General features: G+C 42.2%; 1 protein-coding gene across 2 annotated transcripts; it reads left to right on the forward strand.

Annotated features, from left to right (window-relative positions):
• Positions 1–7,007: 7,007 nt before the first annotated feature.
• CD38 (CD38 molecule) lies at positions 7,008–44,919 on the forward strand. Of its 2 annotated transcripts, XM_030864269.2 has the most exons (8): positions 7,009–7,372; positions 23,812–23,941; positions 25,578–25,713; positions 31,745–31,830; positions 34,748–34,821; positions 37,037–37,129; positions 37,484–37,570; positions 41,340–44,919. In XM_030864269.2, exons 1-8 carry the CDS (start codon positions 7,158–7,160, stop codon positions 41,392–41,394), a joined length of 876 nt encoding a protein of 291 aa, XP_030720129.1. In that variant the 5' UTR covers positions 7,009–7,157; the 3' UTR covers positions 41,395–44,919. The 2 variants fall into 2 exon arrangements, with proteins under 2 accessions (XP_060155165.1, XP_030720129.1); XM_060299182.2 differs by lacking the exon at positions 37,037–37,129 and having other exon boundaries at positions 7,008–7,372.
• Positions 44,920–72,089: the final 27,170 nt, after the last annotated feature.

Here is a 72,089-nt window from a genome sequence, read left to right on the forward strand (position 1 = left end):
ATTCTTTCATTGTCTTCTGCAGCTCAGTGAATGACATCTCCAGCCTTCCTGCTGCTCAAGCCAAGAATCCTTGGAGTTGTCTTTGATCTCTCTCTTTTTCTCTCTCTGTCTTTTTTTTTCCCCAGTGTGCTGCACAGCACGTGGAATCTTAGTTCCCTGACCAGGGATCAAACCTGTGACCCCTGCAGTGGAAGTGCAGAGTCTTAACCACTGGACTGCCAAGGAAGTCCCTCTCTTCGTCTCTTTACTCCATAAACAACTCTCAGTTCTGCCTTCAAAATATACCCACAATTCAGCCAACATCCCCTGAAGTCAACGTGGTTCAAGCCACCATCATCTCCTGTCTGGATTACGGCACCATAGCCTCCTAAACGTTCTCCCTGCTTCTGCTCTCACCCACTTTAGTTTATTCTCAACAAGCATGTGAGAATGGGTGCATGTGGAAACTCATGACAGGAATGAGAGAGCTTGTAAAAGATTCTAGACATGGGGTGTGTAAGCTGTCATCAGAAAGTTCAGGAAAGAGCAAGGAACTAGATGAAGGAGGTGGAATGTGGGGAGAGCTGAGAAGTTGCCAAAGCTGTTAGGCTAAGGTTAGCCCTAACTGAGGAAGTGGCTCTGTTGATAGATCATAACAAGCAAGCCAGGGCACTGCAAGAAGGGCAGACAGCTCAAGTGAATTGAAAGCAATCCAAGGCATTCTGCCAAGTCCTATTAAATCTGTTTCATCGAAAATACAGAATAAAGAGTGAATGACGTGGCTTTGTTATGTTTCAAGATATGGGAGGAGAAAGCGTGCAGCTTTCCTTTTCACAAGACTACGAGGAGAAAACAAAAACCCAGATGACAGGCTGTGCTGTGTTTGACATCAATGAGTGGGCGTTTCTGTTGTTTTCGATATTCAGCATCTATTCACCCTTCTTTTGATTTGAAAACACATTAGGGAGACAAACGCCTTCCTAGGGAAAGAAGTCCACCCTGAGCTTCCAGGTGATGCTCAGAGCCTCATGGCTGCCATGGATGCATGCCCAAGAATGTGTTTCCAGAAGTTCTCACGCTGGACCACAAATCCTCTGTGAGAACAAGTTGAGTCTGTCAACTCTGGGCCAGCACAGAGTGGGAACCCATTAACTATCTGCTGCCTAAGGACGTAGAGGTAGGGTTGGTAGGACAGGCTTGAAATGAGATTGTCTGGGTTCAAAACCCTTGTTGATTAACTAACTTTGGCCAAATTACTTACCTTTCTTTTTTTTTTTTTTTTTGCGGTACGCGGGTCTCTCACTGCCGCGGCCTCTCCCGCAGCAGAGCACAGGCTCCGGACGCGCAGGCCCAGTGGTCACGGCTCACAGGCCCAGCCGCTCCGCGGCATGTGGGATCTTCCCGGACCGGGGCGCGAACCCGCATCCCCTGCATCGGCAGGCGGACTCTCAACCACTGTGCTACCAGGGAAGCCCCAAATTGCTTACCTTTCTAAGCCTCCGATTCCTCATCTGCAATATGGGAATAATAAAATATTTACATGATGACAATATTGTAGGCTATTGTACACAAAGTATTCGACACTAATTGATGTTAGTAATTATTACTGGAGGAAAAAGAATTATGTAATTAATCATAGCCTCTCCGCTCCCCTCCCTTCAACACTGCACTTTACTTCTCAGATGAACAACAAATGCCCACTGATGGGTGGGTTTTAGCTGGTGAATCTGATGGAGAGGGAGTTGTTCATTCTGCAGGCATTGCTTGAGTGCCAACTGCCTACTAGGCATTGTCCTGGTGCTAGGACAAAACATAAGCTCTTGTGGAGCTGGGCTTCTGGTGAGAGGCATGGGGAGAGGAGGAAGCCTCTTTTCTAGAGGCTGTACCACGCGGAAGTTGGTTGCTCTTTGCTTTATGCGTACACTCCCAGGTTCTTACAGCCAGCCTGAACACTGGGAGAGTACCGGATAAAATGCTCAGCTCAAAGAGCTACCTAGGGATGGAGAGCTGGGATTTGAGCCTGGGCTTAGTGTTTTGGGGAAGGATATATGGCCTGGCAGAGACCACATTTGCACAGTGAGGAGGAAAGAGCAGAAATTTAAATATATATATATATATAAAATATTATATATTATAACTACTTTTAAAGCTGTCAGAGATTAGAAAAAAAGGCTGGAAGGAGAAATACCAAAATGCTAATGGTAGTTGGGTTAGGGTTTTGGAATGGGAGTAGAGGCAATGTTCTTCTTTTCTCTATTTCCAATTTTTTAAATGTGATTGTATTAGTTGAATGATTTAAAAATGACTAATGAAGCTGACCAAGGAAAAAAAGAGCTTGAAACCCACATTCTAGGACCAGCACTTCCACTAGCCAGGTGTGTGGCCTGGGGGTGGTCACTCCTCTGGTGCCCCAGATATCCCATCGTCTGCCCCCAGTTCGCCCTACAGGTCTGTTTCCATGTCTCTCTCTCTTTTGCAAACCTTCCTTGCCCTTCCACAGCCTCATCTAGTGTTACTGTCTCTCCAAAGCCTTCTGAAAATCTACTCTGACTCACCGCCATCCTTCCTGTCCTCACGCAGCTCCCCCATTATTAGTGCTTCTTTGTTGAACACTTGCTAAGGGGTCACTCAGCTATTCTCTCTATATGTTACCTGATTCAATGCTCAAAATAATTCAGTGATGCACGCAGATTTTTTTTTTTTTTTTTTTCAGTACGCGGGCCTCTCACTGCTGTGGCCTCTCCCGTTGTGGAGCACAGGCTCGGGACGCGCAGGCTCAGCGGCCATGGCTCACGGGCCCAGCCGCTCCGCGGCACGTGGGATCCTCCCGGACTGGGGCATGAACCCGTGTCCCCTGCATCGGCAGGCGGACTCTCAACCACTGCGCCACGAAGGAAGCCCGAGGCTTTTTTTTTTTTTTATTGAAATACAGTTGATTTACAATTCTGTGTTAGTTTCAGGTGTATAGCAAACTGATTCAGTTATATATATATGTGTTTTTTTCAGATTATTTTCCATTATAGGTTATTACCAGGTATTGAATATTGTTCCCTGTGTCAATGGTTAATCATCATTGCTTATCTATTTTATATATATGTAAGTATGTATCTGTTAATCTGTAACAGTATGTATCTGTTAATCCCATACTCCTAATTCATCTCTCCCCCCTCCCTTTCCCCTTTGGTAACCATAAGTTTTGTTTTCTATGACTTAATTCCTGCAGACCTAGTCTCAAGCAAACCCTGGTCTAGTTGGAGAGGACACCTTGAAGAAATTCTCTGGTCTGGGTGATCCACACCAGAGCTTTTGGGTTCTGTATTGTCCCAGGAGAACCACTGGCATCTGTGTTCTTCTGCTAGGAAAGTGTACAACTTGGAGACCTAACTCAGTTTGGGGGCTCAGTGGGGTCAGGAAAGGCTTTCTGAGGAAGTCACATTGAAGGAGCTCAGCAGGGGTTGGGTAGGGATGGGGAGGTAATGGCATCTGTGAAGGCCCAGCATCAGGGAAGAGCTTCGGTTGGTTGGAGACAGAGAGAAGGGCCCCAGGACTGGAGTGCCATAGGGGCTGGGGGGGCGAGGTGCCCCTGGAGGCTGGAAGCTTCCATGCCTGCTTTCTGTGTCTAGAGCAAGCAGGAAGTTGGAGTGGGTAAAGTAACCAGAGTTAGGTTTCAAAAGCTACATCGTCACAAAGCATGGCTTAAAAGAAGGAAACCTTCGCTGACTGGCTTCTCTTTAGCTTCCTGACCCCTTAACAACACGCTGGGAACCTCTGATGTCCCCACCCCATCCTCCCTCCTGGTCTCCTGAGCTGCACTGGCCCCACCCACTCTCAGCAGGTGACTTTCTCTATTCACTGAGAAGCAGTCAGAAGCGACTGGCCATCATCAAACAATCTAGAAACAATAAATGCTGGAGAGGGTGTGGAGAAAAGGAAACATTCTTGCACTGCTGGTGGGAATGTGAATTGGTACAGCCACTATGGAGAACAGTATGGAGGTTCCTTAAAAAACTACAAATAGAACTACCATATGACCCAGCAATCCCACTACTGGGCATATACCCTGAGAAAACCATAATTCAAAAAGAGTCATGTACCAAAATGTTCATTGCAGCTGTATTTACAATAGCCCAGAGATGGAAACAACCTAAGTGTCCATCATCAGATGAATGGATAAAGAAGATGTGGCACATATATACAATGGAATATTACTCAGCCATAAAAAGAAACGAAATTGAGCTATTTGTAATGAGGTGGATGGACCTAGAGTCTGTCATACAGAGTGAAGTAAGTCAGAAAGAGAAAGATAAATACCGTATGCTAACAATATATATGGAATTTAAGGGAAAAAAATGTCATGAAGAACCTAGGGGTAAGACAGGAATAAAGACACAGACCTACTAGAGAATGGACTTGAGGATATGGGGATGGGGATGGGGAAGCTGTGACAAAGAGAGAGAGGCATGGACATATATACACTACCAAACATAAAATAGATAGCTAGGGGGAAGCAGCCGTATAGCACAGGGAGATCAGCGAGGTGCTTTGTGACCACCTAGAGGGGTGGGATAGGGAGGGTGGTAGGGAGGGAGACGCAAGAGGGAAGAGATATGGGATCATATGTGTATGTAAAACTGATTCACTTTGTTATAAAGCAGAAACTAACACACCATTGTAAAGCAATTATACTCCAATAAAGATGTAAAAAAAAAAAAAGCGACCATCCACACGTAGTCGCTGTCAGCAAATCCACCAGCCCTCCTCCCCCAAAGCTATGTCCTCCACCTTCCTTCTGTGAGGGCTGCAGCACCTGCCACACCAGCTCGTGCCTGGGATTCCTCTCACCTACATGCGAGCTCTTCTGCTCCAGCAATTTCCCCTCTCCTGCATTATCAGTTGTTGCCTGTCCACTGGGTTACCCTGTCATCCTACAAACATATTATACAGGTCTCTGCTCAATATCATGTCCTCAGTTCCTTTTGACAAAAAAGGCTCTTCCAAAAAAAGTCAACCAACTTACTGAAGCCACCTTCTCTTCTCACATATTCTCATCAACCTACTCACATCTGGCTTTGTCCTGGACATTCCTCTAAAACTGCTCTTGCCAACTGCACCAGTAACTCCCAAGTGGCCCTCCCTCTGGTGTCAGGGGTCTCTCTGCCCAGTTCTGTCTGCAGGAGCTCTCTTCATCTTTCTGATCTCTCTACACACATGCCCCATGGTGGAACCCTTTCCTTCTGTGTCCACAGACACTCTCTACATGATCTCATTTATCCTCTTGGCTTTAAAAACTAACTGTATGAGAAAGGTTCCCATATTTATGTCTCCAGGGTTGACCCCTTGCCTGAATACCAGATATTTATACCCAATTAGCTACTCGATGTCTGCTCTTGGGGACCTAATAGGCATCTCAAACTTAACACCTCCAAAACCAAATTCTTTCTTCATGCCTTTTCCCCCAAACCGAATCTATTTCACCCCTAGTTCTCCCTTTGCTATACATGGCAATGCTGTCCTTTCTCTGGTCAGTTACTCAAGCCAAAATTCCTGAAATCATCTTAGACCCCTCTCTGGTAAACCCCACATCCAACTCATCGGTTAATGCCATTGCTTATGCTTTCAAACTACATCAAGAATCCAACTTCCTTTTTTCTTTGCTGCTTTTGTTACTACTCTCCTGGTTAAAGTCATCATAACTGGTCTCTATCTTTCTATCCTTGCTTTCTCACAATTTATTCTCAGTGCAGAAGCCAGATTGAGCCTTTAAAATGTCATGCCTGATCAAGTCACTCAGTGACCTTGAATAGGTTAAAAATAAAATTCACAGTCCAAAAAGTCCTATCTTGTCCTACAGGGCCATGGGTGACCTGGCCTCCTCCTACCCTCTGAACTTCTCTCCTGCTCTGCCTCCATTACTCTTGCACCCCAGCTCCAATGGCATCCTTGCTGCTCCTGGAACAGGCCAAGGGCTTTTCTGCCTTAGGGTATTTGCACTTGCTCTCCCCTCTGTCTGGAAATTGTTTGCCCCAGGAAGTCTCTTGGCTTGATCTTCCACTTGCCTTAGGTCTCTGCTGAAATGTCACAGATGCTCCTAGTGCTAGGAAACCTTGAGAGAGGTGATGCAGGGGGCATCTGGGAAAAGCTACTGGATTATTTGTTGAACAACTACTTTGAGTACTTACTGCATGACAGACACTTCCAAGCAACACCTCATGGATTACAAAACTGCATCCCCTCCACAGCCTCAGGGAGCAGGTAGGAATAGCTAACACTTAGTGAGTGCTTACCATGTGCCAGGCTAAACACTTCGTAAATATGAGCTCATTTAATCCTCATAACAGCCCCATGAAGTGAGTACTGCTATGGTGTCCACTTTACATCTGAAGCACAGAGAGGTCAAGTAACTTACCCCACATCACCCAGCCAGAGCTCAGTTTGAACCCATAGCTTAATCTGATGCCGATGGGGAGAAGGCATAAGGCTTAAGTAGAGCCTTTACAGGGGGCTGAGCAGGTATTCCTCAACGTTATAAGTAGAGGTAGAGCCTTCCTTTGCGGGCCGAAGGCATTGCATGTACACAGGTACGGAGGCAGACAGTCGCCTTGACACTGTCCAGGGAGCAGGTGTGGGTAAAGTGTAAAGTGCGGCTTGATAAAGGGAGCCGACTGATGACTGAGGAGTATAAGGCTGTACTCTGTCTGTTCTTTGAGTTCCTGTCAAGTAAGGTCAAAGTGGTGGCTCTCTGCTCAGAAGTCGGGAAGTGAACGGCTGTAGTAGGTGCTGAAGGCTTTTTTTTTTTTTTTTTTTAACATCTTCATTGGAGTATAATTGCCTTACAATGGTGTGTTAGTTTCTGCTTTATAACAAGGTGAATCAGTTATACATATACATATGTTCCCATATCTTTTCCCTCTTGCGTCTCCCTCCCTCCCACCCTCCCTATCCCACCCCTCTAGGTGGTCTCGAAGGCTTTTTAAGACCTTGAAATCCTTGTTGGTCGAGCGACCGCGATCGAAGAACTTTGAAGGAGGGGATGGGGGTGGGAAAGGAAGCGGAGAAAAAGCAAGTGAGAGATAAAGGGGAAGTGCAGTTTCAGAACCGAGCTAGCTCTCTCCTCCCTGCCTGCCCAGCCTCCAGCAGCCTCTTCTCCAACTTCGCCCGGGCGACCCGCGTTGGAACCCATGGCCGACTCCAGACCCAAGAAAGCCAAGATCTGTCTCTGCATATTTCTATGTCTTCTGGTGGGGGGGATCATCGCGGTGGTGGTCGGAGTCCGGATGTGGCGCCACTCGTCCGAGCACATGAAGTGGAATGGGACGGGCAGCACTGCCCGTTTTCAAGAAATCGTCCTGGAGCGATGCTACAAGTACACCCAGTCGGTGCAGCCGGAGCTCAGGTGAGTCGGCGTCTTTGGCGCATGGCGGGGCACCGCGCGCGGTGGTGGCTGGGCACAGCTGGGCACAGCCGGACCGTGCGCTCCGAGTAGCCGTCAGGATTGCCTGAAACAAAGCATCGACTGTTCCGAGTCAGCTGAGAGCCCGCGGGGCAGTGCTGAGTAGGGAGTCCGGGCTCGCCAGTCCGAGCGCCAGTCCCCGGAGGTGCAGGCGGGCGGTGGCGAGCGCGCTGCTCCTTGGCCCTTGCGCTCAACTGGCGGACACTTGTCAGAGACGCCCGGAGCCCGGCCCCATTTGGGACCGCAGCCCCACTCGGCCAAGAAGCCGGGAAGTTGCTGGCGTTTCCTACATTTCATGGGGTTTGCGTTCGCCATCTCTGACCCAAAAGCGCCCCGGACAGTTACAGACACCTGGTGAAGTGGCTTGCGGAGCCTGAGGTGGGAGGATGGTGTCTGAAGGGCCCGATCACTGAAGTTAGTTTCATTCATTACTATAAAACAACATCCCGATTCTTTTCGTGCGCCCTGAAATGAATGTGACCACAGCATCCAATAACAAAGCAAAACAAAGCGGTAACAACTTAAAAAAATTTTAAAGATAAAACACACGGTAAAGTGCATCTGCTTAATGATTCCGTTCAGACCCTAGAAACACCACCCACATCAGTCTACGGAACTTTCCGGAAGGTTCCTCGGGCCCTCTCCCAGCTAGCTTCTAATCTCTCCCCATAGTGAAACGCTTTCTTGACTTCCATTCTCAGGGCTTGGTTTCACCCGGAAAACTCATTTTTCGAAGTTGTACATAAAGCAGAATAAGCTGGGAAGTAAAACGTTGCTTCTCAGGCTGCCAAAGGCGGACAGGGGAGCGGCGATTGTCATCTGTGTGCCTGAGATCAGTTCCGCCTCCAAACACCCGTGATCCCAGGGGATGAGCCCTGAGACGCACCAGGGAATTCCTAAATTTTATGTTTGTATCTGTTTTCTCTGACCCTAAAAAGCTTGGTTCCTAATAACATTAATATAATTATGTATTCGTTTTCATATATACAAATAATATGTATGTATGTATTATTATTATTACTAACAAAATATCTAAATGTCTTTATGGTTCTTTTTGTCCTTAGGATATAGGATACATCCACTAGTGATGAATAGTGATGTATAGAGCATGTACCACTGTCTGACACCTTATTAAAGGCATCCTTCTGGCTGTTGGGTTGAAAATAGATGGTAGTGGGGCAAGGACAGAAGCATGGAGGCCATGGAGTTCTTGTAGCAGTTCAGGTGAGAGGTGATTGAGACTTGGATAGTGATGGATGGTGATGAGAAGGGGAAATATTCTGGATACATTTTGAAAGTAGATTCCATGTGATTTGCTATGGACTTGTGTATGGGATGTTAGAGAAAAAGAAGAAATGAGATTTGTGGGCTGAGTTACCAGAAAAATGAATTTCCATTTATCAGAAAGGGAACTACTGGGCTGAAGCAAGTTGGGAAAGAAAACACTGGTCTGGCTTTGTACATAGTAGTTTTGCAATGTCCATTGACAATCAAGTGCAGATATTGAATAGGAAGCTGGTTTCTTTGAGTCTAGGGTACTAGGGAGAGGTCTGGGCTGGAGATATAAATGAGGAAGTCAACTGTGCAGAGAAATTCAAGCAGATGTTTTATAAGGAGGAAGTGTTAATTGTCTTATTCAAGTGATTCCGACTGGTTAAGTAAGATGAAAACTAAAAATTGACCAATGGATTGATGACTTTGACAAGATCAGTTTTAGAAGAGTGGTCATGGTGAAAGCCTGTCTGGAATGGATTCAAGAAAAAGGTGGGAAGAGAGAAATTGGAGACTGTACATAGACAGCTCTCGCCAGGGGTCTTGCTGGAAAGGAGAGCAGAAATAGTGTGCTGGTTGGATGGATAAGGAGGGATTCAAGATGGAAGAAATTGGGGTTTGAGAGCCAGCTTCTTTAAAGTCGACTGAGAAGTTGTCTAAGTAAAGAATGTTTCCTGGGCTTCCCTCGTGGTGCAGTGGTTAGGAATCTGCCTGCCAGGGCAGCAGACACGGGTTCGATCCCTGGTCCTGGAAGATCCCACATGCTGTGGAGCAACAAAGCCCGTGTGCCACATCTACTAAGCCCGCGTGCCACAGCTACTGAAGCCCGCGTGCCTAGAGCCCTTGCTCCCCAATAAGGGAAGCCACCGCAGTGAGAAGCCCGCGCACCACAACGAAGAGTAGTTCCTGCTTGCAGCAACTAGAGAAAGCCCAACTAGAGAAAGCCTGCATGTGACAATGAAGACCCAATGCAGCCAAAAATAAAATAAGTAAATTTATATATATATATATATATATATATATATATATAAAGAATGCTTCTAGATTTCTACAGTTTCCTTAGGTCTTTGACAATTGTCCTGCCAATAACAAATTCAGCAACATTTTTTTTTTTTACATCTTTATGTAAAAAAAGATGTAAGGTCTTGCCTTAGACCTAGATCAGGTTAGAAAACAACCAGGACAACATTTTCTTTAAATGAACTGTGGTGGAAAGAACAGATGCAAGATGGTGAGAACAAAACAGGAAACTGAATGAGAGATGAATCAAGAATTGTTTTCGTGTGTGTGTGTGTGTGTGTGTGTGTGGTGTGTGTTTGTGTGTGTGTGTGTTTCAAAGACTAAGGGCTTGGAAGGGAAGGATTGATTATATCCACGAGTTTTCATAGTTGATATGAGTCGGGAATGGGGGCTCATCTTTTTCAAAAAAATATCACCAGTAAATACCTGCTCTGGAAGCAGGGGGATGATGAGAATCTTGTTATTAAAGACAAAAAATAAAGTGAAAACTGAGGTCAGAAACTTGAAGAATAAATAGAGCGTGAGAATGACATTCTTTTTTCTTCCAATGACATTTTTTTCTAATTATAAAAGTAAAACATGCCCATTTTAGAATACTTGGAAAAATATTTTTAAAATATAGTGAAGAATACAAAATCACTTAACCCCCCAAGTGGAATTCTAAATAGTGGGGTATACCACAATTAAAAAAAAAAAAGTAAGGAGCTTCACAAAAGGAAGCTATAGACCTGCTTAAATGAATGGCTTTAGCTTAGTAGTTTTATAGACATAATTCAAATTTCTTCCATAATGAGGCATTTCAAGAATTGCTAAATTTAGTTCTCCACTTCTTACCTGCTGTATCAAACATGACATATCCACATAGCAGAAAGCTGCCTACCTCTTTAGTCTTTGGATGTTTTTGAAGCAATTAGTAAAGCTTGATTTGAAGAGATATTAACAATTCCCCCAACGCAGTTACTTGGCCATGGTCCAGATTTGTCTTGATAGTTCAAAGGTTTGTTTTCTCTTATTATGACTAACAAGCAAATGTTGTAAAGTCATTTCTGGTTTTGGTACTTCATGGTGTAAATATTGTGAAATTCATAATAAATTTGCTTCCTGCATTATCTTGGTTTCTAGGAGGAAACATCTGTTTATGAATTAAGTTGTCTAGAGCAGTAATGAAATCTCCTTGGGGATTCTTTAAGAGTAAAGAAAGACGGAAGACATACAGTTGAAACTGGGAGAGATTTAAAACTACAAAGGACGATGTGAGACTTAGATGAAAGACAATTAATTGCATTTTGGGGATCTGATTTCATGTTTTAATACTTCTTGGTAAAAATTTTAAAAGGTGCTTTGGAAACCAAGGTTATGAACATATCCTTTTTTTTTTTTTTTTGCGGTATGCGGGCCTCTCACCGGCGTGGCCTCTCCCATTGCGGAGCACAGGCTCCGGACGCGCAGGCTCAGCAGCCATGGCTCACGGGCCCAGCCGCTTCACGGCATGTGGGATCTTCCCGGACCGGGGCACGAACCCGTGTCCCCTGCATCGGCAGGTGGACTCTCAACCACGGCGCCACCAGGGAAGCCCGAACATATCACTTTACAGCTAAAAATTGTACTTTTTGTATTTGACAGGTCTAGTTTTCTTCATTCTTCCCATTCAAGGGACTACTTTCTCCTTCTTCAATATTCCTTATTCCCCAGGTCATATCTCCTCTCCATTCTTTTCTTAAAAAATTAAACATGTTAAGTTATGAAAATGTTAAATGCACTGAAATATTCATAGAACAATGTTACAACTAGCCATTTACACATCGTGCAGAATTAACAGACAATAAAACTTTTGTCATATTTCTGTCAGATCTTTTATTCCCTAGTTTTAAAAGAAATAACATGCTATAGATAAAATCAAAATACCTCCCCCCTCACTTTTCTTTTCTTCTTTCTCAGAGGCAAATACTACTTGTTTCACTTGTATCTTTCTAGAAATGTTCTCTGACTATATAAGTGTATATTCATGTATTCTTTTTTTCTATACACATCCTCTCTTCTGTCTCAGTTTTTTTTCACTTAACAGTTTATCTTGATTATCAATGTAGTTCTGTCTCATTCTAATAATATTCCTCTGTATAGATTCACCATATTCTAGACTTGTACTCATGGACATTTAGGTTGTTTTAAAACTTTTGCAATATATTGCAAACCATGCTGCAATAAAATACTTGGAGATGTAAGATAGAATCCTAGAAGCAGAATCACTAAGTCAAAAAATATACCATTTTACATTTTGAAAACATAGCCAGATTTCTCTTTATAAGGCAATTCTCTTCATGAGGCAATGAGAGTTTATTTCCTCATACGTTCACTACACAGGATGTTTTTAAACTTTCTGATTTTTGACAATCTAATAAGGGAAGATGTTACTGAATTTTAATTTTAATTTGTATTTATTTTGTGTTTTTGCCCTGTAGAATAACCTTTGCTTTTTCCACTTACCAATATGTTTTGGTGATTTTGATTACACTATTTTAGAGATTTATTCATGTTGCTATATGAGCACTAGTTCATTAATTTTAACTGCTGTATAGTACGCTGCTGAATGACCGTAACCTACACTTATTAATAGATTCCCTTACTCTCAGTTTTTGCTGACATAAACAATGCTAAAATATACATGTCTACTTGCGCTTATGATTTTTTTCTAAGATGTTTACTTAGAGGCAGAATTCCAAATTCATAGAGTATGTCATTTTCACCTTTACTGGGTGTATTAATTTCTTAGAGCTGCCATAACAAAGTACCACAAACTGGGTGGCTTAAACAGTGGGAATTTATTGTCTCACAGTTCTGGAGGCCAGAAGTCTGAAATCAAGGTGTTACTGTGTGGACACGTGGTTTCATTTTTCCTGGGTAAATGTCCAAAAATGAAATAGCTGAACCATGTAGTTTAGCTATTTAAGAAACTACTAAACTGTTTCACAAGGTAATTGTATAGTTTTATGTGTTCATTATCAGGGTATGAATATTCTAGTTGTTACACTTCCTTGTTAGAAGTGTTCTGATGGCTTTGCAGTGGTATTTTAATGGTGGTTTTAATTTGCATTTTCCTCATGGCTAATGATGTTGAACATTATCTCATGGGCTTATTGAAGTATGTATTCAAATCTTTTCCCAATCTTAAAAAAATTAGGTTTTAGTTCTTATCATTGAGTTGTAGGTGGTTTATGTATTCTGAATACAAGTCCTTTATCAGATGTATCCTGAAAATATTTACTTCCACTTTATGACTTGCCTTTTCATCTTCTTAAATGGAGTCTTTTAAAAAGCAAAGTTTGTTTTTTAAATCTTTATACGGTCCAACTTGTTCATTTTTTCTTATATAACTGTGCTTTAGGTCTTTGATCCATTTCTAGTTAATTTTGTGTATGGTGTGAAATAAGGGTCAATTTCATTTTTTTCACATATGAAAAACCTATTTGCTGTAGTATCATTTATTGAAAAATCTTTCTCTTCCCCACTGAATCTCTTTGACTCCTTTCCTGAACGTCAGTTGACCATGTCTGAGTCAATTCCAGGTGCCATAACAGAACACCACAGACTGGGTGGCTTATGAACAACAGAAATTTATTTCTCACAGTTCTGGAGGCTGAAAGTCCAAGATCAAGATGCCAGCAGATTCAGTGTCTGCTGAGAACCTACTTCCTAGTTCAAAGATGGCCTCCTTCTCTCTGGGTCTTCACATGGAGGAAGGGAGGGGGGAGCTCTCTGTGTCTCTTTTATAAGGATGCTAATCCCGTTCATGATAGCTCCACTCTCATAACCTAATTACCCCAAATGCCTCATCTCCAAATACTATCACCTTGGGAAATAGATTTCAACTTACAAATTCTGGGGGACACAAAATTCACTCTACAGTACCATGTATGTATGGGTTTCTTTCTGAACTCTCTGTTCTATTTCCTTGATCTATAGCTAGCCTTTCACAACTCTTATATTGTCTAGATCACTGAAGCTCTTTAGCAAGCCTTGAAGCCGAATAATATAAGTCCTCCAGCTTTTTTCCTTTGATTGCTTTGGCTAGCTTGTATTTTCACATAAATTTTAGAATCAACTTGCCAATATTTTTAACAAAGCATGCTGAAATTTTGACTTGTGATTTGGTAACATCTTAATATTGAGCCTTCCAACCCATGAATATGGGATATCTCTCTATTTTCTTAGTCATTTAAAAATTTCTCTCAGCAATGTTTTGTTTTCAGAGTACAAGTCTTGCATATATTTTGTTAAATTTATGGCTCAATAATTCCCATTTTTGCATTCCTATAATTATATATGTATATATCCTACTTTGATATAATATGTAGAATATAATTTTAATATATAGTATATAGTATGTAGTATTTCATATATAGCAAATGTTATAATATATACTACACAGTATATTATGTATCCTGATCAATACCTCGACCCAAAGCCTTCTCGATCTCAGTTAATGGCAACCCCATCCTTCCAGTGTCTCAGGCCCCAAACCCTGGAATTATCATTGACTCCTTATTTCGCTAACACCATGCATCTTATCTGTTAGGAAATTTACAATGAATCAAGAATCTATCACTTCTCACCATCATCACTGCTACCACCCTGGTCCAAATCACCATGGGCACTTGCCCGGATTACTGGTCTACCTTTCTTTGCCTGTTCCCTCTTTCAGACTATATTCAACAAAGCAGTCAGAGAAATCTTTTGAAACTTAAGTAATATCATGTACCTACTGTGCTCAGTATCCTCTATGGCTCCTCAGTTCACCGTGAGTAGCTTATGAAACTCTACTCAGTGGGGCAGCATTACCTTTCTGACCTCATTTCTATCTACTGTCCACCTTGCTCACTATGCTCCAACCACACTGGCTTCTCTACTGTTTCTTGAACACACCAGGCACTCGGGCTGTTGGGAAGGTTGTTGCTTCTGCCCAGAACGCTGTTTGCTTGGATGTCTGTATGACTAAGTTCTTTGCTTCCTTCAATTCTTTGCTGAAAGGTCATCTACTGTCCTACTTGTTTAATGCCAAAAACAGACACCTCCTCCCCCATAACCTCTGACACCCTTATCCTATTCTATTTTTCCTTTTTTTCATAGAATTTATAAATTTCTAGGATACTCTACAACATTCATTATCTTTATTGTCAGTCTTGCTGAAAATTGGTTTATTGTCAGTCTTGCTCTGGTAAAATGGAATTCTCACAGGACAGAGACTCTTGTGTATTTTGTTCACTGGTATATCTTACTTACTCATAAACGCGCCTGGAACATAGTATATGCTCAATAAATATTTGCCAGATTGATGAATTAATGATTTCTGAGCTTTCCTTCAGCCGGAAGAGTCTGATTTTAAGATCCTACTTAGGGAAGTCCTAATTGCCTCAGTGAACCCTGACAATTACCCCCTTCCTCCACTAGGTGGCAGTCTTCACCTTCAATGCAGGCTTCCAGCAGCCTCAAATTTGAGACTTCATCGCTGAGTTAACCTGCACGTTTTCTTTGGTCCAAGACAAGCGGCCCTGCAGGACATAACAGCAGGAAAATTCACAGACTGAGTGTAATTACCCCTTGAGATTCAAGTGCTTTTAAGGAAGAGGGTTTGGGATGTGAGCACTTTCCCCGGGGAGCAACACATTACGAAGGTGATGTTGCTGCGTTGATGGGGACTTTGAAATATAATTGTCATTTACGGGAAGGATGTAGGTTTAGAGAGAGGTGACATTACAGAGTTATGAAGCCTGAACTAGGCTGACAGCATACAAAATGGATTTAACCACCAAATATATCTTTTTTTGGTTTGTTTTTTTGTTTTCTTCGCTTTAGCATAAAACTTTAACACTTTCTGCCCCGTCCCCTCTTATTCCACTTACTTTCTGTCCCTATTCTGGTCTTCAAATTCTCATTTGACCTACAGGGAAACGACAACCCCTCTGGGGTCTTGGGTCCTCCTTTCTGTTAGGACCCACTTCGTTCTGGGGATAGGTAGGGACATGATTTAACATTTCCTGTGGGATGCAGCATTGTTTAGCAGGGAGAGCAGAGTTTGGACCTAAGGCAGCTGTGCCACTTGCTGACTGGCTTTGGGCAAGTTAACTAAGCTCTGAGCCTCAGTAGCAGGGGATTGTACCCCTGCCCCCCATGGGGCTGGTGTGAGAGTTAAATTGGATGCATACAAAGTGAGCGCCAAGCGCAGCGCCTGGCACAGGGTGAGTGCTCTGTGGTGTCATGCCCCCTCCTTTCTCCTTCTAGCATGACTTCTGGGCACAGGAGACAACCTACCTAGGTGGGTCAGAGGGAGGGAGAAGGGGTAGGAAGTGAACAAGAGGGAATACTCTCGGGGGATAAGTAATGGCATCTGCTGGAAGGAGCTGAGTGGGAGGAAGGGGGAGCACACCCCAGTGACCTTGAATCCTGACATCTGTGCCCGGCCTGCATGCCTTGAGCCTCCAGGTCACCAGTTAAGGAGGCAAACAGAAAACAGCTGTCAGGCTGAGAGTGCAGCTCAACACGGAAAGTTGCTTATTAACAAATCATGTCTTTCAGAAGCTGCTCCTGGAGCTTGTCAGGCATAAACACTGATGAAGCTGTGATGATTTTTACAGGCCTTTCGATTCTGTAATGTCCCATTCAGACGGTGGGTTACCATCAATACCTCCCCCAAACCACAAGACCAGCCACTACACGGTGGTTGAACAAGGTGGTTGTATTGCTCTTTGCAAGAAGACTGAGCGCTCACCATAGGGACCCAGAGGGGCAGGGCAGGGCTCTGACTGAGGATGGTAGAAAGGACTGGTAAGATTCAGGCTTATTTTATGAGATTTGGCAAAGGTTCGAGGAGGCTGGCTTTGCTGCCAGGAAGCAGAGGGGAAGGGGGTAATTCTGTGAGAGGGAATCTTAATAAATCTTATCTATCAGGCTGGAAGAATGAAGGAAAGCTGAAGCTGTAATTGGTAAAGAAGCAGCAGTCGCTCATATGAGCCACAACGAATGGATATTGGGTCACTTCATTTGTGTGTGTGCGGTTTGGACATTGCTTTTGTCTGTTCACACGGCGTGCTGTTATGGTCACACAGTGACCTTACCTGATGCCACTGTCCTGGAGTTGTGGTCCACAGGAGAACACCAAGGCCTTCCTACCAGTGCCAGGCCAGCTCCCACGTGTCAAGGCTGACTTTCTCTTTTTCATCACCACCGTCTCCACACACATACAACCTGGTGCACTCTGGGCCCCAGGGAGGAAGGAGCTAAAGTAGCTGGCTTTACTTATTTAGGAAGAGGGATGCCCGTGAGGGAATTAAAGGAAGGCCAGTGAGCTGCTGGGATCTCCTTGACAACTGGCCCTCTGGGCAGATACGCTAGTGATATTGGTTAGAATGAAGAGACTTATCTCTTTTTTGTTTTTCTTTTTTTCTGTATGCGGGCCTCTCACTGTTGCGGCCTCTCCCGTTGCGGAGCACAGGCTCCAGGTGCGCAGGCTCAGCGGCCATGGCTCACGGGCCCAGCCGCTCCGCAGCATATGGGATCTTCCCGGACCGGGGCGCGAACCCGTGTCCCCTGCATCAGCAGGCGGACTCTCAACCACTGCGCCACCAGGGAAGCCCGAAGAGACTTATCTCTTGAATGCCCTCAGCAGGATGTCATTTGTTAAAGGATCGCTGATAGAAAATAAATGCAGTATGTGTGAGGTTTGAGTCCCTGAAAAATCATGGAAGCTGTAGAATTCTCCAGAGAATAAAATGGAGATGCCTCATCACTTCACTCCTTCTGGCTGTGTGAGGAACCTTGCAAAACCTCATTTGGTAACTTCATCTATCATTCTGGGCCAGGAAGGAGGACAGGATGGACCCTGGGGGCTATACAGGATGCCCCGACCTGTCCTTGCTTTGTCTGAGCTTCTCAATGACCCGTCTCCTTGAAATTATTCACAAAGTTTGATTCTGGGTACAACCTGGGATAAGTGAGAGGGTGATCTGACAATCCGATTTTGCTTAAGGATGCAAGGAAGTCTTTAGCGTGGAAAGAAAGATGCCCTGGAAGAGGTACATGGCCCTCTTCTCACCTCACCCCATATTTCATGTCATTAGGTCTTGAGAAATGGGTCTGGGTCACCAACACTAGGTCTCCCCTGGTGTTGAACTGAACTAGATGAGGAATGAGAAGTGTCACCTTTTGGCCCAGAGATGTGGGAGACGGCACAGAAATGGTAGGTGGCGACCACGGGGGTTTGGACCTGAGCTGTTCCCATGTTCTAAGACCTTCCAAGAGTCTCAAATGCTTGGTCTAACAGCTCAAGCAACTTGAAAAGAAAATGAAAGTTTTGCCATGCCTCCCATTGTAATATATGCTTATTATAGAAACATTCAAAATATAGGGAAGAAAACGTCACAAAACAACCCTTATACTCCTAGCAACAAGATATTACTATTTTTAAGACACGGTTTGATTACTGTGGGGGTTTTTTCCACTTTTTAAAAATTGATTGTAATCATACCAGATCTTCAGTTAAAAAAAATTTAACCTCTTCTTTTCTAGGTTACTTGCATAATACAAGAATCCATTTCTGTTGTAAGCCAACAGAAAAGTATAGGATGAAAGTGGAAATTCCCCTTTATTTCTCTTCCCAGAGACAACTCCAGTGATCAGTTTGCTGCCATTCTTTTTCTATTTCTCTAAGTTTAGACCTACTTTTCCCACTTAATGTAAAATAAACATCACCCAAACTATTCCAAGCTCCAAAGTGTAAAAACTTTGTTCAAAGACTGCTTTATATTCCGCTGAGCACAGGCACCCTATAAAGCATCTCTTTTTTGTTGGCTACAAATCACCAATCACTCTGGAACCCACCAAAGAAAGCAAAGCCAGCAGGTGGTCAAAGAGAAACCCACCGAAGTTATAAACATATATCGATTTTGCGTGTGTCACAATTGGGGGAGAAAACAAAGAAAAATCATTCTCCAAATGAGGATCCTGATTCACATTTAATCAAGTTTTTGTTTTTCTTTTTTAAATCTGTTTCTATCCTCGGTAGTAGAAAATGGGAAAATGTTCTACTCTTCATTGTGTTTGCAAATTTTAGTGCCTTGGGCAAGCCACCAGTGCTTTAGTTGTGATGAGTTTTGTTCTTTGTCTGCTCTAGACCTTGACATGAGTGCCTTGAAGATAGAAATGGTGTGTATTTATCTTTTTAGCCCTGTGTCTGTCGTGAAGCTAGCAGTAGGCCCTCGGTAAATATTCGTGGAATGAAAGGATGGGTGGAGGAAGTAACCCAAGTGCCCATGATGGGTGAAGAGATAAACAAACTGTGGTGAATACCTACGATGAAATGTTATTCAGCCTGAAAAAAGGACATTCTGACACATGTTACAACATGAACAGACCGTGAGGTAATTATGCTCAGTGAAATAAGTCCGTCACAAAAAGAAAAATACTGTCTGAGTCCACTTATAGGAGGTAACTACAGTCTTCAAATTCATTGAGACAGGAAGTAGGAGGGCTGTTTCCAGGGGTCTGGGAGGAGGTGGGAATGAGAAGCTTTTGGAAAATTACAGGTTCTGCTCTCTTCCCCTTCCCTCACCCTGCCTTGGTTGGTCCAGAGCCAGGCACTGTGTGTTTACCAAAGCTCTCCAGGGGATCCTCATGTGCGGCCAGAGTTCACAAGACCCGGTGACGCCCAACAACCCTCTGGGCCAGGTGACCATGTGTAGGGGCCACAGGCATGGCCTGAGTTCTCAGGAACAGCCCGCTGGGCTGACAATTCCCTTCACAGTGAAGGGTAGGCCGCCCTAGAAGTGTCACAATTAAAGCCTCTAATTTTGGAACAGAGGAGCTATTGAAGAGAAGAGCGATACTGAACTCTCAGAAATGGTTCTTACTTCTCCCACGCTGCCTCTTTAGCTAGAGACATCTGCTTCCATCCCCGCAGGACGCAGGGATCCTGAGGCCCTCTGTTTCCTTGAAACCAGCCTGCTCACTCGAAACAGCTTTTGCTTGTCTGCCATTTGATTTGATGGAAGAGTGCTCTACCCGGGGGGACAAAAATGAGGACCGTGGGCTTTGCAAATAAAAATAACTAAATTAAGGGCTCACATTTTTCCAGCCACACTTGTGAACTTGAGACCCATGTCTGCAATGACATGTATGAATGAGTACTGCGGACATCTCTGTACCCTCCGTCCTAATTTCTTTTTATTTTTATCTATCTATATTTCTTTCTTTCTTTTTTTTTTTGTCTGTGCAGCGTTGAATGCGGGATCTTAGTTCACTGACCAGGGATCAATCCCGTGCCCCCTGCAGTGGAAGTGTGGAGTCCTAACCACTGGCCCGCCAGGGAATTCCCTCTATCTTTCTTTCCATCCATCTATCTTTCTACCTATCTACCAATTAAAATGCTTATTGCTCATCCACGGTGAAATGTTTACTTTTGATTTTTTAAAAATTTTTGTTGAAATATAGCTGATTTTCAATGTCGTGTTAGTATCAAGTATACAGTAAAGCGATTGTTTATATATGTATATATGTATAGATATATATTCTTTTTTAGATTCTTTTCCATTATAGGTTATCACAAGATATTGAGTATAGTCCCCTGTGCTATACAGTAGGTCCCTGTTGGTTATCTATTTTATTTCTAGTAGTGTGTATATTTTAATCCCAAACTCCAAATTTATTACCCCCCACCCCAGATTTTAAGGATGAAAAGTGGCTTCATAAAGCCTGTCCCCAACCTTCTCATAACCTCTCCCCATTTCCTCTCACTTTTGGGGCATGTAGGAGGCTCTGGTCTCAGACAGTGAAAGGGAAGATGGATGAGTTATAAACTCTTCCAAGATCTGTTTCAACTCTGATGTTCTAAACTCTGCTCCTTCTAAACAAGAAACTTTAATTTTTAACCTGGGGTTTCTTGAATTCTTAAGGTAATGTGTCTTGAAGGGGTCTATATACCTAAAAAGCATAAAAACTTTTAATTTTTAACCTGGGGTTTCTTGAATTCTTAAGGTAATGTGTCTTGAAGGCATCTATATACCTAAAAAGCATAAAAATCTTCTCGGAGATCTGTGAGTTCTCCCGTTTTTGGTGGTGAAAGCATCTGGTGTATGGTAGGTGCCCAGCGCGTGGTGATTTCACTGAACTGCCAGTTTTTTTGTGGTGGAAAATTCTCTTGTCCTTCCACATCAAGGAGATGTCTCTCCTCTTCCACTCTTTGTGGCTGAGGAGGGAGGCAGAAGAGTTTACGAGGGAGTTGGGATCAGAACAGGAAATTCCTGTGAGGGCCACTGCATTACATGAATTGAAGTAAAACATGGTCTTCTAAAGTAAAACAGCCTCCAAACACCTTTGCTCTAAACTTCCCGTGATGGTGCCCCGTAAACTTTGATGTCGAAGTACATTATGTAAGAACGTTTTTCTCTTACATATATAATGTATGGGCAGAGCCAGGTGGATAATGGTTTCCCGGCAGAGCTTTCACAGGTCAGCAGTGATGCAGGTGAACGGTCCCATGCATGCTGGGGAAGGGGAGGGGCGTCCATGAAAGAACCGGGGGCCCGGGGGACAAGCCAAGTGTTATCTCATTTAATCCTCCAAAACTTCCCAGGCATGAAGTATTCTTATCTCCCTCTTACAGATGAAGACAACAGGCTGGAACAGTTTAATAGCCTGCCCGGTAAGGCTGTAGCCATGTGGGAGGCACCCACAGATTTGGGGTCCAATCCCGCTTTACCACTTACTGATCATGTTACCTCGGGCACATTGGTTAAATTCACAGCCTTAAAGTTTCCTCTTTATCAGTAAAATGGGACAATGGTGGTACCTTCCTGGGACAGAGCCTGCAGGCCAGTCCCTTCTCTAGAATTAAAACTGTGCTTTCATGATTTTTTTATTCTAAATTTTTGGGATTTTTCTTATTTTAATTTTTTATACAAATTTTAAAGGTCGCTTTCCATGTACAGTTATTATAAAATATTGGCTATATCCCCATGTTGTACAATACATCTGGAGTCTACCTTACATCCAATAGTTTGTACCTCCCACTCCCCCACCCCTATATTGCCTGTCCCTCCACCCCACTGGTAACCACTAGTTTATCCTCTGTATCTGTGGGTCTGCTTCTTTTCTGTTGTATTCACTCGTTTGTTGCATTTTTTAGCTTCCACTTATAAGTGAGATCATACAGTATTCGTCTTTCTCTGTCTGACTTACTTCACTTAGCATAATGCCTTCCAAGTCCATTCATATGGCTCCAAATGGCAAAATTTCATTCATGTTCATGGCTGAGTAACATTCCATTGTGTATGTATACACCACATCTTCTTTATCCATTCATCTGTTGATGGACGCTTAGGGCCTTCCATATCTTGGAACTTGTAAATAATGCTGCTATGAACACTGGGGTGCATGTATCTTTTCAAATTAGTGTTTTTGATTTTTTTCAGATATATCCCCAGAAGTGGAATTGCTGCATCATACTGTAGTCCTATTTTTAGTTTTTTGAGAAACCTCCGTACTGTTTTCTGCAGTGGCTGCACCAATGTATATTCCCACCAACAGTGTAGGATGGTTCCCTTTTCTCCACACCCTCACCAACATTTGTTGTTTGTGTTCTTTTTGATGATAGCCATTCTGACAGGTGTGAGGTGATATCTCATTGTGGTAAAACTGTACTTTTTGATGTGGAATGGCCATCAACATTAAAGGCTGCCTTTCTCATCTTGCCTTGTAGCAAAGTGTGCCCATGACTACATTTTAGCAAATATGATAAGAGCAAATAGCAAGAACATCTTCTAGCACGTGTCCTTAAAAGGCAGCTGGCACATGGCCATTGCTGCGGTTACTTCTCCCTTCTCTTCCTTCTCCTCCTTTCTTGTTCCCTAACCTTTCCTGCTGGCTGCAATGTAGTCATGATGGCCGGAACTGGAGCAGCTATTTTGGACTGAGAAGATGAGTCTCCAACATACACAGGGTGGCTTTGGTGTAAGGCCCTGTGTCTCACAGGTATCCTCTGATTCCCTGGCTTATCAGGAGGAATAATCCACTCGACTTGGCCAGCCTGAGTTGGGAAGGCAAAAGACCCTCTGGAATGGCTGCTTTGTTCGTGCCCTGCAGGGCCAGAGCAGGCTCAGAGGGAATAGAAAATGAGGGGCTCGTCTTTACTCCCCCAGGTTTAGCTGCCTGACCTGGTACTGTATTTGGGATGCCGGGTCCAAAGGCTGGAGTGTGTCCTGATAACCATGTCTGAGCACTCCCAGTGGAAACCCACTTCCTTCCCCCCAGGAAATGATGGGCTCAGGTGCACTAATTAACACAGACACAGAAGGGAAGGTCCAGCTGCAATCTTCTCCAGCATCCCTCCCTCCCGTCCATCTCTGCTGCTTTGCCAGCCTGCCTTTTCACTGCCAGGGGCTGTTTGGAGAGGACATGGGGTTGGAATTCTTATTCCAGAGACTTTGCTCCATCTTTGGGGCTGGCACGGAGTTTCTCAGAGTGACTTTTTCAAAACCCAAAATCAGATGAGGTCACTTCCATGCTTAAACCTATCCACTGCCTTCCCATGGTAATTAGGTAAAATTTGAAATGTTTCCTTGTCTGAAAGACTGATTATTTTTGTTGATTTCTCACCACCGCTCCCTTTGTTCTTTTCTCACTTCCTCAAAATCAGCAAGTTCTTTTCTGCCTCAGGGCCTTTGCACTTGTGACACCCTCTGTCTGGAATGCACTCCTTCTCAACATTTAGTCTCAGGGAGCCCTCTCCAGACCAGTGGTCATTGCTTCAATATTCCCCACTGATTTCCTGCATACTTATCATAATCCATACTTATTTCGTTAGCGTATCTGCTTGTTTGTATACTGTCTGTCTCTCTAACCAGAGAGTAAGCCCCACGAGTGCAGGGACCTTGTAGGGCAGGGAGGGTGATGCTCATCTCATAAAACTCTTGTACACATGAGACGTGACAGTGTATATGAACCACCTGGCACACAGATATTTTTGGGGGGTAATTATGCTCTAAACATATGTTTGAAATCTAATTATTCATCTTTTATTTTATTTCCCATGTTTTATCTCACAGAGATAGAGACTGCCAAAAGATCAGGGAGGCATTCAGGAATGCATTTATCTCTAAGGACCCCTGCAGTGCGACAGAGGAAGACTACCACCCACTGATGAAGCTGGTGAATCAAATGGTGCCTTGTGACAAGGTAACTGGGTCAAGTTATGGATTTGAAAACTGAAGATAAAAGTCAAAGGGAAGAGGTCATGGGACTACATTTTGACCAGGATGAGGGAAGAGGAAAATCTGTTTATTAGGATGTAGGCATGGTTGGCAGGGAGGGAGCTTGGGGTCCATTGGGAGACCAGGATGTCATTGGGATTTAGAACATCTGGGGACTGGAGAGAGAACTGGGGACAGAGAAAGAGGAAAGGAGAGTCGGCCAAAAATCAGGCAAAACAAACCTAACACAAACCCCAACCCAATCCAAACAAAAATAATCCACCTTATAGAACTGCAAAACTCTCCCTGACCTCCGATGATGATGATGAGGACAATGCCATTTTGCATCTGCTGAGGGCCTTTTTTTGCTTCCAAATGACTTTCTGAACCTTTATTCTGTTAGGTTTTCACAGTCAACTTGTGGAATAGGTAGGTCAGACATCAGCAATCCCATTTCACTAGAGAGAAAACTGAGGCGTGGCAAGTTTAGGTGGCCAGTGATTACTCAAGTTTGATGGTCTTGAAAGTGACCAGTTGAAATGTAAATGGCCCAAGATTTAGAGCCATAGAGGCCTGGGTTTTAATACATTAATTATACTGGAAAAGGTCTGTAATGGAGTGCATCCTTTCTAAAGTCAGTGTTTAAAGTGAAAATTCAATGTGCCCCAAATCATCTTCACGAAGCCCTTAAGACAGCCACAATTACAGTCTCCTCCCATTGTTAGAGCTGGAGCGACTATGGAACTCCGGGGTGTACACCAAGCCCAAAGCCCAACACAGAGTAGCTGCTGGTAAATCATCACCAGGGGACACTGGCTGAATAAGTGACTGCCCACAGACACGGGACAAACACCTTATTTGCATTGTCTCATTTCATCTCAGCATCTCAGGACTTCCTTACAATTATCATCAATACCTTTTACAGATGGGGAATGTGAGGCTTAGCAATTCTTTGGTTGTCCAAGGTCAGACAGCCAGTGAGCAGTGATGCTGGGTTTCATAAGGCAGCATGACTCCAGGGCCCCGGCTTCAAACCTCCACTGCCTCCTACTAAGAATGAATAGATCCATGGAGCAGAAGATTGTTCTGAAATTTGACTTTCTGCACCTTTACAAGGGACCCTGCAAAAACTCACTATATTTGTTCTTTTCCTTTTTTTGTAAGGGGATAGGGGAATTTCGGGGAAAAAAGCAGGGGTTATGGAGCTGTTTAAGAATCAAAGGGCACTTCTCCCAGAAAATAGCACTTAGAAAAAATTGTTTTGCCGAGAACTTTAGGAATTTGGGACTACCTAATGCCTCCCCCAGATGTGTTTGGAGCTTAGGTTTATTATAAGATTTTGATCAGTGGCTTTGAGACTTTTTTCCCTGCAATCCAGAATAATAACTTCATTTTACATCATGACCTAGAGAACACACACACACACACACACCCTCCACACATGTACTCTCTCTCATTCTCACACACAGAGATCCGTGAAACCCGCAACACCTACTCTTACTATAGGTGATTTATTCTGATGTTTCCTATGTTTTCTTTCATTTAAAAAGATGCAAATTCGGTGGAGTTTTTTTGACTTAGTAAATTGATCTCAATAATAGATTGTCTTTATTCTCTCTTAGACAGTCTTTTGGAGCAAAACCAAGGAGTTGGCGCACCAGTACACGAAGGTCCAGCGAGATATGTTCACCCTGGAAGACACACTGATGGGTTACATTGCGGATGACCTTAACTGGTGCGGAGATGCAGGCTCTTATGGTGAGGATCTGGTCCACTTGGGGGCGCCTGGGGACGTGCAGGGTGCAGGAGCCCTGAGCTCTGCTAGGGATTCCAGAAGATAAGTGTGGAGGAAGGAGCCACAGGAGCCCGCCCTGATGGCATCTATACCCTTAATGACAACTCAGGCTCATGTAAAACAGAATTCTGTAGACCAACTCATGTTTTCTAGAAAAATTGACTTTAGAGTTTAGGGCTGTTCATGCTTCCTGATTCCCTCCTTTCTGAGTGCAAGAGTAGCCTGCTTCTGAATTGTTGGTGTTTTACTTTCTATAAGGGCATCATTCAGGACCAAAGAATTCTAGAACAGAATGAGGACTCTGAGGCAACCAGGCCAAAGTCCTTGTTCCACAGAACAGCCATAGGGACCACATGCTGGGCTTCTCTGGGTCTAGGGCCAGTGTGTGGCTTTGCCATTGATCAGAAGTCACCTTCCTTGCCCAGAAAGACCCAGAACACCTCACTGTGGGGAGATGTTTTCTACTGAGAAAGCCTGATTGAGCTCATTTCACTTCTTTTTTTCTCTTTTTATTTATAATGTGGATATTTTTACTTTATATAGTTTTATTCTTATTTTTATTGCTTTTGACTATTTAAAAAAACTTATTGTAGTAGCTTCTTCAACCCAGATTTGCATTATTTCCAATTACAAAAAAGATGTACTCTTTTTTTTTTTTTGCGGTACGCGGGCCTCTCACAGTTGTGGCCTCTCCCGTTGCGGAGCACAGGCTCCGGACGCGCAGGCTCAGCGGCCATGGCTCACGCACCCAGTCACTCCACGGCATGTGGGATCTTCCCGGACCGGGGCACGAACCCACGTCTCCTGCATCGGCAGGCGGATTCTCAACCACTGCACCACCAGGGAAGCCCAAGATGTACTCCTAATCGAAAAATACTTGCATATACAGAAATGCATCAAAGTAAAAAGCAAAAATTCCAGTTCCCCCACTCCTCGATTTTCATGCTCCTTCCCAAAGGGGGACTGTTGTCAACAATTTGGTACATACCCTGCATTTCCCTGCGCTCATATAAATACATACAGATCTTCCTTATGTCCCCATAAACCCATCATAAATTGAAAATATCATAAGTCAGGAATGCGTTTAATCCACCTAGCGTACTGAACATCGTAGCTTAGCCTAGCCTACCTTAAATGTGCTCAGAACACTTCCATTAGCCTCTAGTTGGGGAAAGTCACCTAACGCAAAGCCTATTTTATAAGGTGTTGAATAGCTTGTGTTATTTGTTGAATACTGTACTGAAGGTGAAAAGCAGAATGGTTGTCTGGGTGTAGAGTGGTCGTATGTGTCTTGGTTATTTACCCGCTGGCTGGCGTGGCTGCCTGGGAGCTGTGGCTCACTGCCGCTGCCCAGCATCACGAGAGAGGATCAGACCCCATATCACCACTCTGAGAAAAGATCAAAATTCAAAAGTCAAATTATGGTTTCTACTGAATGCATATCGCTTTCACACTGTCAAAAAGTTGAAAAATCCTAAACCCAAGCATCGCAAGTCGGGGACAGTCTGTATACTTGAAATGTACACATACTGTTTTGCAACTTGCTTTATTCATTTAAAATTAGTAGGTATAAATACAGCCATATCTTTTGAAAAGGCCTCATCTTATGTGCTCTATGGACATATCATAATTTATCTGAACAACCTCCGATTGCTGCACACTTAGGTTTTTCAGATGTTTTTGCTGTTACAACCACCATCGCAAGGAGCGCTTTTGTACACGCACATGAGTGCACACACACACAGGCATGCTTGTGGAAGTATTTCTGAAAGATAAATGACTACGGGTGGAATTTCAGTGTGGAATAAATTGTGGTGGAAAGTGACAAATTGGTAACAATTTATACTCTCAAAATATATGAGATAATCTGTTTACCCAGACCCTCACCAACACTGGACAATAATACTTTAAAATGTCTTGCCATTTTGATAAAGAAATAATACCTCGGCTCATTTTTGCATTTCTTTTGCTGTGAAGCTGAGTATATTTGTATATTTAATGGTGGATATTTATTTCTATTGTAAACTGGCAGTTCATATATATTAATCCTTTTTATTGGGATGTCTATTATTTTCTTATTTATAGAAGTTCAATATAAATTAACAATAGTAGCTACTACTTATGGGCCGTTGTTCTATGCGCTGTATGAATATTCACCCATTTAATCCTTCACAGCCCCTGTGATGATCTCATTGTACAAAGGAGGAGTCTGAGGCACAGGGCTGTTAAGTAAGTTGCCGGCTAGTGAGTGGCAGAGCTGGGAGAGACCCACGATTACTGGCTGTAGAACTCGTGTTCTTAACCACGTGTCATCCTGCCTGTTTTCTGGCACAAAGGTGGCAAATCTATTTTTCTCAGTTTCTGTTTCTTTTCTAATACTGTTTATATTGTCTTTTGCCACACAGAAATGCAACAAATCTGTCTATCCTTTCCTATTTGGCTGTTGGGTTCCATATTTTGCTTAAATTTTTCTTACTCAAGATTGGAGAGTTTTCTGTATTTTCATCCAGTGTTTTTATTTTGTAACTTTTCAATTAATCTTTAATCCAGACTCTTTGCACCTAGAAATATGGCATATAAATATATCTCTCCATTTACTCTTTTTCTTTTTGGTTAACTTTTATAGTTTTTACCATATTTCTTGCTTTCCTTTTTAAATTTCCCTTATTGCAAGTTAGCTTTTCAAGGTCATTCATTTAACCCTTTTAGCTTAAATGTATTTCCTGTAAACTTTGCTTTTAGTTTTATTTTTCAATATACCACGTCAGCTTTTTCTTAGAAAAGATTGGAGAAATAAAGAAATCTATTTCTCATCAGTTTACCTTTCAGAGTTCTTTATTTTTGCTTTCTATTCAACTGAATCCTGTATAGGTTGTTTTATTCTGTCTACTTCCTTCTCCTTTGGCCTCAATTTTTATTGATTTTAACCTCTTTTCCTTATTTTATTTGCTGTCTTTCTGGTTCCTAATTTTTATATTTTAATTGTTCTATTGTCTGGCTTAAACAATTTTTCCTTAATTTTTTTCTACCTTGGTTTTGCCTTGTTTACTTGTTTTATTATGAAAGTCATAGTTTCTGTTATAAGCTTCTAATCTCTCCCTTTTTTTAACTTCTTATTCTGCTTTTTTTATATACTTAATTTATCTTACTTTATTGTAAAATTTCTCTCCCTTCTTTTTCTCTGTGATGTTCAAATTTTATTTAATGGGCAGGTGGCAAGGGGGAGCATCCTTGTGGGGAGAGGGTAGGTGAAACTCAGAGACTTCTCTCCAGATATGGTTGTGAAGATAAAAGAGCTTTATGTTCATGAAAACCTATGAACAGGGGCACCCTTGTAGCACCTTACAAAATTATGTTCATTTCATCATCGTCAACAGTTTTGCATCTATTGGAGATGATTCAAATTTATCTTTTGACTCTGCAGTAATTATTTACATCTGTACATGGATTTTTTTTTTCTAATTTGTGCTGTTTTGTTTTTAATGCATTTAATTATTATAAAAACTCCCAGGATTACTTCCTCATCCCCGGAAGTGTTTCTGATCTAGAACTTTCTTTCTGGTCACTGGCAGTCAAGCCCACGTCTGTGGTTATATTAGTTTCCTGTGGCTGCCGTAATGAGGTACCACATATTGGGTGGCATTAAAACAATAGAAACTTATTTTCTCACGGTTCTGGAGGCTAGAAGTCCTAGATCAAGGTGTTGGTTGGGCTGTGTGCTCTCTGAAGGCTCCAGGGGAGAGTCCTTGGCCTCTTCTAGCTTCTAGTGTTTGCTGGCAACCCTTGATGTTCCTTGGTTCACGCCAGTCCCTGCCTCCATCTTCACATGGCTGTCTTCTCCCTGTGCGTCTTGTGCTTGTCTGTCTCTGTGACCAAACTTCCCTTTCTTATAAGTAGAGCAGTCTTACTGGATTAGGACCCACCCACCCTAATGATCTCATTTTGACCTGATTACATCTGCAAACACCCTTTTCCAAAAAAAAGATCACGTTCCCAGGTACTGGGGGTTAGGACTTCAACATATCTTTTGGGGGTACACGATTCAACCTATAACAAAGTGGAAGTAGAAAGATGGGTATTTGTGCAGGGTCAGCTGTACGCGTACCCACAGCAGAAATAGGTGGCTGCTGCATGCCTGACCTCTGGGACACCAAGAGAGGGTTCCAGGGCTTCTCACCCCACACTTCCCCTACCTGCTGGATGAGGCAAAGTTGAGGTGAGACAATCCCAGACTCTGCCTTCATTCTCACTCCATCCTCCTCTGGCATACCCAATCTGTCACCAACCTAGTCATTTACCTAGCAGTTCATCCTTTCTTTCTTGTGGCTGTTACAATTGCCTGAATCCAGATCACTAATGCCCCCTCCTTTCTTGCTGGACTGTTGTCGGATCCCAACTGCTCACCCCTGACCCCTTTATGTCAGCCTCCGTCTGGACACCATAATGGAATTGTTTCTGTCTCTTACTTAAAACCCAAATAGCTCTGTTTGCCTCTAAGATACAGTCGGAATTCCTTGGCCTGGTCTGGCCTTTGTCTTTCATATGCCTCATCTTCCATCTATCCCCTCCTTATCCCTTCTACTCTGGCGGTACAAATCTAAACCCGGTGCCTTTGCACATGCTCTCTCGGCATGGAGCCCCTTTCTCTAGCACGTCTGTCTGAAGACTTCTATTCATCCTTCAAAACCAAGTTCAACGTCAACCTTCCCACATGGTGCTGCACACCACCCCCAACCCAAGTTGCTCTTTCTCTGAATTATTTGATTATAGTAGATTATGTGACCTCTGAAGGCAGGGACTTTATCTAATTCATCTCTCTATCTCCAGGGCCTAACACTCAATAAATGTTTGTGTAGTCAAATGCAATGGATAAAGCAAATGTATATGCTTTATACATACATGTATATATATATGTATGTACATATATGTGTATATGTATATATATGTACATATATATGTAAATACACACACAATGGAATATTATTCAACCTTTAAAAAGAAGGAAATCCCATAATTTGTGACAACACTGTGAAACTGGAGAACTTTATGCTAAGTGAAATAAATCAGACAGAAAAAGACAGATACTGCATGGTATCACTTATATGTGGAATCCAAAAAAAAAAGGTGGAACTCATAAAGACAGAGTAGATAAGTGGTTTCCGGAGGCTGGAAAGTGGAGGAAATAGGGAGAAGTTGGTAAAAGGGTACAAATTTTCATTTATAAGACAGATAAGATCTGAGGATCTAAGGTGTAACATGATGACTATAACTGTTAACTCTGTATTGTGTAATTGAAATTTGCTAAGAGAGTAGAACTTCAAAGTTCTCATCAAAAAAAAAAAAAAAAGAATATGAGGTGATAGACATATTAATTAACTTGATGGAGAATCTTTTCACAATGTATATGCATATCAAATCATTACACTGTACCATTTAATTATCTTACAATTTGATTTGTCAATTATACCTTGATAAAAAAATTTAAAAAAAATGCTGGTGCGTTAAAGCAGATATCCTTGGAAGAAGTATCACAGAAAATATGTGTTCGTGCCTTATGTCTGTGGTTCCTCACTGACAGCTAAGCCTGTCTGGATGGGGCGAGTGTAGAAAGACTCTGAGGGCATCTGAGCCTAAGGGTGTGGAGACAGAAGGTGGTGGGGGAGGAAATTATCTCTAATTCTTCCTGGAAGCGGAAATAATACAGGGGGGCTTGTCTCTGTCAGATGAACTTTTGCTGTAATTTCCCAGAATGATGACTCAAAGCTGGTCACTGTGTTCCTGTCTGGGATTTGGAGGGTAAGGTAAGGACTTGGAAGGGATTCAGGGGGCACTTAGTTAAATTGGGTTGAGATGTGTCCATTTTCCATCCTCCATCTTGGCGGGGATGCCACCGGAAAGCAGCTCCACTGGGATCCAATAGCCCGCGAAGAACAGAGATCAATTATACCTTTTCTTTTCCACTTTAATTACTTTTCTGTAAACTATGTCTTTTAGAAATGAACTATCAATCTTGTCCACACTGGAAGAAAGACTGCAGCAACAACTTTGTTTCTGTATTCTGGGACTTGGTGTCCAAAAGGGTAAGTACCACAAGTGAAATTCTAGAATCTTGGAGACCAAAGAGCTTAAGAGGTCATCCAGTAAGTGGTTGGTTTTAATGCACTTTGGGTCACAGGTCATTTTAGAAACAGAAGTTTAGTATTCTTTCCTCAGAAAAATGTTCATAAGCACATGCTAGAATATTTTCATGTGTAATTTGTGGGCATTCGTGGAAGGTCGCTGAGCTCTATTTGAAGACTTCTTGCTCTTATCCATTTTTTGGCTTTGGTTGCCCATCTATGGGTTTTTTAAATCCTCTGATCCTGGTATTGGCCAATCTTAGGTTCCTGGGACAGTCTTAATGATCTACATTTGCAGACCGTTTACTGTGTGCCAGGCACAGTCCTCAGGTCTTTACATGGATTAAAATCTTTTATCCTCACCGGGACCCTATGAAGTAGGCACCATGAGTATCACGTCCATTTGACAAAATGGAGGTGCAGGTAAATAAGCCTTCTACTAAATGTACACAGTAAGTGGCAGATCTAGGTGTTTATCCAAATTGTCTGACTCCAGATCCAGAATCCAGGGTGGGAAATACCATCCTCCCGGCTATCTGTTTCTGACCTCACTCTAAGCTGCCTTTGTACATATTTATTTTTCTTGTAAGTTGCTTATTTTAAGCGGACTAGGGGAAAAAAGGGAAAGAAAGGAAGAAAGGAAAGAAATGAATGGGAAACACGGGAGAAAATGAAACTACACTACTTAGAATTCTCCAAAATTAAACTCAGACATCGGAGGAGCTGGGCGAAGTGAGAACTCACATATGTTAAGTGCATATTCATGACAAGTCCTGGGCCAGTTGTGTCACCTGTGTCATTTTGTTTAGTCATCACAACAGGTGGCACGAGAAGGTACAAACGTCCATGTTCCAGGTGAGGAAACTTAAGAGGTTAAGTGACTCATTCAAAGTCAATGGGCTAGTGAGTAGCAGAGCTGAGAGCCTCACCTACCTTAAGGAGATTCAGGTAAACCCTAGTATGGTTTACCTGAATGCATTCCTTTAACAAATATTTGTAGAGTACCTACTACGTGCTGTGAAAATCAGAGGCACTGCAGAGTTTTTGGTTGTCGTTGTTTGTTTGCTTTTTCTGAGAATAGTTTCTATTTATGTTATCAGTCTGTGATCTGTTTGGTGGCAGTGCTGTTGCTGAAAACGTTGAAAGCCAAGTCACATTTTGTATGTGACAAGCACCTACTTGTGTTCCTCACACTGTCCTTGGGGCCAGGAGCACAGGAAAATGAAGGAAGGTGTTCTACCATTGTGAGCTCCCCTGGGACTGCACCTTTATCTTGGCCAAGTTCTCATAGATAGATGGATGTAAATGGGCTTCTTTCATCCGACTTGATCTTTTCTTTTTCTGACACCAGAGGCAGTGCTGCTTGGTGGTTCGGATCCCCCCGCCCCCTCCGTCCCCCCTCAACCCCCCCACCAGCTCATTTCCTTGCTTCCAAGTGACGTGACCTTGGGGCAAACTCACCCAAGATTTACTCTGCGGGGGCTGTTGAGACTTACATAGGACAGGGTTAGTGCTTGGCACCCATCTGTTGGGTTAGCACTTGTGACTGATAGTAATTGGGCCTCTGTTCTCTGCTCATCACCCCCAGGAGAAAGACCGACACTGCACAGGGTTTTCACAATTCCCTTTCAAATTGTTCAGTAGTGTTTTATCTCCTGCGGAGTAAAGGCTGGATTCCTTGGCAAAGCGTTCATGGCCCTCTGTGAACTAACTCATCTACCTAGCTTCAGCATCCACCGAAGTTTTCCCCCAAACATCACTCCTCTCGCAAGCTCCTGGGCCTTTTGGTTTGCGTCTGCCTCGACCTCTACCAGGCAGAATCCGATTCATCCTTCAGGACTTGGCTTCTGTTGTCCTGGGTTCTTCCATACTCTCCATCGCAGAGTATTTGGACTTCCTGCTTCCCCTTTCCCTTGCCTCTTCTCCATGCGTGGATTCTCCCTGGGCGCCCACTCTGTGCTGTGCCCTAGCTGCGAGGCTCCAGCGCTGCAGTGGCGAGCGGGACAGCCAGGCTCACAGCTCTCACAGAACTCTCAGTACTGGTGGCTAACCCCGCGTTAAGCTCAACCTCACGATGCGGTATAGTTGTATCATGTGTGAAGGAGACCTGAGCTAGTCCCAGGGACCTGGATAGGCCTCCTGGAGGAAACAAGTATATTGCTTAGTTTTGTTCATCCTGTTTTCCCCCAGTGCCTAGGGAAGATTCCAGCGGAATAAAACCCCTTGCTCAAAAATATACACTCATCCATTCCCCGTTTCTCTTTATGCCATTGCAGGCTTCAGTGTCACCATCTCTCCACAGTTTCTTTTTTCTTGGCGTTTTCTTTTTTCTTTCTTCATTTCTTTTACTCCTTACGTGTCTGCTCTGCTCCTGCTAAATGAAATGTGCAGTGTCTACAGTGCGTGGCCCCAAGAAAGTGCTTTTACCTTCCTCCTTCAGTGATTATGTTGCTGTTACTCATCTGGACTTCCACCTTTTATTTCTTTTTTTTTTGGCCACACTACGTGGCATGTAGGATCTTAATTCCCTGACCAGGGATCGAACCCACACCTGCTGCATTGGAAGCACTGAGCCTTAACCCCTGGACTGCCAGGGGGGTCCCTGGACTTCCACCTTCTGAACCACCAATTTAGCAGTGATGATGCTGAACTTCATTGTTCAGACACAGATTGGAGCAACTGCTTCCAGAAAACCCTCATGGGAAGCATAATCCCTCCAATGGCTTGGGATGAAAATTACACAGATCTGGCCTGACCAAGCTAGAGCCATACAGGCCGTTCCTCCTTCACCAGAGGATGCTAAGAGCTGTTTGGGATGGAAGTGCTGGGGCGTGGCACTTAAGTTTGCATGCTGAGGAATGGTGTTTCTGTTCTTAAGTTTGCAGAAAATGCCTGTGGTGTGGTCCAGGTGGTGCTCAATGGATCCATCAGTAACGCCTTTGATAGAAACAGGTACTTATTTCTTTGCATCCTATTTGTAAGGGTTAGCACAGTCTCCTATTGGCCACTTCATCTTTAGAAGAATATGCTTTTCATGTTGAAGGCCAGTACTGAATCCGGGCTAAAAAAGGTAAAATGTTTGTATTCTGTGGTGAGCTTTGTCTTTCGAAGTCAACACTTTTGTCTGGTTTCTCCATTGTTTAAAATCCTCCAAAAGTCCTAATGGTCCTTGCATGTGTCCAGCTCCTCCTCTTGGCTTTACGACGCCGCTATAATCTTCTCAGCTCTCTCTCCCATGACACTCCATCCTGCCCATTTTCCACCTTTGTTCACGCTGCTCCCCCATATGACCCGGCCCCTCCTTCCTTCTGACTGTCTAAAGTCTCACCATCCACGAAGATCTGCCCGACTCCTCTCTCCTCCCTGGACTGTATGAATCCCAAGTCAGCAGTAAGTCTACTATTGGGAACAGTAGGAGCTCTGCTGGGCGTTTGACCTTCATTACCTCTTTGCAGACAGTGTCAGTGGTTTATTATAGTGGTTAAAAGCGGGGACTCCAGAGGTCATGACATCTCACCTATGTGACCTTAGCAGGGCCCCTGTAGTATGTATGTACCTGAGGAGGTGCTGGTGATATGAAGATTAACTGGGATAATATATGGAAATGCTGAGCCCTGTGCCTGACAGAGAAAGTGCTGGATGAGTATCAGTTATTGTCCTCTCCTTTGTTTTTTATTTTTTAATTAATTTTTAAAAATAATTTAATTTATTTTTGGCTGTGTTGGGTCTTCGTTGCTGCGCGGGCTTTCCCTAGTTGCGGCGAACGGGGGCTACTCTTCATTATGGTGCCTGTGCTTCTCATTGCGGTGGCTTCTCTTGTTGTGGGGCACGGGCTCTAGGCACGCAGGCTTCAGTAGTTGTGGCATGTGGGCTCTGTAGCTGTGGCTCGCAGGCTCTAGAGTGCAGGCTCAGTAGTTGTGGCACACAGGCTTAGTTGCTCCACGGCATGTAGGATCTTCCCGGACCAGGGCTCGAACCCATGTCCCCTGCATTGGCAGGCAGATTCTTAACCACTGTGCCACTAAGGAAATTCCATATTTTTAATTAATTTTTCTTAGAGTATAGTTGCTTTACAATGTTGTGTTAGTTTCTGCTGTACAGCAAAGTGAATCAGTTATACATATAAATATACCCACTCTTTTTTAGATTTCCTTCCCATTTAGGTCGCCACAGAGCACTGAGTAGAGTTCCCTGTGCTATACAGTAGATTCTCATTAGTTATCTATTTTATACATAGTAGTGTATATATGTCAGTCCCAATCTCCCAGTTCGTCCCACCCCACCTTCCCCCGCTTGGTAACCATAAGTTTGTTCTCTACTTCTGTGACTCTATTTCTGCTTTGCAAATAAGTTTATCTGTACCATTTTTCTAGATTCCACATCCACTCCTTTAACCACTGACTCTGGTCACACTCATGCCTTCCTTCTCTAACCCCCTTCCGTACTTACAGTTTTTACCACGTTGATTACCTTTCCAGTCTCTCTTCTTCAGTCTTTCCCCGGATAAGTCTGATTGAGAGGAGGGAGCATGTATTAATGTGCCCCAGGCACTCCACGTGCCCCAAATTAATTTTCCTTCTCTCCTCTTTCAATGTTTAATTCCACCAAGAAACATTCGTCCTTCTATCTTCTTCTGACCCCAACCTTGTAGGTTTTTGGGTACAAGTGTTAACATTCCAGAATTTTGTAATCTGATATTAGGGATCCAAGTACTTGTAACAGGAGTGGTAGAGACTAATGGGGAGAGTTTAAGGCTGGGGTTAGAGCAGGACATCGGGGTCTTTCAACGATGTGCTTCTCAAACTCAGAGAGTGAGTAGATCACCTGGCGATTGTTCGGCTGCAGGTTCTGATTCAGCAGGTGGTGGTGGGCAGCGATTCTGCAGGTCTAATGAGCTCATTACGTTGGTCTAAGGCCCACTCTTGGAATAGCAAGTACTTAAAGAATCAACATCAATGTACAGATTAAGAATCTTCTTTTGAGAATCTTACTCATTTAGGGTCACACTGAATGAGTAAAGATGCCTGATTTTAATGCAAATCATGGATCACTTCCAAAGGGTAAGTTCTAACCAATGGCACCCCGCCTGTTGGCTTTTCACAGGGGCTGTGGATGCCTGAAAAATTTAGTCTGGGGTTAACAATGTTCTTTGTCTCTCCCATCTTAGAACTTTTGGACGTGTGGAAGTCCATAACTTGAATCCAATGAAGGTTCATACGCTACAGGCTTGGGTGATCCATGACCCTGGAAAATTTCCCAGGTATATGTTACTACCTTGTAGCCATATATTCTCAGGGTTATTTCAGGAATCAGTCCATGAAAGAGTCCACAGTCACAGAAATGCATTGAGAAAGGACTGGCTCAGGAAATGAATGGGGCCTTACTCTACATTTACCCCATTCCAACAGTCTCTTAATTTTATTTCCATGGTAGGTATCTACGTAGTTCACACCTTTGGCTCCCCTGCTGACCTGTGAGCTCTTAGAAGCTACCTCTGCTTCACCTCTTTACCCCAGGGCCTTGACCAGGGCCTGCTACCTGGAAGAAACCAAGAGACTCAGGAAATGTTTGTGAGCTCTTGCTATTTTAACACTTTCTTCTTTTTTTTCCCCAGTGACTCCTGCTCGGGTTCCTCCATAAATGATCTGAGACAGATTATAAGGCAAAGGAATATCAAATTTACTTGCCAAGATAACTACAGGTAATTGATGTCTTCTTGAAGAAGAAATGGCTGTCTTGCCATCCACAGGCATCTTCCCTTGGGCCTTGATGGTGATCTGGGTGGTGACCTATGGTGAACTCTGCTCTTCCCCCAGCTCAGCCCAGAAGGTGTTTCCAGCCAGTGGCCTCCTGCTGTCCACCTTCCCTCCTCTTTCTCTTCCTTCCACACCTGACTCAAGCAGTTATTTTCCTGTAAAGCTGACCCAGACTTTGAGGGTATCTTTCCTGGTTTCCCACATGAGAGGCCTGACCCAGAACTCCTAGCTTTCAGAGGAGTAGAAGCACGTTTTGCCATATACAAAGGATTTATAAAATCCTTGTGACTTGGCATAATTTTGCAGGTGAGGTTTCTTTAGTTGGGTCTCAGTGTAGATGCCTAACACTTGGTAAGTTGCCAAATGGCAGTTTACCAAGCTTTATCATTTTCTAATGAAAAAATGTAAAATCTTAAAAAAAATACTTACCAGTAATACATGTTTATTGGAGAAAAGTTTAAATTACAGATAGGTATATATTTTTAAAGTCACCTGCAACCCTGTTATCAAAACTGGGACCCCTCTCCCCTCACTATTTTTAAGAAGTTGTGGCCAATACTTAATATAGACAGAGATCTCTGCTAAAAGCATCTTTGGAAATTTTCCCATATGTGATAGCTTGGAACAAGACAGATGCAGAGAGAAAACTTTTCTTAAGGAATGTAGAAGCTGAAACGTTAGGATACTTTTCCCATCACTTCTCTATCACCTCCCTTTCCCACCAACCATGTCAGAAAAACAGAAGGACAGATTCAAAGAACATTCAGTGAGGCCTTTGTCTCTCAAATGACCTGAATTCCCCATCAGTCAGCTGGCTTCTCTCTGGAAACTGCCAGAAAATAACAGAAGCCTTCTACAGCAGTTAGATGGGAAAACAAACAGAACAAAGGAACAACTATAAAAGAAACATGGCAAACATCTGACCAGGTTAAGTTACTCAAAGATACTTTGCATTGAGAAAATGGAATGCCAAAACTTAGGACAAGATGGGGGAATGTAGATGAGTCGTCCCCAACACTCTTTTATCTCTTTTCTTACATTTAGCATTCCCCATTTTTTTATGAATGGCCCAAACTACAGGCTCTGGGTAAGCTCATTCATCCTCCACCTGGGAAGAATAATTAAGCATACCTTCCCACATGGACTTGTATAGTGGCCCACCTAGGAAGACGTGATTCGTAAGTCAGCACCTGTCACTCAGAGCACCAGCTCATGTGACCTTAAACTTGGGGATCATATTTGAAATTCCTGTTGTTTTTCTCCAACCATGAGGTCATGATATACTCGGCATGCCTCCTTGAATTACCAGGAGCCCTTGTTGTGTCTAAGAGTTCTGTGGCTTTGCAAGCTGCTTGTCTCTAGGGGAGCCCAAAGTGAATGTCATGGATATAGATGTAGACTGTAGTCTAAATCACTCCATCCCAAACATACTTTCCAATTTAACCAAATTTGTCCCGCTGTTTCAGTGTGATTTTTTTAATAAGCAAACAGAATTGTAATTACATTTACATGGATTAGACCTTCTACTGATTCTATTACCTTTTAATAAATCCCACTACTCAGAGACAAACACGATTAACATATGGCTGTATATCCTTAAAGTCATTTTTTCCATACACACACTCAGTTTTATAAAATATACACAGATTTTCTTTTTTAAAATTTTTATTTATTTATTTATTTACTTTTTTAAATGGCAACTCTTTTTTGCGGTACGCCGGCCTCTCACTGTTGTGGCCTCTCCCGTTGCGGAGCACAGGCTCCAGAAGCACAGGCTCAGTGGCCATGACTCACAGGCCCAGCTGCTCCGCGGCATGTGGGATCTTCCTGGACTGGGGCACGAACCCGCGTCCCCTGCATCGGCAGGCGGACTCTCAACCACTGCGCCATCAGGGAAGCCCTATTTTTTATTTTTTAAATTTTTGTCTGCATTGGGTCTTCGTTGTTGTGTGCGGGCTCCCTCCTTGCATGGACTTCTCGCTATGGTGGCTTCTCTTGTTGCAGAGCATGGGCTCTAGGCATGTGAGCTTCAGTATTTGTGGTTCATGGGCTGTAGAGAGCAGGCTCAGTAGTTGTGGTGCATGGGCTTAGTTGCTCTGTGGCATGTAGGATGTTCCCGGACCAGGGATCGAACCCGTGTCCCCTGCATTGGCGGGCGGATTCCCAACCATTGCACCACCAGGGATGTCCCCAGAATTTCTTAAGATATGTTTTTCTTAAGATATGTTTTAAAATACTACTTTTTGGATTACTTTAAAAATAGCAAATAAGGCTTCCCTGGTGGCGTAGTGGTTGAGAGTCCGCCTGCCGATGCAGGGGACATGGGTTTGTGCCCGGGTCCGGGAAGATCCCACATGCCACGGAGCTTCTGGGCCCATGAGCCATGGCCGCTGAGCCTGCGCGTCCTGAGCCTGTGCTCCGCAACGGGAGAGGCCACAACAGTGAGAGGCCCGCGTACACCCCCGCCCCCCCCCCCAAAAAAAGCAAATAGTCAGATTGCTTTTTCTGGCTAGTGTGCCCTAGTGGCATATTAAAAAACCCTAAAGGTGCATTTCTCCTTTTATGTTATTTCAAGATACTCTGTCTCTATCCTCAATGTGTTATCCAACATATCACAAGTGTTTCCATTTTACTGGAACATTGGATGTGGATATTTATATATTATTGGAGAGAGATTATCTTAACAGCACAATTGCTGCTCCTTTACCAAAATTGACTTCCCAATAAATGAGAAACTAATTAAGCAATGTCTTCCTATTCTCTTCATTTACTGTAAAGCAAAGGTGGCTTCGAAAATCCTAAATAGTCCTCTAAAGATTCCTTTTCTGAAGCATTATTTCCTTAAGGAAGAAGATACTTTTCCCTCCTAGAATGTATTCATGTGGGGAATCTCAGATCACTGTATTGGTGAGGATGGCTTGACTCTCTACTTAGAGCCACTATACCCAACTAGTCATGACAGTTGGCTAGGGATGAGCCTGAGATGGCCTATCCTAGAAACAGGGGTACTGGTAGCTGCTTCTAAGCCTCTCGCTCTCTCTCTTGACTCACATTTAGCAAAATCAGATTCAGCTGCAATTTAAGGAACCACTTACCCTGCTCTCCACCTCTCTCCTCCATGTGCTAACCACTCCCATTGGACCCTGTGGCTTTGTTATTTGATTTTTATGAAAGCAAGAGTCCTTCACCTGCTAATACTTACCTAGGATTCTTTCTGTGCCAAGGATTGTGGTCCTTTTGCTGATGGCCGCCAGCCATCCCCCAGAGAGTCTATGACCTCTTGCTGCCTGACGCTTAGACCCAACACTTCCTCAGGAAGTTTTTGAAGAGAAAGCAAATCCTCAACAGAAAATATGGAGGTCCCTCCTCTTAGGTTGCTGCTTCTGCTGCTTCCTGACTCTCAGCTGACATTCATAGCACATATCTGTGACTTGTGTGAGCCAGACATTTTCATCTCCACATATTATCTTCAAACATCAGTTATTTATTTCTATGGCTTTACAAGTGAAATGAAGCTAAGTTGGGCTGTACTTTCAGTCATTCACTCTTGGACTTGACCTTTCTCCTTGTTGTCAGTGCAGGAAAGAAACTTGGGTGGATGCTAAGTGGTCGATGCGTAGTTTTGTCGTTAACAAAGGGGCTTCTTTCATTGGTGAGTTGACCATAGGTGTATTGTACTGCCTCTTGATCTCCTTTTTTCCTTTCTCGTCATAGCTCTGGCAAGTTCCTTCAGTGTGTGAAAAAGCCTGGGGATTCATCTTGCAGATGAGCCAGTCTGCGTGGTTGAGGCCCTGCAGTATACATCAAAATGCACGACTCAGGAGACACGCTCGTGGAAAGCTGAGGATTCGGGGGAATTCTCTGTCATAATATCAACACTGGAGATGGGAGCCTTTTCCTCTAGAGTCTTAAAATAACTTATGTTATTGGCATAGTTTTTATTTCGATCTCCTAATAATCAAGAAAGATTAATTACTGTATAACATTAGAGTGGAAATTTTATATTATTTCAGTTTAATTTTCATATGATGCTTTATGTTATTAATATGTTGGTAACATCCTTTCCCTTGAAGAATGACCACTCCAAGCCTCTCTTATTGGCAGGTCAAGAAAAGTAAATGCCCAGACTTTTCAGAAAAGTTTACATTTCCAAATGAATGACCTTGTTTCAGGATATATTTTTGTACCCTTCCTACAGATAAACTATAAATGCCATGGTTATGGGTCATGTTGGGAAAAATATTCTGTAAGATATAAGCTACCCACACGCTTGGTGCTTTACCTCTAATCCTTCCGATAGCCCTATGAGGTTGATATTATTATCTCTCATTTGTCAAATGAGAAAAAGGAAGTTCAGAGAATTTATATACTTTTCCCAAAATCATACATTTAGTTCAAGGTAGAGAATGAATTTGAACTCAGCTTTATTCAACTCCAAAATTCATGTGCTCTATCTTTCTAGACTGATAAAACCAGATGGCCAGCCCTTATGTTCTCTTCCAATAAATGCATGTTGGATTAAATTAAATACAATAGAATCTGAAATGTGATTTTCTAGATGGCTTCAAAACAGATACTTTTTTTGTCCTCTTCCTCTTCCTTCTCCTCCTCATTCTCAGTGTCTTATTTATGTAGGAGGCAGTTAAAATATATATATTTGTTCTTGATGTGACAATTTATTTCTCACTTGAATTTTACTTGATTAGTCTTGCTCGGGGATTATCATTTTTACTACTCTTTCAAAGAACCAACCTTTAACTTTGTTGATTTTCTCTTTCTACTTATTTGGGTTTTGCTTTTCTCTTTATTATTAGAGATATAGATATTCCTTCTAATCTCTTTGGGTTTCTTTATTCAGCTTCTTAAGATGGAGGTTTAGATCATTGATTTTTCAGTACATTTTCTTTTCTTATATGTACATTTTAACACTATAAATTTTTCTCTGAGTGCTACTTTAGCTGCAGCTCTTAAAATGTTTGGATATGTCTCTTTTCATTATCATTTAGTTAAAAATATTTTCTGATTTAATTGTTATTTCAAAATGTGTTGCTTAATTTTTAAACATCTGGAGATTTTCTAGTTTTTTGGTTAAAACATAGATGCATTGAGTGAAGAATTAATAAGCTAATTTGAGAATCCTTCAGGGAACCCACTAGGTTTGTTGAAAACAGCATAAATTTTGGAGTCAGACACTTCTGGGTTCATATTTTGGCGTCATTCTGTGATCTAGAATGAAGTACCTAACCTCTCTGAAATTCAGCTTCTTTGTCACTTAAATAAGGATTATAAACTTACCCTCTTCAAAATGTGGTAAGAACTAAAAAAGATGACAAAACTTGACAGTCTAGCATAGTGTCTCATATGTAAGAAATCACTCACCCCTGTCTGCCTGCCCCTGGTTGACAATCCTGTTTCCTTCAGCAGCCCCTACAGCTACAGCCTGTTCTCCACTTAGGCACATCCTTGTGGGTTGTAGTCTTGGCTGGACATGAGAATGGATGCTAGGGACCAGTTCTGATTAAGATTCAGACTTGCCTTCTGCCTACCTGCAGAATGTCCTCAGAAATAGCTCCCTGCTAATCCACTGGGTAACCTAGCTGTTTTCTTCTCAAGACTCTGCCTTATTGTTGGGCTTGCTTGCTGAGTTCTGGATCCTTTAAGATACCTTCCTGTTCACCAGGATACCCCATGAAGTGGCTCCCTGTGTTAGGAAAATTTTGTTCTTTATGTCCCCTTTCAGAGATGAAATGGATTTAGTAAAAATCAATTTGTGAGAATCTTCTCCCAAGAAGACTCATTTAAGTGTTTAAGGTCAAAGCTGGTGGAGACCAAAGAGGAGGCTGGTCCCAAGGCTTCACACAATGCTGCAGAGAGCCCTGAGGAGCCCTGGAGGTGGCTGGGGCCTGAGGTGCTATTTTCTTCTTGCAACACCTTTGTATCTTCATTACCATGATGTTTCATCCCTGCCTCCGTTCTCTCTGTAGTTCCAATTTTGCACCTTTGCCATTGACCATGCACCTCTAGCCCTAAGGACTTTCTGGCCTACATATCTAAATAGATCCTCCATATCACTCTTCTTATAAGTGACATCTCTACTGAAATATTGATTGCTTATGAACCTCATATCTTACTCATAAACCTGCTATGCCCTGTCTCCCCACTTTATTCTTGTTTGCTCTAGGAAATCCTCTTACTATGCCAACTGGTACCCACCATCATACTCACTCAAAGGCTTTTCCAACTCCTAAAGGCTCTCTTTTTCCTTCTGTAATGGTTAATGACCTCATAATATTTGAGGCACACTTACAAATACAGTTCTGATACTTGAAAGGATACACATACATACATATGTATGCATAACTGTGTGTATGTGTACACACACTTTTGTGTTACAAAAAACAGTGTCTCTCAATCCACAGTGATGCCACATTCAGTGGGTCTTTCTTTAGCCCCATGTCACTGATTATGTTGTTCTGTTTCATGCCACATCTGTGTCTCTTATAGACCTGGCAGACAAGGCCAAGTATATATCAAATATTTTGGCAAAACACATTCTTTCTTTGGCTTGACAGCTGTCTGTGCACTTTAGCCCTTGTTGGAAACAAGCTCAACCCAGAAGTGCACACTCCCCGACGGAAAGGGTGCAGCAGGGGCCATGTTGACTTACTTCCTGGCATCCCATTCCTCCTGAGAACAACTCCTACGACTGTGACTCGAGCATCTCAGGTAGAATCTGTACTGCACAGAATGACTCTGTTTTTGTGGGTTTTTAAAAGGCAAGTACTTATGTATATAGGTAAATGTTCTGTATGGCAAATTAAAATTGTATGAAGTAAAATGTTAAACCTAGAGTATAACTTTAAGAGGCATTTTATAAATGCAACGTTAACCTAACATTTTTCTCACCGTTTTTTAAAAATAATGAAGCAATTTTTTTTTACTACATGAGTCATCATTTTAATATGTGTTTTTTATCAATCCATCAGGGAGTCAGTTGCTACCCTGAGAGGCAGTGGTTGGCTGGCCCTCGGATCACACACACAAAGCACAGAAGGGTTGGAATTGGTCCCTGACAGCATTTATCCTTGAACTTCATTCACATGGGTTCACATTGCCTTTTTCATCCTTTAGTCAAAGCGCAAACAGCACAAGGTAGTGGGATTAAGAGACAAGTGACCCAGTGAGCAAGTTCATTAACATCTGTGAATCTCCAGTTTGGAATATATTTATAACAGATATAAATGAGTTATACTGTAAAAATAATAAATGAGTAATAAAGGACTTTGTGGAATCATTCTTTTAACAACAATTGTGTCTGCAAATACTGTTTGACCTCACTTATATGTGGAATCTAAGAAAGTCAACTTTATATCAATAGTAACAGCAAATAGAATGGTGGTTACCAGGGCCTGGCAGGTGGGGGAAACTGGGAGATGCTGGTAAAAGGGTGTTGTGAAGTTTTGGTTATAAGATGAATAAGCTCTGGAGACCTAGTGTACAACATGGTGAAGAAGGTTAACAATACTGTGTTGTGTATTTGAAATTTTCTAAGAGAGTAGATCTCAAGTTTTTTCACCACACACACACACACACACACACACACACACACACACACATAACTATGTGAGATGATGAATATGTTAATTAGATTGTGATAATCATTTCATAATGTATACATATACCAAAACATCACATTGTATACCTCAAATATATATTTATTTGTCAATCATACCTCAGTGGAGCTGGGAAAAAACCTGCAAAAATTATCTATGGGTTTGGAGCAAGAATTAAACAAGCTGGAGATGGGCTTCTAAAGGCAACACATCCTCTCACCTACCCCACCCCAAGGTCAAGTGAGTTGGGCAACTGGAAGAGAGGATCATCCTGGGTATGTCTCGTGAGTGGGGGAGGCTGGAATAGGTGCCCAGAGGAGTCCAAACTCACAGTCTGTTGAAGACCTGAAAACCCTCACCCATTCCTCTTTGTCCTCGGAGACATCAAAGAAGGAATAGTGCTGTTTGCTTTCCAAGAAGAATCTCAGCTTGGAGAATCACATGATGACACACCTTTCTTCTGTTAAGAAAACTCACTTGAGACTTTCCAAGAGTCTATGTGATGACATAGTGAAATTTGTGATTCTTAATAAGGGATGTAAGTGTGAAACAATATTTAAAATCTTGATACACCATGCAGACTTGCAGAGAAGAGAAAACTAACACGTGTTGTACACATGTATCAACCAGTGACTTCAGCTGCAATGGCTGAATACAACTCTGGCTGGAAATACATTTTCTAGGGAATCTCAGAGGCTGACAGGTTCTCTGGGAGGGCAGGAGAACAGTTTGGAAGCCACTGAGTCAAGAGCAGCACCCCAAATGACTCCACAGACCGGTCGGGTAGAGGAGCCGTTCTTGCCCTTAAGGGCACTCAGTTGTCGCTTTGTCACTGTCAGACGTGGCCATTGTTGTTTCTGGGATTAGAAATAACTGAGGTGAATGGCGCATGGTGGAAGCACACGGAGCATGACACCTGCCTCCCAGGTCTGCTAGCCTCACGTTGACGGTCATACAGATCCATCTGATCTCTAGGGCCTGACACATGTAAAGTGCTTAGAACAGAGCTCAGTTTCTCTACCTGTAAAATGGGGGTGATAATTGTGCCCATCTCTTTGGGTTGTTTAAGCTTTAAGTGAGAAAATAGATGTATAGTTCTCAGAATAGTGCATAACACATAGAGTACCATCAAGGTTAGTTTTTTAAATTCAAAAAAATGCTAGAACCTGTTTTTTTTTTTTTTTTTTTTTGCAGGCCTCTCACTGTTGTGGCCTCTCCCATTGCAGAGCACAGGCTCCGGACACGCAGGCTCAGGGGCCATGGCTCACGGGCCCAGCTGCTCCGCGGCATGTGGGATCTTCCCGGACCGGGGCACGAACCCGTATCCCCTGCATCGGCAGGTGGACTCTCAACCACTGCGCCACCAGGGAAGCCCTAGAACCTGTTTTTATTCTGGAGGAAATTGCTTGACGAGCCTACTTGGTTTGGAAGCCGAGACCCTGTGACCCTGTGGGCAATGGAGAAGAGGGTAGGGAACGGCCCTCTTGCCAATGAGCAGGGTCAGCCACACTTTCTCTCATCCTAGGTGAGTTTTGAATCATCCTAGATGGTTAATACTTGCCCACTTGAGAGGACTGGGCCAGGGATCCTCCTAAGACCTTTCACTAAGAGCTGGCTCCCATCGCAAGCTGGATACTGACAAAAGGTATCAACATGACCACTGCCCCCCAGACATCAATCTAAGAACTATACTTTTCATTCTTCAAGCCCACCCAGAGTTCAACAACCCCTGCTGTCATTGCCAATCCAAGCCCCTGCTCTCCCGACCACCCACTACTCCGGTGGCTGTAAAGGTGGGCAGCTCTCCTTGCTAGAATAAAATCAGAAGACAAAAGTGCTGGAAGAAAAAAAATGTGCTGGACGGACAAGCTCCCTCCCAGTGAATATTGTACTGAAAGGGCATTGGAAAAGGGTAAGACTTGGAAGAAATAAGGTAGTTAACTGGAGCCTTTGGTGCAAGAACAAATCTCCCTTTGTGAAATCTCCCAGTTCAGTTCCACAGAGCTGCCTTCCAGGGAATTTCCTGGAATGGGTAGAATAATTAGATCCAAGTTGACTGCTGGAGGGAGAAAAGAGCCTTGGGAACCACTAGGTCTCAGGTCACCCTTAGCTGCTGGGAGTCTCTGACTTTGGCGCCGGGCCACAGAAGTCACGAGCTTCTGCACGCACAGCTTGGCTCTTGTTGCGGAGCACGGGCTCTAGATGTGCAGGCTTCAGTAGTTGCAGCACGTGGGCTCAGTATATGTGGCTCACGGGCTTTAGAGCACAGGCTCAGTAGCTGTGGCGCACGGGCTTAGCTGCTCCGTGGCATGTGGGATCTTCCCAGACCAGGGATCGAACCTGTGTCGCCTGCATTGGCAGGCAGATTCTTAACCACTGCGCCACCAGGGAAATCCCTCCATTATTTTCTTCTTTTACTTTTTCAATGAATAGTATCCCCAACCCCACCCCACCCTCATTTTAAAATAGGAACATGGTTTTCCATGAAGACAAGTGAAGAAAGTGATGAGCTTGACTGAAATCAGCTCAGTGCTTTGTGACCACCTAGAGGGGTGGAATAGGGAGGGTGGGAGGGAGATGCAAGAGGGAGGGGATATGGGGATATATGTATACGTATAGCTGATTCCCTTTGTTATACAGCAGAAACTAACACAGCGTTGTAAAGCAATTATACTCTAATAAAGATGTTAAAAAATAATAATGTTTAATATATATTAAAATGTAATAGCCATAAGAAAAGAAAAGAGCGGGAAAGTGCTGAGATAGCACGGGAGGAACTGGGACAGCTACTCTGACAAATGAAATATATGGCATTCATGGAAATAATTTAGTCCTAGTGCTGAAGGCAGGGCCCTAGAATGGCTGCTTTTTATTCTAAAGGCATAGATTGGGACCAATTCTGGCCCTCCCTGGGATACAGAGATCAATTAGGTTGAGTCCTCATCTTGAAGAACTCATAGTCTAGAGGGGACAAATAAAAGGAAAAATCGGTTCATTGATTCAGTCATTCATTGATTTGTTCAGCAAGCCTTATTAAGCCCCCATTATCTACCAGTCAAACCACCACGACCCCTCAGCTCTCCATCCATACCTCCAAGACACGGTTTATAGTAATGGTCTGTTTATATGTGTGTTTCCACTACCACCTCTAAGCTTTTAGAAGACAGACACTCTGTCTTTTTCATTACTTCAATCCCAGTAACATAGTACTTATTGGTTGAAACAAGGATAACATATTAAAACCCAAAATTAGATCATAAAAGATGAAATAAAAGAGATTCTAAAATCAATACAAACAGCAGCAAATTGACCCAACTGTACATCTTATTGATAACTCAACCACCCAAGCGTAAGGGATTAATTCAAGTTTTGTTTGAACAAAACATCCTGACTGTGCACTATTATTGGGGTATATTCTAAGGATGTAAATAACCACAAATAAATCTTGAACTTTAAAAAAATATATTTTAAAATATTGATTAATTTTTTGGCCACGCTGTGCAGCATGTGGGATCTTAGTTCCCCGACCAGGGATGGAACTCGTGCTCCCTGCATTGGAAGCAAGGAGTCTTAACCACTGGACCACCAGGGAAGTCCCTAAATTGTGAACTTTAATCAATAAGTTTGTACTGACATATATCATGTTTTGTAGGTTAGATGAAATATCACAAAGAATGAATATATAAAGTGGTAAAGATAAAGAAAACACTCTGGTGTTGGATTTGAATTGATGGGATCACTGTGAACTCATACATATTTGCAGATGCAAAATTGTTTAGCTACTTTTCTATTTTGCCATATTTATTTTAATTTCTCTGAGGTCCTAATTCAACAACATATGTTGAACGCTTTCTATATTCCAGACCCTATAGTGAGAAGTTTACATGAAATATTTCATTTAATTTTCACCACTGCACTTTGTGGTTTGTACAACTATTATTAAAAAGGTGAGAGGGCTTCCCTGGTGGCGCAGTGGTTGAGAGTCCGCCTGCCGATGCAGGGGACACGGGTTCGTGCCCCGGTCCGGGAAGATCCCACATGCCGCGGAGCGGCTGGGCCCGTGAGCCATGGCCGCTGGGCCTGCGTGTCCGGAGCCTGTGCTCTGCAACGGGAGAGGCCACAACAGTGAGAGGCCCGCGTACCACAAAAAAAAAAAAAAAAAAAAAAAAGGTGAGAAATTTGCCCATGATAATGGCAGAGTTAGGTGTGGTCTGACCCCAAATTGTGCTTATAATCACAGAGATGAGTAAGACAGGTCATAATTTAGCTCTGTCTTAAAGCACTGCATTCATTTGTAACAATAAACTTGATCTGACTGCTGAAATAAAGAAGTTTCACAGGAGAACGCCTTTGGAATCACCTAATTCATCAATAAAAGTATTTGTGCTCATTTGGCATAGAGCATATTCTAAGGGGCCCAGGAAGAAAAACCCGGGGTTTTAGACCCAGCTCTGCCAATCCCAGCTCCATGACCCTGTGCAAGTACACCAGACCTCTCTGGGTCACACTTTCCTCTTTTCTAAATTGAAGGAGCTGGAGGACGCAAGGAGTCACAGACTCAAATGTGTGCAGGGGTCAACAGGTAACACAAATGAGTAAAATGCCCCCATGACTTGTGGTGACCTCTGTGGTGGTGGTGGTGACCTCTCACCTCCAGCCCAATGTTGCCGGGCAGGAGTTCAGGCCTGAGGTCATCTGATCTTCCAATTCCTCAAGAGAAGCCAGGAATCCAGACTTATATGACATTTTCCAAATCTTAAATTACTAATTAAAAAAAATCTTGTATCAGAAAAACAAACCAACCAAGCAACCCGTATGTGGCCCTCAGGCCAACACCTAGAAATTTTTGGATCAGATAAACTCTGAAGTCCCTTCAAGGGTATTCTTTATAGAAAATGAAATGGTCCCTTCAGGCATGGAGCAGATGTTCCATGCTTTAAGTTGTGATGCTCAAAGCTGGTTGATTGCCTGGTTGATCTCAGAACTTTTCAAGGTTACATTGGGATAGTGGAAAAGTCCTGGTACCTTTTTGCACCGCCATCTTCTCACTGTAGAATGAAGAGGCTGAAAGTCTCCAGGGAAGGGGGAATAAAGCTAATATCCACTGAGCACCTGTTCTATGTCAGGGATGTCCAAGAATCATACCATTAGTATTAGTTGGGATTCTCCAGAGAAACAGACTATCAAAATATACATGGAGAGAGAGAGAGAGAGAGAGAGAGAGAGAGAGAGAGAGAGAGAGAGATTGAGATTTATTTTAAGGAATTGGCTTATGTAATTGTGAAGGTTAGCAAGTCCAAAATCTGCAGGGTGGGCCAGCAGACTGGAGACACAGGAGAGCTAATGGTACAGTTCAAGTTTGAAGGTCACCTTCTGGCAGAATTCCCTCTTGTTCAGGGAAGGTCAGGCTTTGTTCTACTCAGGCCTTCAACTTCTTGGATTAGCCTCACCCACATTATAAAGGGTAATCTGCTTTAGTTAAACTCCACTGATTTAAATGTTAATCTCATTTAAAAAAAAAAAAAAACAGCCTCTCAGAAACATCAAGAATAATATTTGACCAAAAATCTGGATAAGGTGACCCAGCTAGGTTGACACATAAAGTTAGCTATCATACCATTTAGTTTTCACCATGATCCAAAGAAGTCAATTACTAAAACCATTTTATAGATGAGGAAACTCTGAGAAGTTAAATGACTTATACAGAAAACAATTAGGGGCAGAGCTGGCATTCAAACCTGGCTGTCTGACTTCAAAATTCATCTCTTCCCACAGTTCTATCATGATTCTAGATATTAATGCTACTATTTGATAAAGGTAAGATCCAAGGTTGATAGATTTCAGGATCAAGGGAGCTGACTATGGAACCCAGAGCTCCTATTTGGACACCCAGGGAGGACTCCACAAGGGAATATTATCATTCAAGTTACCTTTACATGGACTACATCATAAATCCTCCTTCCTTGGGTCAGGCAAGTCAGGGCCTAATGAACCAGGGAATCATTTTTGTGACTTGGGTCTTTTTCAAGTTTTTCCTACATTCTATCCTACAAATATTTCCTGGGCATTTTCTGCATACCAGGCATAATTCTTGGGGGCTGTGAATACAGAGATGCGTGAGACATATCTTTGGCTTCAAGCTGCTGTGGGTGTGTTAGGGAATAAAGCAAATGCAGTGCTGTGAATGGAGCACGGTGGGGAGCCAGAGAAGAGGGACCTGTTTGTCAGTCCCTCCAACTCTGGGGTCCTGACCTTTCCCTGGATTTCATATCCTTGGAGCCTAGCATAATGCCTACATATAGTAGGGGTTCAATAAATGCCTACTGAATGGCTGCATGGATGAAGGAGTAAGCAGAAATGATATATTTACATGTCTGTACCTCTCATGTCTGTACACAGTTATCTCTTGAAGGAGCAGTAGCTAAAAATGTGGGCTCATGACTTAGACCATCTGACTTTAAAGTCCAGCCACCCCTCTTACTGACCCAGGCTCAGTGTCTTTGACTGTGAAATAGTGCTAAAAATGGCACTTACCATGGTGTCCCTGTGAGGATCAAAGGAAGTAATGAAATGACAGTGCTCAGTGGAACCCCCAGCACAGAGTAAATGATTTGTAAACAGTGACTATTTTATTGCCATAGTCAGTATTAACTTCTGTCTTCCTGGCACACAGCAGGACTCAGTAAGTAATTGTTGGTGATAAATGTGTGAATGAATTATCTTATCTTGGACCAATGGGAGCAGGGAGGCAGGCAGATCCTCCCTTTCTTCTCCCCCCTGGGTTGTTTCATCTCAGCTCACAGTTATGTCCCCTTTAAGTGCCTTGCCAGTCCTTGAAACTTTGGAGACCAGGGCAGTAGAATATGGTGGTTTGTGAGGATACGGGCCCAGTAAACTTTCAGTGATCCTTTTCCTCATTACTTTTCACCTAATCCCTAAATTATTGGCATCTCCAATGAGTTGAGAGTGGATGAGGAATTAGCATTCTTCAAAGCTATGATTCTCACCCTCCCTAGTAATGGCAGCCTAGCTTAAGCAGTTCTCTAATGAACACTCTTATGACTTCCTTGAAATCCATGAATATCACTAATTCCCCAAAGTCCTTGCTATACTCTCGTTTGTTCCAAGACCAGAGAAAATCGGAAACACTGTTTAAAGGGATCAGCTCTCCAGGCTTCCCACTTCCGTCGTCTCCTTCATTACGCCATATCCAAGTAGATCAGACAGTGCCACGCTGGACGTGACTTGGCATGCAGTCACCGTACTGGCCAGACTCATAATTTGAAAAGTGTCAGTTTATCTTTACATCTCACCCTTTATTTTAGCTTGTCAGAAACTCATAAACAACTGGAAAAGCTTACGTAAAAATATATCCCCATTTCGATTAATCTTTAGGTAAACTTGTTTGAATTCAGTCAAAATTTTTTGCCTGAGAGGTGTAATAAAATATACTTATTTGAGCCAAAAAGCCCCAAAATAAATGGATTTGGAGAGAATTAATAATATATTCTATATTATCAATAATAGACTATATTTTATATTAATAATAACATAGAATATTATTAATATAATATATGCTATATTGGTAAGGCTATATAATATAGCAACACACTATTAATATAATTATTAATAATATATATCTAAAATATTTTGCCTACATTTTGTCCTTTTAGTCTTAGAGTGACAATATATTGAATTTTCTCTCTGAATCGAAGACCAAATATAGTCAGCTAAAAATGTATTCTAAATAAACATGTGTCAAAGAAAAACTAATGGATATAATTTTTGGATGACAAATTACAGATTGGACTGATAAAGAATATCAGGACATTTAGGGTGTGGTCCCAAACTCTCAAGTCTGGGCTTTGTCCTTCTTGATGTCTGAGGTGTCTTTACCAAAGACTCAATGCTGGCAAAACTTTATGTTCTTTTTGTCATGTAAGCAGAATGTCACGTCATGTAATGAGGTCATCAGGAAGTACCTAAAAGTCCCCTTTTCTAGCTTCAAAATGCAAATGATTCAGAAAACACTTGGGCTATTTCAGTACTAGAGAATTAATGACAACTCAGCATATCCCAAATTTTGAAATTTAGAACTTGCTCTTCAACTTCTGTTGGATTGACACATTTTATTTTTGTAGGTCTTAGGTTTTTCAGAGAATAGAGAGAAGATTTGGGGGTTACATGTAATATAAAAATTATAGCAAATGTTTATTGAAATATTTGATAAAATGAATATTTATTTATGTAAGGTTGATACATAATTTTTATAACTGTATCTAATTAGAAGAGAAAATTTGGGAAATATGCTAAAAAGAGGAAGAAGAAAATAAAAATCACTTCTAATTCCATCACTCAGAGATAATCACCATTTTCATATTTTTGGTGTAATGCCAAGCTTAATCCCTGGTAAAAAGTAGGTCCTCAGAAAGTACTAGTTCATTGCCTATATCCTCAAGTCTTTATTATTATGAATGCACATATTTACGTATATTTAAAATTGCAATCAAAGCATGTGAACTGTTTTGTAATCTGTTAACATATACCTCAAAATTACAAGCTGGAATAAGTTTTCTGTTTCAAAACAGTGCCCTTGGAAGTACTTTCATGACTTAAAACAAGTTGGTGGATGATCTTTGAACCAGTCTAAGGCATATCCGTGTTGTAGGTCAGGTTATCCTTGGGAAATAGACTCAGAAGGAGAAGGAGATTTGAGAGTAGAAAGTTTATCAGGGTGCTCTCGGGATCAACCCTCCAGGAAAGGAAACAAAAGAAGCAGGCTTGGGGAAAAGGAGAAACGAAGCTGCAATGCAGCCCCAGCAAAGGCCTCAGCTGATCCCAAAGGGAGCAGGGTTGGTCCTTCAGGTGGTCTGTCCTGGTGGCAAGGGCTGGAACATTGAGTAGCCATCAGCGGTAGGTTGTTGTGAGCAATTCTGAAGGGGGCTCAGCTGAGCACCAAGAGCTGCCAGCATGTTAGCAGCTGGGGAGGTGAGTGATGAGTGTCTGGGGCCTGCAGGGGATCTGAGTGCCCGCTGGGCTGTGCCACATATGCCAAGGATATTGTGGGTCCATCTTAGCTATTATTTCTTTGGATGTTCTATTTATTAATACCTCTTGCATTCTGTCAATATATGCTAGCAAGTGGGGTGTGAATACGTTAGTACTTTTTTTTCCCCTTCAAATTGTTGTCTTCTGTTTGTGGCTATAGCCCAAATGCTACTGGCTCATTCTTTTGAAGACCCTTTGTGAACATGATTTTTTTTTTTTTTTTTTTTTTTTTTGCGGTACGCGGTCCTCTCACTGCTGTGACCTCTTCTGTTGCAGAGCACAGGCTCCAGACGCGCAGGCTCAGCGGCCATGGCTCACAGACCCAGCCGCTCCGCGGCATGTGGGATCTTCCCGGACCGGGGCACGAACCCGTGTCCCCTGCATCGGCAGGCAGACTCTCAACCGCTGCGCCACCAGGGAAGCCCTGAACGTGATTTTTGTAAGTCTTTTCACTCCCTGTTTGCTGAAGAAAAGTGATCACGTTGGGCTCAAACAAACAGAAAAATGAGGCATGACTTTAAAGGTATATAAATGGCTGACTCTAATGGCCAAAAATCTGGATCCCCGTGAAATTCTGAGAGACCGTTTCTAGCAATAATTCTAGAATTATAAAGCACCATTGGCAAAAGTGTGCATTGTCCCAGTGTCCTGAAGTCAGTCTGTCTGCTTTAAATGGATGGTCATAATTTAAGCAGATAAAGGTGAGAACCTGTGTGCATTTTACTGACTGTGGTTGACATGAGAACACTTTGGGGCCCACCCATCCAAAGGCTGCTTGGTTCTAAAAATAACCCAGTATTCGTTTTCCACTGTTCTCTTCAGATATGAATATTGCCTTGGTGAATATTAAATAGGAGTATGTTCAGTGAAAACTATTAAGTTGAAAGGGAACTCAGTTGAGTGAGAAGTGACAGAGAAGGCTTTAGGTTCTGGCAAAACTACAGCAATGATCACACAGGACGAGAAGACAAAGACCTGCTCTAGGTTGAGAGGCCTCTCCTGTGGCTCCAACCAAGCTGAGTTATAAGATCAAAGCCCTCATCTTCCACCAGTAAGATGCACACACCCACCTGTCAGGCAATCCTAGATTTATAGCAAGACATGATTTCCAGAAACCTGGAGGAAATTCTAGTTACCCCTTGGAGCGTACTCTGGAAACTACTCAGGCTTCCTTTTCACACATTTACACTTTTATTCCATAATTTTATTTTCAGTCTAGGGCATTAACGATGATTTATGAAACTTACTAATCAGTCATGTTAGCAAGAGTTTCCATTTCCCATTTCAGATTGTCCCAGTGCTAACTATTGTGAATTGTCACTTAGCAACAGAAATATAACCACCCTTTGATAACACCTCTGGGAATACTCTACATTTCCTTGGGGTTTCCCTGGATATTTAGGAGTATGAAAGAATCCAAAGGTTGTGTCATACCTCGGCAACTGATTCTAAGTGAACGTTTGAGTGGTCCTCATAGCACAAAGTGGAGTGTCCCTTTCAGTAGATTTACAGTTAATTTGGTTAATTAGCTAGCCAACACAAAAATCTGATTTTTAAGCAAGTCATCTGACCTAGTGTTTACCAAGTATAAGGGTGATAATTTATTCCTCATCTGCCTTAATTGTTTGTCTATTTCTAACGCAGGGTATTATTTCTTGGGTCCTTAAAGACCCCAAACATGCTTATTAGAGAAAATATGGAAACACTAAGGAGAGATAACAACCATTGTTTCACTATTCAAGGACTATAGCTTAGTATATTTCCTTCTGATCATTTTTCTTTTTAGAATAAAGAAAACAAAAGTAAACTTTTCTGTTCTTTAGAAAATAGCTACTCACCTCTAACAATTTTGAAAAACCCAGAAATAGATAACAATAAATATAAAACTAATTTATAAACTTATCCTTATTCATCTTTAGTATTTTTCTATAAAAACTTTTTATTGGTTTCAAATAATTAAAACCATGCTATAGGTATGTCCCGGCTTGATTTTTCCCTTCAGTTTTTATTTTTATCGGATTTCATAGATGCACATAGAGTCAAAATGTTTTAAAAGACTTGTAAACAACCAGTCTCTTGACTTCACCAACCCCCCTTTCTCTACTCCAGAAGCAAACTTGTTCAACTCTTTTGCTGTATCTTACAATGGATGGTGTCTTAGATTTGATAAACTGAGGTATATATCAAAAGACTTCATTAAAGGGTTAATTAATATTCTTGACCCAGATGTTTACTGTCATGTTATTTCTATTAAAAACTTGAAAGTATAACCACAGATCAAATAGATAAATAGAATATGATACCCTCCTACTGAAAGATTCAGTGATGTAGCCATAAAAATTATCTTTAGGAAGATTTCTCAATAATTTGGAAAATTCTTGTGTTGCCATACTAAGAGCTATAAAGTGGGCTAGAGACATCTGTTGAAAGATGATGGTTGGAACACAAGCATTCACTTTTGCTGACTACCAAAACCACACCAAATGAGAATAAGTGAGACGTATAGAGAAAGACATAAACCTTTCAGGATAAAGACTTTGGGAGAAGAGGTAATGGCAACTGCATTTTGGAAAGTGTGAAGCAGTTGGCTGAGTGGATGTGGCAAATCAAATAAGCTAAATCTAAGCTAGCACAGGGGGAGGCCAAAATAATCCAATTTTATACTGCTTGTTATGGGTTGAATTGTATCTTCCCTCACCTCCAAATTCATACGTTGAAGTTCTAACCCCCGATACCTCAGAATGGGACTGTATTTGGAGATAGGGCCTTTGAAAAGGTAATTAGGGCTTCCCTGGTGGTGCAGTGGTTGGGAATCCTCCTGCCAATGCAGGGGACACAGGTTCGAGCCCTGGTCTGGGAGGATCCTGCATGCCGTGGAGCAACTGGGCCCGTGCGCCAGGGCTTCTGAGGCCCGTGTGCCTAGAGCCCATGCTCTGCAGCGGGAGAGGCCACAGCAATGAGAGGCCTGCGCACCGCGGTGAGGAATGGCCCCTGCTTGCCGCAACTAGAGGAGGCCGGTGGGCAGCGAGCGAAGACCCAATGCAGCCAAAGATAAATAAATAAATAAATTTATATATAAAAAAAGATAATTAAGTTAAGATGAGGTCATTAGGGTAGGCTTTATTCCATTATGGTTGTAATGGATTGATATGATGAATCCATTATGGCCCCTCCAAAATGGGCCTTAATCTGATAGGGACCGGTATCTTTATAAGAAGAAGAGAGTAGGACACAGATGCACACAGAAGGAAGACCATGTGAGGACACAGAGAGGAGACGGCCATCTACAAGCTAGGGAACAGACCTCAGGAGAAACCAACCCTACTGACACCTTGATCTTGGACTTCTAGCCTCAAGAATTGTGAGAAAACTAATTTCTGCTGTTTAAGCCACCTGGGCTGTGGCACTTTGTTATGACACTGTCAATCCCTCAAAAGGAACTGAAGAAAACGAATACCTCTGGAAGTAAAGCGAGAGTGGTGTGTAAGACCAGAGGATTCCTTAAATATCTGTAGTAGAAGTAGTTGAAATCCCTGTATTCAATCCTTGTATTGACCCCTCTCCACCCTGGAAAATAATTGGAGGTTTCTTTTTTCTTCTTTTTCAAAAAATTGAAGTGTATCTGACTTACAATATTATATTAGTTTCAGATGTACAGTATAGTGATTCAGTATTTTTGCAGATTATATTCCATTAAAAGTTATTACAAGATAATAACTATAATTCCCTGTGTTGCATAATATATCCTGTTGCTTACCTATTTTATATATAGTAGTCTGTATCACCTAATCCCATACCCCTAATTTGCTTCTCCTCCTTTCCTTCTCCCCTTTGGTAGCCACTTGTTTGTTTTCTATATCTGTGAGTCTGTCTCTGTTTTGCACTTACATTCATTTGTGGGTTTTTTTTAGATTCCACATATGTGATGTCATACAGTATTTGTCTTTCTCTGTCTGATTTATTTCATTAAGCATAATATTCTCTAGGTCCATCCACATTGCTACAAGTGGCAGAATTTCATTATTTTTATGGCTGAATAATATTCCATTGTGTGTATGTGTGTGTGTGTATATATATATATATATCACATCTTTATCCATTCATCTGTTGATGGGCTCTTGGGTTGCTTCCTTATCTTGGCTATTGTAAGTAGTGCTACTAGGAATATTGGGGTGCATTAATCTTTTCAAATTAGCCTCTTTGTTTCTTCTGGATATATTCCCAGGAGTGGAATTCCTGGATCATATGGTAGTTCTATTTTTAGTTTTTTGAGGAATGGAGATTTACATTCTGAAGAGGATAAAATAGAGAGGATTTCTAGACTGGTGGCAATGGTCAGGTAAAAAAAGAGGTGGTACAATACAAAAAACAAAATGAAGGGTTAAGTAACATTTACATTCTAAATGCTGAGACATTGCTCCTACCCTTCTTTTCCCACTCAATCACCATAAAATTGAAGTGTGGCTTTGCCATTCAAGAGGTCTGAAGTATCTCCTCTAATAAATTTGACCAGCCAAAGATATCATGGGTTTGCTCAATGAAACAGTTGAGCAGACCACCCTATAGTGAAGCCCACTTTCAATAAACACCCCTGTTCCCGTCCCTTGTGCTCAGAACTTCCAGCGGGTGTTTCAAACCTAATTCATTATCTTCCCTGGGCACACATGACATCCCTCCTCCTGAATTCCCAGTTCAGCTCTCAAAGGAAATCCTCTTCACAGAGCCTCTGATCTCCAAATCCTAGTCCCTGTATACCCTGTATAAACCAGTTTATTAGCAGAGAACAGATGGCACACTCAAAGAGCAGTTAATAGAGTTTAAAAGGGTCATTTCCAAAGGTGTGGGCAGGGTTCATGGAACAATAAGGGATGGTGAAGCACCTAGCTGTTATCACCCCTAAGGTATGAGTGTAACTGGGACCTGGGAAGAGCTATGGTCATTAGAGAGAAGCCACATGCCAAGAACACTGGTCATAGGTGAGGAAAGCAGCCACTTCCAAAATATCAGCCTGAAAGAAAGGAGCAGAAATGATAAACCAGTTGATTCTGGATGGTATGTGGCTAAGACTAGAACCCCTGCGTGACCTCACCATACTGTCACCAAGATTATGTTTCAGGGAACTTGCTTAAGCACCCTCTCTCTCCCTTCCTGTTGCATTCCATATCTTGCCAGTAACTCCTATTGGCTGAACCCAACCAAAAGCCAGAGGGCGTGGGAACCCGGGCCATGTGTGCTATAGAGACCAGCCCTCAACATCTGTGAGAGGTTTAGAACATTTAGTCTCCTGCTCTTTTGCAAATTCTCAGGACTGAGGCATCAGACTCACAACTCCTGTTGGTATCTAGGTCTACTTTATCTGGATATTTCAGTTGAAAAGTCCAGTTTACCCTCTTGTGACAATTGCCATGTTAGTCACATCATCAAGATCTAATCAGAAAACAGAAAATGTTCTAGTTGTTTACAACAGAAGGAATTTAATGAGGGATTTATTACACCAGTAATGAAGGAGGCCAAGTAGCCAAATTGGGACTAGAGAGGAGTAACAGCTGGAAGCCATCACTACCCTGAGGCTGGAAAACCAAAGGGAGGAGAATGTGTCACCAGAACCTAGGGGCCATGTCACTTGGCTGGAGATGGGACCAGGATGGACCTCTTGGGCAGAAGTGCAGGAGTCACATAGATGACAAACCTGCTGAAGGAAAGGGTGACCTAAGTAGAGAGGGTGGGATGGTAGCACCCACTTCTCCCTTTTCCTTACCTTCCAGTCTCCACTAACTCCTCAACTAACTGAATTCAGCAAGAAGCCAGAAGACATGGGAGTCCTCAAGGGTCAGCTGCCCTGGATATAGAGTAGAACAGGGCAGAGTGAAGAATAAATCTGGGGGTGATAAGGCCCAGTGTAATCTAGTGAGTGCAGGAAGGGGAACTTTTATGGAGCCAATCTTCTTTCCATCAATCATCCAAGAATCCCAAAGGTCTTGTCTGTGTTACAGTAACTCATCAAGGGGGTCCTACTCTTTACTGTTATACTTGGACAACAGGGCCCATGCTTAGGCCCCCACGGTGGGAACACTTTTGTTTAAATTCAAATGATTAACAAGTCCCCAGAAGCATGATCTTGGTGCCAGCATGGTGGGGTCGGGTGGGGTTCCAGTCTTAGGCACAGACCTGACAGGATCAGCCTTTCTATCATGGAACCTCAGCTTGGAGCCCGACTTCCCACTTTCTCATACTGAGTTCTCCACTGGAAGTTTAAGCTCAGCCAAGATCATTCCAACCACCAAATGCATTCTACTGATGTTGAGTCTCAAAAGGGAAGGTTTTCAAGTCTATATCCCTGTTCTTCCAGGAAGCTCCTTGGCCGCTAAGAAAATTTCCACCTCTATCCCAGTAATCAATTCTGTATATCAAATGAGAATTGGGAAAGTCAATTTTGTCAAGCCAGAGATGTTCTGTTAAAACTCCCCTAGGACAATGGATACCTATTAAGTCAGTTGAAGCCCTTGTTAAAATGCGATTGCTGGGCCCCACTCCCAGAATTTCTGTTTCAGGAGGTCTGGATGGGGCCTAGGAACGTGCATTGCTAACAAGTTCCCAGTTGATGCTGATGCAGCTTATCTGGACCATGCTTTGAGAAGCACTCTTTTAAAATGTGTATGGTTAATAATTAGAAATCACATGGAGAAGGCAAATTCTTCTCCGTAAGACGCAGCATCACAAGCATGTTCACCTGAAAAACTGCAAACTCAGAATACAGAAATCTGCAAATAATCCCCCTTCAACCTTTAAAGCCTAGGCTTAAGGACTGATGCATTAGGCTGACCTGAGCAGAAAAATCATCACTGGGTAGAAAAAGCCAGGGGGCTTTAATGATTGAAGACAGTTCTTTGTATGTTGGGAGAGAAAATTGTGTTGCTTTCTGCCATCATCTGTATTCAGTTATTTGTGTCACTAATAAGACTAGGATGGGCTATTTGAAGCCATTTGCTGCATCATGAATAGGGAACTGTATATACCTGGCTTACAGAAGAAGAAATCCATCCAGAACCCAATCTTAAAACCTCATAGTTATACCAGACTTCTTCCTCAAACTCAATTGATCACCAAGTTCTAATTCAATATCTATATCTACAGCATTTTTCTCTTCTCTCCTGATTTTCCATCCATCTCTGCTTTTCTTATCCTTACGTATTACCTCTGGCCTGAACTATAGCAATAGCCTCTTCCAGCAGTTAGGAATGTTTCCAGTTGCAAGTAACAGAATATCCATCCCGTAATGGCTTAAACAAATATGGGTTTATTTGTCTCATGTAACTCAAGTCTAGAAATAGGTGTTGGTTAGAATTGGTTCTGGGCTCCACAGTGTCAGTGACCTTGCACTCTGATCCTCTTGGTCTTTCTCTCGTGCTTACTATTTGTTGCAAGATGACTGTTCTAGCCCAAGATAGCACATTTGAATTGGAGGAGGAGAAAACAAAGAAGGCTGGCCTCACCATGCTTTTGCCTTTTGTCAAACAAACAAAACAATAAAAAACAAAAAGTCTTCTCAGAATCACCTAGCAGAATGCTCCTTCTGTTTCATTGGCTAGTAACGGTGTCATATGAGTAGTTGCAATGGAGCTTGAAAAAGCAAGTATTTTTTTCCTATCCTTTAGAGTAAAAGTGACATGGAAGAAAGGGATTGGGAATATCTATTGATTTGGCCAAAAAACTGTCCTTTGTTCTGTTTCCTCATTTATCTTCCTTCTCCTAATTTCTCTTTCTAAATCAAAGAAAATGATGTACATAGTATTTGTTTCTTATAGCCACTGTAAAAATTTACCATTAAGTGGGTGGCTTAAAACAACAGAAATCTGTTTTCTTTCTTTCTTTTTTTTTTTTATCAGTGTACAATTCATTTTAACGAGTTCCTCAATGCGTTTCAGGGTTGGTGTTCCATTTAGAATGCTTTTGGTTGCAAGAAGAAAATGAAATTATTTTCTTCTTTATTTTTCTTCTCTTTGGGTACAACTTTTATTAACAGAGCTGGGAAGTTTTTTTTTTTTACTAATTTTATTCTTCTCATTTTAAAATTTTATTTTGTTTTTTTTTGTTATACAGCACATTCATATTAGCTATCTATTTTATACATATTAGTGTATACATGTCAATCCCAATCTCCCAATTCATCCCACCACCACCAGCCCCGCCCCCCGCATACCCTCTTTGGTGTCCATACTTCTGTTCTCTACATCTGTGTCTCTATTTCTGCCTTGAAAACCGGTTCATCTGTGCCATTTTTCTAGATTCCACATATATGCATTAATATATGATATTTGTTTTTCTCTTTCTGATGTACTTCACTCTGTATGAGTCTCTCGGTCCATCCACATCACTACAAATGACCCAATTTCGTTTCTTTTTATGGCTGAGGAATATTCCGTCGCATATATGTACCACATCTTCTTTTTTGCATTTGTCTGTAGATGGGCATTTAGGTTGCTTCCATGACCTGGCTGTTGTAAATAGTGCTGCAATGAACATTGGGGTGCATGTGTCTTTTTGAATTATGGTTTTCTCTGGGTGTATGCCCAGTGATGGGATTGCTGGGTCATAGAGTAATTTTATTTTTAGTTTTTTAAGGACCTTCCATACTGTTCTCCATAGTGGCTGTATCAATTTGCATCCTCACCAACAATGCAAGAGGGTTCCCTTTTCTCCACACTCTGCAGCATTTGTTGTTTGTAGATTTTCTGATGATGCCCATTCTAACAGGTGTGAGATGATACCTCATGGTAGTTTTGATTTGCATTTCTCTAATAATTAGTGATGATGAGCAGCTTTTCATGTGCTTCTTGGCCATCTGTATGTCTTCTTTGGAGAAATGTCTATTTAGGTCTTCTGCCCATTTTTTGATTGGGTTGTTTGTTTGTTTAATATTGAGCTGCATGAGCTGTTTATATATTTTGGAGATTAATCCTTTGTCTATTGATTCATTTGCAAATATTTTCTCCCATTCTGAGTGTTGTCTTTTCGTCTTGTTTATAGTTTCCTTTGCTGTGTAAAAGATTTTATGTTTCATTAGGTCCCATTTGTTTACTTTTGTTTTTATTTCCATTACATTACAAACCTGATGTCCATCTCATTCATATTCCTTTTTTATTTTTTAAAAATCTTGCCAGGGGGCTTCCCTGGTGGCGCCATGGTTGGGAGTCTGCCTGCCGATGCAGCGGACACGGGTTCGTGCCCTGGTCCGGGAAGATCCCACATGCCGCGGAGCGGCTGGGCCCGTGAGCCATGGCCGCTGAGCCTGCCCGTCTGGAGCCTGTGCTCCACAAGGGAGAGGCCACAACAGTGAGAGGCCCACGTACCGCAAAAAAAAAAAAAAAAAAAAAAAAAGCTAGAATTTGCACATAAATTGGCATTTTTTGTCTTGTCCCTGTGATCCAAGATATTCTCACTCCTTATCTGGATTCTGACAACAGTCTCCTACCCAGTCCCTGCTTTTGCTACTTGTAGTATATTTTCCACAAAGCAGCCAAAGTTGTCCTCTTAAAACACGAATCAGAGCAGGACACTCTTCTGCTCAAAATTCTCCAGTAAGTCCTCATGTCTCTCAAGTAAAAGTTGACATCCTTAATGTGGATCTCAAGGCCCAGATGATCTCTCAGACCTCGTCTCCTACTTCTCCTAAACCTTTGTCCCTCCTCCAGCCTCACTGGCCTCCTTTATTCATTAGCACACCAGGCTCAGCCTTGCTTTTCTTCAGGGACCTTGGCATCAGCTCTTCCCTCTGCCTGAAATCCTCTTCCCCAGCTAAGTCTCTCTCCTTCTTCAAGTTTTTCATCAAATGACACCTTCCCAATGTGAACAATCAGAACAACATAATTTGCTTGTTTTTAATGACTCATTTATTGTCAGCCCCTCTCCACACTGTAATGCAAGCTGTTCAAGGGTGGTGACTTTTGTCTGTTTACTAGTGTACACCAACTTCTAGAATAGGGCAGGGCACATGGTAGGTACTCAGTAAGCCTTGGTTGAGTGGATAAATGAAGTCAACTGTTATTGTATGCCCAGTAGTAAGTACTGGTGTCCAGATCTGAAACCTAGTCTACTCACCTCCAGTGTACTTGTACTTTTCACTTCACCATAGTACTCATAGTTCAGCTTGCTAAGGCCCAGGCAGTATTAAAGTGCTTTCTATATACTATCTCACTTGATCCTAAAAATAATTCTATGAGGTAGATACAAATGCTCTCCTCCTTTTACGTAAGGCATAGTAGAAAGTTTGTAATTTGCACAAAGTACATAGCTAGTAAGTGGTAGAATCATGGTGTGTACTCAGGCAATGTGACTCATGAATATTTGCCTCTAGTATTATAAGATACTGTTCCCACCAATAACGACAAGGACAAAGAGTTGGGAGATCATCAAAATGCAAATTAGTGGTGCACAATGCTTCTGAGTTACCTCTGAACCATGTCTTATTTAGAGAAGGACCACAGTCAAAATGGCAGTATAGCCCCTTTTCTTTTCTCTCCCTTTCTTGATACCAGGTCTGATTTGACCATGTGTGGGAAGTTAACGATGATATGCACAGTTGTCTATAAAGTGCATAAGTAACCCATGCTTAGAGGTTCAGAAAACAGGTTTGGTTCCTTCTAAATTAATCCCTCAGTTCTCAAGTCTTTGTCTGTGTTGGGTCTTGTTAGCAGCCTGACATTGTCCTTGACCCTGTCTGCCAAGTCACCTGCTAAGTAGAGAGTAATGATATCATTGTATGTGGAATTTAAAAGACACTCTAATGTGGGGAACTCTCACTAATAACAGCAAAACAGCCCTTTGCACAGTGTTTTCAAGCACACGCTGATACAGACCACTACTTATAATAATAACAAATGCTTCTCTAGGGCATACTTTGTGCCAAGCACTGTTATCACAGCTTTATTGGTATAAACTCATTTGAGCCTCAAAAGAACTCAGTGAAGAATATACAGTTATTATGTCTCATTTCATTTGAGAAAACTGAGGCAATGTGGGTTTAAATAATTTGCTCCTGGTCTCAGGAGTAGTAAATAATAAACTTGGAATTTGAATGCAGTCCATCCTCTGAACCCCTGCAATCCTGGATAACAGCAGGTATCATAATTGTCCCCATTTTACAGATGAGTAAATGAAGTCTCAAAGAGGTCAAAAGTCTTGTCCAGCAACCCACAGCTTAATAGCTGGAAGAGTTGGTATTAAAATCTTTCTTGTAACCTTACATCATGTCCTCCTATTCGTACTGTTGTACATGTCAGACTCTTTTAATGTGGTATAAAATTACCATATTATCCACTCATTATAACTAACAACATTTCAATTATGAAAAAAATTACATTTCCCTTTTCTAGGATGTAGATTTTTTAAAATTAATTAATTGAGTTATTTATTTTTGGCTGCATTGGGTCTTTGTTGCTGCGTGCAGGCTTTCCCTAGTTGCAGTGAGTGGGGGCTACTCTTCTGCGGGCTTCTCGTTGCAGTGGCTTCTCTTGTTGCAGAGCATGGGCTCTAGGCTCATGGGGTTCAGTAGTTGTGGTATGCGGGCTCAGTAGTTGTGGCTTGCGGGCTCTAGAGCACAGGCTCAGTAGTTGTGGCACACGGTCTTAGTTGCTCCGCGGCATGAGGGATCTTCCCGGACCAGGGCTCAAACCCGTGTCCCCTGCATTGGCAGGCAGATTTTTAACCACTGCACCACCAGGGAAGCCCAAGGATGTAGATCTTTTTTAATGCAGAAAATGATTTATAAGAAAGTTCCAAGTGTGAGGAGGGAGTGCCCAATCTTTAACTCACGTCACCTGGAGTGGGTTCCATGCAAGATTTGTTTGTAGTATGCTTGTATATTTGGTCAGCATGCTCAATGAGACGTTTGCACTCCTCAGTCCTTGGTTTTGTCCCCCATAGGTTCAATATAAGAGTATCAGGAGTCCAAGGGAAGGTAACCCATTATTACTGAAAAACATTTGCCTTCTGCTAGAACAGAACACGAAACCTTGGTCTCAGGACAGAACAGGCAGCATGTGGTTTAGAGTATAGATTTTGTAGGTGTTAGACTCAGGTTTAAATCATGACTCCTCTGTTCCCTAGCTATGTAACATTGGTAAGTTTAGCTATGCAGAACCTATTTCCTCATTTGCAGAGTGGGAATAAAAATTCTTATCTCAGATATTTGTTGCATGGATTGAATGAGAAAATATATGTAAAATATCTAGCTTGGTGCTGTTACAGTATATGTGTTCCATAAACAATAGCAATTTAAACCATTTCAATATGGCTTCCACCATTGGGGTTGCTCTATATTCTAACAGGCTTTCTCCTCTGGTTCCAGACTTTCTAAATGTACCTGGTGGAGTAAAAGGAAATACAGACCAACTGAGATGGATCGGGCTTATGTCAAATCCCAGGAATTCAAGAGTGATCTCCCAGACTACTTTGTGTGAGCAATACAGCCAGAGGTAAGGAGGAAGTGTTAGACTCCTAGACCCATTCCTCCAAAGCCTCCAGTCTAGTGTTGCATGAAGGAAAGTGGAAATAAGGCAAAAAAAAAAAAAAAAAAAAAAAAGCAAGAATAAGAGATCTGCAAGTTGGAAGAAGACTTCAGGGGATTATCTGGTCTAGTCCCTCGCCTTTAGGTAAGCAGGATATTTATTACCTCCTTTTTGCAGATGAGGCATCTGTGGTCCAGTTGCACTCAATGACCTAGCCTCATAGTGCTGGGGGCTGTGCAAAGGAGATAAAACCCAGGTTTCTGTGAGTCCCCACTGTCTCATAGTCAGATGCCTACAGGGGTGGGTGATGTGAGCAGGTGAAGCAGCAGTGGGGACTGTGGCAAAGGGGAGCGGCCATACTCTGCTGCAGTCGGTTGTTGCCATGTGTCCTGTGGTGTTGCTAGATCTCCAAGACTTCTTCGAGAAGCAAGGAGTGAAGGGCATTTAGATTTTTAAAAAATTTATTTATTTATTTATTTTTGGCTGCATTGGGTCTTCATTGCTGCGCGTGGGCTTTCTCTAGTTGCGGCGAGCGGGGGCTACTCTTTGTTGCGGTGCGCAGGCTTCTCATTGCAGTGGCTTCTCTTGTTGTGGAGCATGGGCTCTAGGTGCGTGGGCTTCAGTAGATGTGGCACGCGGGCTCAGTAGTTGTGGTGCACGGGCTTAGTTGCTCTGCGCCATGTGGAATCTTCCGGGACCAGGGCTTGAACCCGTGTCCCCTGCATTGGCAGGTGAATTCTTCACCACTGAGCTACCAGGGAAGCCCGGGCATTTAGATTTTTATGGGACCTTTTTAGAATGTTGCTGACTCTTTTTAGAATGTTAAGAATTGTGTACAGAACTCCAAAACCACATGTCATCTCATCTCCTTTTCTTACCTTTGCACTAAGCTCAACTCTCTGCAGAAAAGGCTCTTCTCGTCTCTCCCTAGACTCAAGTCCCAGTGCAATATGTTGGTAGCTTTACTATTCTTTTCTTTCTCCTGTTTTGTGTGTATGTGTGTGTGTGTGTGTGTGTGTGTGTGTGTGTGTGTTTGGTTCTTTCTGGGAGGGGAGCAACTTTTTATTACAGTATAACATACATACAGAAAAGTACATAAATCATAAATATACACTTTGATGAGTTTTTCACAAGATGAACACATTCATGTAATAAGCCTTCAGGTTAAGAAACAACTCTTCTCACCACCCTAGAAGCTGCCTTCACACAGTTTCCAGTAAATACCCCCTAAGGGTAACCACACACTGTCTTCCTACACCACAGAGTCTTTTTGCCTCTTTTTGAACTTTATATAAATGGAATCATAGAACAGACACGCTTTTGTGTTTGGCTTCGTCAGCTCAGCATTGTGTTTGTGAAAGTCATCTCCATTGTGGCGTGTTGTAAATTTTCTCCCTTTAATTAATGTAAGGCATTTTACTGTGTGAATAGAACATAATTTACTTATGTATTCTACTCTTGATGAGCATTTGGGTAATTTCCAGTTTGGGGTTATTAGGAATAATGCTGCTACATTCTCCCACATGCCTCCTGGTAGACCTGTGTACATACTTCTGTTGGGTACATACTTAAGGAGTGGATGTCTGAGTCACAGGTTATGCATGTGCTCAGCATTAGTAGTTGCTACCAACAAAGTTTTCCCAAGTGATTGTCACAACACACACTTCTCCAGTGTGTGAGAGCTCTGGTTGTTCCACGTCCTTGCCAACACTTGGCATTGTTTATTGTTTCCATTTTAGCCAGTCTGGTGGGTGTGAGGAGTTGTTGCACTGTAGTTTTAGATCAGTCTGCTTTTTCTTTAAATTTGTGTGAGACGGCTCTTATTGTCAGGGGTACTACTACTTAATCTATATGCTACTTAAGGAACCCCTTTAATATAAATTCCTCAAGGGGTTCTCCCCTGCTTTCAGGGTAGGGCTAAACTTTATAAACTTTTCTCCCACCATAACTCCTAAGTGCCTTCACTCAAGTCACATTGAGCATCTGTTCATGCTGTTTTCCCATGTTTTTCCTCTTTCATGCTCTTTCCCAACTCTCTGTGTGTTGTTCTCTCTGCCTGGAACCACATTCTCTGACATCACCGCCTGAGGGACATGTGTTCAGCCTTCAGGACTCAGCCCAAACGTTGCCTCTTCCAGGAAGCCTCTCCTGATTTTCACAACTTAGCTGTTCATACTGTGCCAAAATGATCAGTTTGCTTATTAACATCCATCAGTTCTTCAAGGGTAAAGGCAATTTATGTGGTTGTCATAGTGTATAAGCAGTAAATGTTTGTTGAATGAATGAATGGACAAATGAATGCACGAATAAAGGAGATTTGGAAAAGGGAGAAACTTAGAGATTTGATTGTGGTATTTACCCAAGAGAGATTTCTAATGATGATAATAACGATAACAATAATGTTAATAACAACATCCAACTGGATTAAGCAAAGGGTTGGTTCTGGAAAGCACAACAACACATTTAATTCAGTTCCAGTATTGGAAGGATATTGAGAGATGCTTTAGGATTACGTAAAAATGAGTTCCTTTGATCACAGTTTACTCAGGAAGCCACAGGGAAAGAGATTAAAGCAGATGATTCACTACTGGGTTTAGTGAGAAGTTGTTTCAAACCTGCCCTGAAGGTCTGGTGGGCGGAGAGGTTTGCTGTCCTTTCAGCAGTCTTCAGGCTCAAACATGGTCAATACAAGTTTGATCACTTAGTATATTCCTCCAGATTTCCTAAATAGGGAAGATTTATAATCCAAGAATCACCTAGGGAACAACGGGCCACCAGTGAGTCATCTGATGCATCTTTCAATGTCATACCACTGTGATTCTTATTGAACAATAACACATTGATTGTCTCCAGACTTAAGAGTATTGATGGACAAAAGTATTGATGGATGAACCGGAATTAAGACACGCTGCTCTGAAGCAGTGACCAGTGTATGCCGGTGAGATCAGACTAAAATAGTAAGAGGAAACCTTGAATCCATAACCCAGATGGGGCTGCCAACATGATTTCTGCAACTTCAAATAACCAGGTTTGGGTGAGAGAAAATCACCCGCTTATGAAACTCATTCATTGTTTTAAGAACATAATATTATTTTAAAGCTGTTTTAAAATTACTGTCTTACCCTCAAAAGTAACAAGATGGAGAAATCAATGTATAACCCTATGAAAATGCTTTTGTCCTATGGGCGACAACTCACCCCCACCATGTCCCTCCCACTAGTATGAGCTCCACGAAGGCAGGGACTGTGTCTTCTTCATCTCTGCATTCCCAATAATCATTTGATTTAAATGTCATTTATAACCCATATATTGACTGTCTCTGACTGCAGATTTTGTTTTTGCCATGCGGCAACTTTGAAGCACAACTCAGCACTTTTTTGTGTCATAAAGAATTCATTGCCTTAGCATCCAATGTAGACTTTACTGAAGGGTTTTTAGGAAAAATAGAGAGAAATATTTACTTACACAGCATGTAACATTTCTTCCCCCAGGTCCCCATTAGACATGTACTTCCAGTCTCTCTCTCTCTTCTTTTTAGTTATAGACACTAGATTCCATCTCTTCAAAAGTAGAGTTTTTCCCATAGGAGTACATGTCTCACAAGGAGTAAGATACAAATCCACGAGAGACACTTTTTTGTTGTATGTGTAATGATTTTAGATCATTCCTAGAAAAAACATAATATCTAATCTTGTGGTAAAAAAAACTATTCCCTTTACATTTTTTTCTCAATCCAATGACACCAAAGAGAATGCTTTCAGTTTGCTGCTATTATATCTCCTTTTTTCTTCAATGCCCATCTTTTTTCTTTTCTTTTTCTTCCCCTTTAACAAAGAGAAAACAAGACTCAGTCCCAGAGCCTAGATGAGGCAGTGGTCTCTAGCTAGACTTTAATAACTTGAATTTTTTCACATTATATTTATTTTCATAATTACTTTCTGTATATATATAAAGTTATACTAGATTTTATTTTAATGTAGTGAAATAAGCCTTCCTTTTAAAATAAATTTAAACTTGAGTCAATTTAAAGATAATGGTAATTGATAGTTTATAACTTTAGAAAAGTAGAAAATAGTAATAATTGGGGTTTGGGAAAATGCCATAAGACCAAGCTGAATTTATTGTTATGACTGTTGTTTAAAACAGAAATTCTGGTATTTTGTTATGGCTAATTTTTTTGTGTCAACTTGGTTAGGCCATGGTATCCAGATAGCTGGTCAAATATTATTTTCGGTGCCGCTGTGAAGATATTTTAAACATATGATTAACATTAAATCAGTAGACTTTGAGTAAAGCAGATTACCCTCCATAGTGTGGGTGGACCTCATCGAATCAGCTGATGGTTCTGATAGAAAAAGACTCACATCCCCTAAGAAAGAAGGAATTCTGTGAGCAGCCGGCATTTGGACTCAAACTGCAACTCCTCCTTGTGTCTCCAACCTGCTTGCCTGCACTGAAGATTTTGGACCTGCCAAACCTCCAAGATCATGTGAGCCTATTCCTTAAAATCTCTCTCTCCCTTCTCTCCCTCTCTCTATTTTTAGTTCTGGTTCTCTATATTATGCTGATTAAAACATAGTGTTGGGCTTCCCTGGTGGCGCAGTGGTTGAGAGTCCGCCTGCCGATGCTGGGGACACGGGTTTGTGCCCCGGTCCGGGAAGATCCCACATGCTGCAGAGCGGCTGGGCCCGTGAGCCATGGCCGCTGAGCCTGCGCGTCCGGAGCCTGTGCTCTGCAACGGGAGAGGCCACGACAGTGCGAGGCCTGCGTACCGCAAAAAACAAAACAAAACAAAAAAAACATAGTGTTACCTGCATTTTAAATATGAGGTTCAAAAGGGAAGTGACAGCTCCCAAACCACAGTATTTACTAAGTGGTAGGGCAAGGACTCAACAACCATGACTCCAGGTCTGTCCACAATACCATGTGGCCTGTGCAATTGCAGAAATTGTTATAGAAGAAGACACAAATTTTCAAACTTCAATGGTGTTGCCAAAACTCAGCCTCTGTTCACCAGGTGCCGAACAGAAATGTGGAGACAGAATTTGGGGTGAAGTAGAAAAGAGTAGCTTTTTATTGCTTTGTCAGGCAAAGGGCACCACAGTGGGATAATGCCCTCAAGACTGTTTGACCCACCCTGGAGGGGGTAGTGGGAGTTTTAGTGTTCAGGGATCAGGAAGTGATCAGCTCGTGCACAATTCTCGGATTAGTTGGCATCAAGGTGAAGTTCCAAGCATCATCAACCTTCTGGTTTCAACCAGTCGATATGTCCTTGCAGACAGCAGTTTTCATCTGGT

Source organism: Globicephala melas, chromosome 5 (assembly GCF_963455315.2).
Source record: "Globicephala melas chromosome 5, mGloMel1.2, whole genome shotgun sequence".
Classification (NCBI taxonomy): domain Eukaryota; kingdom Metazoa; phylum Chordata; class Mammalia; order Artiodactyla; family Delphinidae; genus Globicephala; species Globicephala melas.

Bases quoted from the DNA above. Each gene is read 5' to 3' on its own strand.
- CD38 (XM_030864269.2), top strand. From the start codon at position 7,158: ATGGCCGACTCCAGACCCAAGAAAGCCAAGATCTGTCTCTGCATATTT. The intron at 7,373-23,811 runs GTGAGTCGGCGT...TTTATCTCACAG, and splicing joins TCGGTGCAGCCGGAGCTCAG to AGATAGAGACTGCCAAAAGA. The intron at 25,714-31,744 runs GTGAGGATCTGG...TATGTCTTTTAG, and splicing joins CGGAGATGCAGGCTCTTATG to AAATGAACTATCAATCTTGT.